Raw genomic sequence first — 72089 nt, forward strand, 5'->3', positions numbered from 1 at the left:
GTAAAAATAAATTTAAAAATCTTTTTGGCTTTTTATCCCACTTTAATCAATCAAATATTATCAAAAATATGCGCCCCTCTTTTCGGTAAAGTAATTTCGGTTCCAAGACCTAATTTAACTCATGACGAATTTTTGAAATATTTTGGGTTGATTGATTAAAGATATTTATACCTTAAGAATAAACGTTAAATTTCGCAGTGATGTAATAAATTTTTGAATGATATCAATAATTTCGGTCGCCAAACCTAATTTTATTCAATACCAATTTAATACTTTTTAGCGAACAAATTAGCGTTTATTATCAAAAGGTTAAAAATAAAAATAAAAACTGTACAGACATACCTGTGGAATAGATTTCTTAGTTATATGATCTATCCCATTCATAAGATAGTCAGTTTAATTGATTTTCCATGGCTACATAGGAGTAACCTCGAGCATTCAGTGTCTTTTCTTCTAAACATATGAACGGTCCGTCTCTGCATAAAGTAACAAATTCGGTATTTGAATAGGTTTGATTATTTGAACACTTACCTCCATGTGACCATTTTCCGCATTTGTGACATCTTTCTAGGTGTCGTGCTCTTCTTTTCGCTGCGGATTTTGATTTTCCTTTACCAAATTGTAACTTATTATCTTCGCATCTGGATTCTTTTCTAACTACGTCCATTCTTTCTCTGATTACTGATACTAATTCGCTCGGTAGTATGTCATTATTACGTTTAGTGATCAAAGCGTGTAGCATTAGACCATGGTTTAGTTCACAGGCAGTCTTCATTTTGTAAAAACCTAAAAAAAATAAAAATTCAGAATGGGGGGAGAAGACTAGTTCTTTAGGGTCTGCTAGGGAAAGACCATTCGGGTTCCATTTTCGAGAACTACACGAAAACAGACAATCTAACTCTAACAGAAATACATATTACCCTTTAAAGACTTGATTCTCCCCACACTTAGTTAGCTGTGGTGTCGAAATTGTGATTAACTTCATTGTCGAATTCCATCGGACTATCTATGTAGTGTTTAACTCTGTGACCATTAACTTTAAATTCAATCACATTTGAATTTATCAATTCTATCGTTCCGTATGGGAAAACTCTTTTGACTATGAATGGTCCAGACCATCTTGATTTCAATTTTCCAGGAAATAGCTTGAATCGTGAATTGAAAAGAAGAACTCTGTCTCCTTCTTTAAATTCTTTTGAACTTCTGATTCTTTTATCATGCCATTTCTTCGTTCTTTCCTTATAGATTAACGAATTTTCGTATGCTTCATGTCTTAATTCTTCTAATTCGTTTAGTTGACTTAATCGTAGACGTCCGGCTTCATGTAAATCAAGATTACATGTCTTCAAAGCCCAAAATGCTTTGTGTTCAATTTCTACTGGAAGATGACATGCTTTTCCATAAACAAGTCTAAAAGGTGTGGTTCCAATTGGAGTTTTGTAGGCTGTTCTAAAAGCCCAGAGTGCATCCTCCAATTTAATGGACCATTCCTTCGGATTTGATCCTACGGTTTTCTCTAGAATACGTTTTAAAGCTCGGTTGGTATTTTCAACTTGTCCACTTGTTTGTGGATGATATGCGGTGGAGATTTTATGAGTTACTCCATATATTTTAAGAACTTTCTCCAGTTGATTATTACAGAAATGAGTATCCCGATCACTTATTAAAGCTTTCGGTGTTCCAAACCTTGCGAAAAGACGTTTTAAAAAGTTGACTACAACTCGTGCATTGTTAGTTGGGAGAGCTTGTGCTTCCGCCCATTTAGATACATAATCAATGGCTACGAGTATATATAGATTATTATGAGATTTTGGAAATGGACCCATAAAGTCAATACCCCAAATGTCAAATACTTCACATACTTGGATGACATTTTGTGGCATTTCATCACGTTGACTTATTTTCCGGCCCTTTGACATGCATCACAGGATTTGCAAAGAAGGTGGGCGTCTTTGTAAATTGTAGGCCAATAGAATCCAGCTTCATAAACTTTTCTTGCTGTTAGTTGAGGCCCATAATGCCCTCCTGTTGGTCCTGTGTGACAATGGTTTAAAATTTTACTAGCTTCATCTCCAAATACACATCGGCGTATTATTCCATCGGGACAACTTTTAAACAGATGTGGATCTTCCCAAAAATAGTGTTTTATATCACTGAAGAATATCTTTCGTCTTTGGTACGATAATCCTTTTTCAAGGAATCCACAAACTAAGTAGTTTGCATAGTCTGCGAACCATGGAATTTCTTTATAATCTATCTTCAATAGATATTCATCAGGAAAGTTGTCTTGTATGGCTGATTCATTTAGAACTTCTAATTCGGGATTTTCAAGACGAGAAAGATGATCAGCGGCGAGATTTTCTGCTCCTCTTTTATCTCGGATTTCAATATCAAACTCTTGTAAGAGTAAGATCCAACGGATTAATCTTGGTTTAGCATCTTGTTTTGAAAATAAGTATCTAAGAGCAGAATGGTCGGTATAGACCACCGTTTTTGCTAGAACGAGATATGATCGAAATTTGTCAAAAGCAAAGACAATAGCAAGGAGTTCTTTTTCAGTAGTTGTATAGTTCGTTTGTGCTCCTTGTAACGTCTTACTAGCATAATATATAGGTTGAAATCGTTTTTCAATCCTTTGTCCTAAAACGGCTCCCATTGCAAAATCACTTGCATCGCACATTAGTTCAAATGGTAGATTCCAATTTGGTGTTATCATGATTGGTGAATTAGTGAGTTTCTCTTTAAGAATATTAAAAGATTTGATACACTCATCTGAAAAGATGAATGGCGCATCCTTTTCTAGGAGTTTATTCATAGGAGTGGCAATTTTAGAAAAATCTTTTATGAAACGTCGGTAAAAACCGGCATGCCCTAGAAAACTCCTAACTCCTCTAACATTTGTGGGATGTGGAAGTTTAGCAATTACATCTACTTTAGCTCTATCCACTTCAATTCCTTCTTTTGAAATTTTATGTCCAAGAACGATGCCTTCTTTAACCATGAAATGGCATTTCTCCCAATTAAGTACTAGATTTGATTTTTCGCATCTAATTAGCATTCGTTCCAGATTAACTAGACATGATTTAAATGTATCACCGAAGACTGAAAAGTCATCCATGAATACTTCCATGCATTCTTCTATCATGTCGTGAAAAATCGCCATCATACACCTTTGAAAGGTTGCAGGGGCGTTACAAAGTCCAAATGGCATGCGTTTGTAAGCAAAAGTACCATAAGGGCACGTGAATGTGGTTTTCTCTTGATCTTCGGGTGCTATTGGAATTTGAAAATATCCGGAAAATCCATCTAGAAAACAATAGTAACTATTTCCGGCTAATCTTTCCAACATTTGATCTATGAAAGGTAAGGGAAAGTGATCTTTTCTGGTGGCGTCATTTAATTTTCTATAATCAATACATACACGCCATCCTGTTACAGTCCTAGTAGGAATAAGCTCATTTTTCTCATTTATAATGACAGTCATGCCACCCTTCTTAGGTACGCATTGAACTGGGCTTACCCATGCACTATCAGAAATTGGATATATCAAACCTGCATCTAGCAGTTTAATAATCTCTTTCTTAACTACATCTTGCATATTAGGATTTAGTCTTCGTTGGCGTTGCACATACGTTTTATGACCTTCTTCCATAAGGATTTTATGTGTGCAATACGAAGGACTTATTCCTTTAATATCATGAATCTTCCATGCAATGGCTGGTTTATGAGCTTTTAACACAGAAATGAGTTGTGATTTTTCATTTTCAGTAAGAGAAGACGATATTATTACAGGTAATTCAGATTCACCATGTAAATAAGCGTATTCCAAATGGTTTGGAAGTGGCTTTAACTCTAATTTCGGAGGTTCTTCTATCGATGATTTGTATCGATATCTGTCTTCTTCTTTTAGCATTTGAATTTCTTCTGTTGTTGGTTCATATCCATTAGCTATAAGTGTAGCTAACATTTCAGCTTCATCAATTGGTTCATTACCTTCTCCTAAAGAACATTCTCCTGTTCCTTGTAATTCTGGAAATTCTTCTAATAATTCTGCATGTGCATCTATAGTTTGAATATAATAACATGTATCATCTGCAGATTGTGGTTGTTGCATTGCTCTATCAACTGAAAAGGTAACACTCTCATCCTCTATACTTAGGGTCAGTTTCTTACCGAACACGTCTATCATTGCTTTAGCCGTGTTTAAGAATGGTCTTCCTAATATGAGAGGAACTTGAGAATCTTCTTCCATGTCCAGAACAACAAAATCTACTGGAAATACTAAAGTACCAACTTTAACTAGCATGTTCTCCATTATCCCTCTAGGATATTTTATTGATCTATCGGCTAGTTGTATGCTTATTCTGGTTGGTTTTAATTCTCCAAGGTCTAGTTTAGTGTATAGTGAATACGGCATTAGATTTATACTAGCACCTAAGTCTGCCAATGCTTCTATTGAACTAAGACTACCCAGAAAACATGGAATTGTGAAACTTCCTGGATCAGATAGTTTTTCTGGTATCTTATTCAACAGTACTGCTGAACAATTAGCATTCATAGTAACAGCCGAGAGTTCTTCCATTTTATTTCTATTTGAGATTAGATCTTTCAAGAATTTAGCATATCTTGGCATTCCTGAAATCACATCAATGAAAGGAAGATTTACATTTATCTGTTTAAACATATCCAAGAATTTGGATTGCTCGGCTTCAAGTTTCTCTTTCTTCATTTTACTCGGGTAAGGAAGTGGTGGTTGGTATGGTTTAACATAAGGTTTATCCTTAACTGTGTTATTTTCATTAACCTTTTCAACTACCGGTTCTTTTTCCTTATCTTGATCAGGTTGTGGTTCTTGTGGAGTAGGAATAGTTTCATCAGAAGTTACAGGTATTTCAGGTGGTTTAAGTGTTGTACCACTTCTTGTGGTAATGGCTTTAGCTGTTTCATTTCGGGGGTTAGCATTTGTATCACTAGGTAGACTTCCCGGTTTTCTTTCACCTATTAACCTTGCTAGGTTACTCACTTCTTGTTCCAGATTTTGAATAGAAGCTTGTTGATTTCTAAATGCTTGAGCATTTTGTTCATTGGTTTGTTTCTGAGATGTGAAAAACTGCGTTTGAGTTTCAACTAACTTCGTCATCATATCTTCTAAATTTGGCTTTTTATCATCGGTTTGTTGTGGTGGTTTGTTTTGAAAATTAGGTCTTTGCTGGTTGTAAGTATTATTGGATACTTGTTGATTGCTAGGACCTTGTTGGTTGTTGTATGGAATATTTCGGTTATAATTCTGGTTTTGATTGTAAATCGGTCTTGGCGGTTGATAATTATTCTGATAATTATTTCCAGGCCTTTGGTTTATGTATGAAATATTCTCTCGTTGTTCCATTGTTAATTCAATACTGAGACAATCTTTTGTCAAATGTGGTCCTCCACACTGCTCACAACTAATTCGTATTGAGTGAATATCCTTAGTCATCTTTTCCATTCGTCTCTCCACAGCATCTATCTTTGCGGAAATGGAATCTAAGTCATGGCTAGAATCGGCTCTAGCTGCTTTAGATGATCTAATGATATCTTTTTCTTGGTGCCACTCATGTGAGTGGGAAGCAGTGTTATCAATAATTTTGTAAGCATCAGTTTCGGTTTTCTTCATAATAGAACCACCAGCTGCTATATCTATGTCTTTTCTTGTAGTGATGTCGCATCCTTGGTAGAATATTTGTACTATTTGACAGGTGTCTAAACCATGTTGCGGACATCCTCTTAATAACTTTCCATATCTTGTCCACGCCTCATATAGAGTTTCATTTGGTTTCTGTGTGAACGTAACAATTTCTGCTTGAAGTCTTACGGCTTTAGATGCAGGAAAGAATTGTTTAAGAAATTTGTCAACTAAAACGTCCCATGTATCAATCGCCCCTTCAGGTAACGATTCCAACCAATCTTTGGCTTCTCCCTTTAAAGTCCAGGGAAATAACATGAGATATATCTGTTCATCCTCCACTTCTCGGATTTTAAATAGTGTGCAGATCCTATTAAAGGTACGTAGATGTTCATTAGGATCTTCCTTCGGCGCACCACTAAATTGGAATTGATTAGTCACCATGTGTAGAATTTGTCCTTTGATTTCATAATCTGGCGCATTAATGTCTGGATGAGTAATTGCGTGACCTTGGCCAGTGCGTTTAGCTCTCATTCGGTCTTCCATACTTAAAGGTTCCAGATCCTCCATAATTGAATTTGTTGAATCGAAATCACTAGAGGATTCTAATTTAATGGTTCGTTCCTCAACAATCTCTGTTTGAAAGATTGGTGGCTCCGGAGGAAAGTTTAATGGTTCAGGATCTATGAACCGTTCCTGAATATTCTCCGGATTCTCAATTGTGAGGTCGGGTTCAAAAAATGGATTATCGGAAATTTGAACTGAAGTACTTGGTCGACTGGATGACGATTCTAAAGAAAAATCAACGGCGGTTATATTTGCTAAATGTCTTGATCTAGTTATAGGTGGTGAACGTACAAAAGGTGATGAACGTCTTGCTCGGTGCATTCACTGAATATCCTATTAGTTTTTAAAAGGAAAGAAAAATTATAATAAGTTATCCAACCAATAGACTTTTCTGATTTTGCCCACGTTTTGAATAGCCAAAAGATGCAGCAGAGGGGCAGGATTCGTTTGGTCTCAATATAATTGAGGACTGTTTGGCTCCAATAACCCGGTCCACGTACAAATCAAACTATTACTACGAACCAGAAAATTTTGATGTCTATCAATTTAACCACTCAAAATAAATTTTCGTAATTTTAAGAAATTTAGATAAGAAGTAGAATAAAAATCTATGTCCTAAAAACTAGAATAGCGAGAAATAAGAGAGAAAAAGAGTTCGTCGAAAAAGGTCGAAAAAGAAAAAATGGTTGAAAAATAAAAGGTGACGGAAAAATAAAAGAAACTTATAAAAACATAAAAATACTTGACTAACCTAACCTTATTACTACAACTAACTTAAAATTATAATCGCAAATTGAAATTACTAATTGGAATGATAATTGGTACATAGTAAAAGTCGTCTAAAAATATTAAAGCTTACAGGAAAAACTAAATCCCCAAATGGAAATAACTTAAAAAGAAACTAAAACTTAAAAAGGCGTCGCAAAATTTTAAAGTACCTAAATCTTAGTCTAAAGAAAAAGCACTTAAGGAATTCTACGGCAAAGCCTAAAAATCTAGGAGTAAAAATAACTATAGAAAAAACTAAGTTTAAAATTAAATATGAGAGAAAAATACAAATATTATGCTACAACGATTAAAAAGGGACAAAATATAAAAATATATTAAAAGTTGTAAAAAGTACAATTTTTATAAAAATATTATTTTTATATTATTTTTTTTTTTATAAAACTACTAATTTTACAATTTAATAAAACTAATTTAAACAAAATACATAAATTAAATAAAAAGTAAAAGTAAAAATAAAACTAATAATAATAATAATAATAATAATTAGGGTAAAATAATAATAATAATTAATTAATACCCGTAATTAATGCTGAATTAGGGTTTTTTGTCGCCTGTCAGAAAGGCTCCGCGAGTCGCGGTAATTAATGCAGAAAACCCCGCGAGTCGCGGGGTTCAAAAATTCAATTCTGGCACAGTTTGAATCGACGCGTTTTTTCTTTATTTTTTTTTTCTGTTTTCTGTTTTTTTTCTATATATAAAAGATATTTAATAAAAATTATATTTTTATAAATTAAAATAAAAATAAAGAAACTTATAAAACTTAAATATTTAACAAAATCTTAAAAATACTTATATTTTTGTTTTTCTTTTTATATTTTCGAATATGTAAAACGTATTTTTACAAAAGCGAATTTTTAATAGAAGTAAGCTAAAAATCTTTTTTTTTTATTAGTATTAGCGTTGCGCTTCCGGCGTTTAGAAATCTCCCCGGCAGCGGCGCCAAAAATACTTGATGTTATGCGAGGTGTATATAAAATAGTTATTAATTTTAGCAGAAAACACTATTAAATACGATACAATTTTACACAAGATATTTATTTATTTATAGAATGGATATACTTAAACCTTGCTACAACACTTATAGGCAGTGTACCTAATCGTACAGTAGTGTAGTTTTTAGTAAGTCCGGTTCGTTCCACAGGGAAATCTTTAAACAAAGCTCAACGCTATATTAGTTTACTTTTATAAAAATACAAATATATATATAAGTAATATTATTATTATAAAGGGGAGTTTTTACCGTTTAATGACCGGTTTGTCGATTTTAAAACTTTAGTCGCAGTTAAAACCTTATGTAAAATATAAAATAAATACAAGACTTAAATTAAAGCGTAAAGTAAATAACGATAATGAAATTGCGAATAATAAAAGTGCGATAAAATAAAATTGCGATAATTAAAAAGTACGATAATTAAAAGTGCAATTAAATAACAATAAATAAAAGTGCGATAATTAGAAGTGCAATTAAATATAAAATAAAGGAAATTAAATATGAAATAAAAGAATTATGCTTATTTAAACTTCCGTAATCATGATGTTTGACGTGTTGATTTTAGTTTTATGCCCATGGGTTAATTGTCCTTTGTCCTGGATTATTTAATATGTCCGTCTGGTTTTTGTCCATAACAGTCCATCAGTCATAAATATAAAGTGCGAGTGTCCTCATCAAATTATTATTATACCCGAAGTTAAATATTCCAACTAATTGAGGATTCGAATTGTAACAAGGTTTTAATACTTTGTTTAATGAATACACCAGGTTATCGACTGCGTATAAACCAAGGTTTTACTACTTTTTAACAATTACACCAATTACCCTTGAATGTAATTTCACCCCTGTTTTAATTATTCTAGTGGCTATTAATCCATTCCCGTGTCCGGTTAAATGAACGATTATTCGTACATATAAATACCCCGCCCATCGTGTCCGATTGAGTGTATATGGTAATTTATAGGGACGCCCAATTGTAAATCTTTATATTAACATTAACAAACTATCATTTAGTTAAACAAATATAAAGCCCATTAATAGCCCATAGTCTAATTTCCACAAGTGTCGTTCTTTTGTCCAAACCCCAATTATGGTACAAAGCCCAATTACCCAATTTTAGTAATTAGCCCAACATCATGATTACTTCATTTTAAATAAGCATAATAATAACTTAGCTACGAGACATTAATGTAAAAAGGTTGAACATAACTTACAATGATTAAAAATAGCGTAGCGTTACACGGACAGAATTTCGACTTACACCCTTACAACATTCGCTAACATACCCTTATTATTAGAATTATAATTAAAATTAAAATTAAAATTAAAATATAAATATAAATATATACGATATAGATAGAGAGATGGATATATTTTTTGTTGTTTTTTCGATCAGAATTCGTTTGCTTTTATAGGAAGTTTCTGAAATTGGGGCTCCGCGACTCGCGGCCTTTTTGGCCTTCAAACTCCGCGAGTCGCGGAGATTGAAATTACAGCTCACATCTTTTGGAGTCTTTCTTGCCGACGGATTTTATATATAAATATAAAATATAAATAATTAATATAATTATTTATATATTATATTATATTCTTGTGCATAGTAGACTTGTAATTTTTAGTCCGTTGCGTCGAGCGTTGAGAGTTGACTCTGGTCCCGGTTCCGGATTTTCGAACGTCCTTGCGTACAATTTTATATTTTGTATTTTGCGTTTTGAATCTTGTACTCTTGTAATTTCGAGACGTTTCTTATCAATAATTGGAACCTCTTTGATTGTCTTTTGTTCTTTTGTGCTTTTTGGTCGTTTGCGTCTTCAATTTGTCGAATCTGTCTTTTGTCTTCACCTTTTATTATTTAAACGAATATCACTTCTAAATAGAACAATTGCAACTAAAAGCTTGTCTTTCTTGAGGAATAATGCTATGAAATATATGTTCGTTTTTAGCATTATCAAATATTCCCACACTTGAGCGTTGCTTGTCCTCAAGCAATATTGTCTTGAAATACTAGAATCACTTCTTTATTCTTCACACTTTGTACATCAGTGATTTCCTATACGGCGGTATAAACAATGGTAGTAACGATATGGTTTACAGTCCCACATGACTATAAAAATTTAGATCCATTAAGGAAATTGGATCTTTATGAAAACATTTGACCTTTTGAAAATTAAATCTAGTTTTTACCCTAGATAAGTTTTCCGGGATAACCCTTTACCGGTGATTGCAAAATATTTTTGTGGGTTTGGTGGGTTTCAGAATTGAAAATTTTAGCTCAAAACTTGCTGTTTTGTGTCACCCACTTGCTAACCTTGTATTTGGAAAGCAACACGTCCAGTTTACTTGTCCCGTATATTACCTTTCGATAAACTACCGTCCGGTTGTAAAGGAAAGCGTTGAACAAGCAACTGTTAAGGCAATGTCCCCTGACATGCTTTTAATTATGGTCTATAACGTGTCGGACGCAATTACTATCCTTGGTAGGAGCAATAGTAAAGCTCACCCTTATAATTTTTTGGTATGGCACAAGGTCCTGTCTTTGACCACTATGCAACCACCGTTCTTACGGTTGACACCCGATTTAGTTCAGGTGACCTAATGAATTCCAGGTGAATTCCTAGGATTTTACGTTCAATGGTAATGAACGCATTGAAAATAGGGTTTTCAGAAAACAAATCAGTTTGTAATTTTGATCAAAATATTTTCTCGTTCAAGCTCGAGTTTAGATATCATTGAATTCCATGAGTTTGAATTCTCAATCTTTAGGGTCAATCTCTAGGATTGAGTAATATCAGTCTTAAAAGCTGATTTTTAATCTTTAAGGAGATTATCCTTTCTGGGGATCTGATTCATTAGTCTTATCAAGCTAATTTGCACGGTGCCCCCCCCCCATTGTACGAGATAAATCCTTCTCATGGTTAGGATAAATCTGACCACATGGCGACCCTGTTTAATGCTGAGGTCCGTGGATTTCCAACCGATTTTAGTGATGACTTTTCTAGATTTTTCGTCAACCTACAGCTGGTCTGGACGACAACTTCATGACCTAAATCAAGAAGCGCGTGTCTTTTTCAGAAGACTTTACTTCCTTTTAATGATGGAATTGATTCATCGTGTAGATCCATCTCTTCTTTTCTTTCATCGGGTAAAACAGTTTAGTTTAGTCCAAAGCAAAAGTATTTTCAGTTATTTGTTACAGATATATGTGACATATGTTTAAAATAACTTGGTAAATTTTCCCACACTTGGCTTTTATTTTCCTTTTTATCGTCCTCTATTCCATTTTAAATGAATTTTAACATTTTAGTTTGTTTCTCAATTTATGTCCTTTCCGAGGTAATAATAATTTCGGTGTTAAAACCTAGTTTTATCGTTCATAAATATGTATAAACATGATTTTTAGTTCATTTAATTGAAAATTTTGAAAAATTTTACTAGAATTGGGTAGTCAGTATATAAGACTAGGGCTGTTCTTTTTTATCAGAGAGCACTAGATTCTAATACAACTACTGCTTTACTAGTATTTTTAATGGTAACCAAGTGTTTAAGATAAAAATTTTTAAAATCCGAAAGAATTTAACCCCTTCCCACACTTAAGATCTTGCAATGCCCTCATTTGCAAGAAATCAGTAACAATTTAAATTATTGAGGGTGATTTGTGTGAAAATGATTAAATTTTTACCAAAGTTTCCAAATATATTGGCGTTTGTTTGCTGAATGATAAATGGTGCACATCATTTGTTCATTCCGTCTTGTTGTTATTTCACATATATTTTGCATCTTGTCGTCAAAATTAGTTGCTTTTGCTGAACTTAATGCCAGTCTTTGAAAATGCGTTGTTTTACCCTGTTGTGTACATAAGATAAACTGCAAACATATATACATATTTTTGAAGTTTGGTATATTACCCCACATTCAAAAATTATTAAAATCTAAGAATAAAAGTTAGATAATTATAAAAATGATTACAATATTAACAAAAGTATTAAACATATCAATAATTACAAATTACAAAATAAAAAAAAATAAAAAATAATAAGTAAACTAAGGATGATATTGGTACCAATAGGGGTTCCAGGCATAACCATAAGTGCTATAGAATGCTTCGGCAGGGTCATACGTAGGATATGGTGGCTGCATCTCTATAGACCAAGGAGGGAAGATGGGTTTCGGTGTAGGAATATAGTTTCTACCTATATGTTGGCAATGAGCTATGATTTGGTTCTGATGAACTTGCCAATCTTCAAATGCTCTCTGTCTAGCATTTTCGTATTCCTGAGAAGCTATAAACCTATGCATTTCTTGCATCTCATTCCCCCCTCCTACATTACCTTGCTGCTGGTTTCTCTCCACCTGTGGATGTCTACCATGGTATCGTACTGCGGCGTTATTTCGCCTCTTCAAAACTTTCGCACCATGGTATACATTTAAACCTATAGTATCGCGGGGTTCCGGCTCTTCTAGTAATAATCCCCCCCGACTTATATCCACATCGAGATATTCACCAATCAAAGTAATAAAAATACCACCTCCTATTATGCTATGCGGTCGCATCCCCCGAACCATAGCTGATAAATAATAACCCACACAATATGGTATACTTACAGCGCTTTGTGGGTCTCGAATACACATATGGTAAAACAAATCCTGTTCATTTACTTTTTCCTTGTTCTTACCCCTTTGTGTAATCGAATTAGCTAAAAACCTATGTATCACTCTTAATTCGGCTCTATCTATATCCAAATAAGAGTAATTTCCCCCTTTGAAATGGTGATGGCTTGTCATTTGACTCCACACACCGTGTGTATCAAAATTTTCATCTATCTTTCTACCATTTAGTATCAATCCTCTACAATCGGCAGACGCTAACTCCTCAGGCGTATATATACGTAAAGCCTGAGCCATGTCCAGTAAAGACATGTGGCGCATCGAACCGCCTAACAAAAATCTAATAAAAGAACGATCGGTTAAACTAGCTACCCGATCATTCAACTCTATACTACATAACAATTCTTCACACCATACTTTATATACAGGTCTACGAATGGTGAATAAACATATCCAGTCATTAAAAGAAGAATTACCATACCTCTATACAAGTAATTCCCTAATTGGCCCGGCCAATTCTACAGCTTCTAAGGGTCCCCATTCTATGACCCTCGGTACCTCAACAACCTTAGAATGAAGAGTATGCAAACCCCATTGATATTTTGGATAATCTATCCAAAGTCTGTCAAATCTCAGGTTCGGGTGCAACTCTTCCAAGTGCATATCAGAAAAGGTCATGACTGGATGAGGTATATCCTGCTTGTAGTAGTTATCCACCTCCTGTTGTTCCAAATTCTCAGCAGGAGCATTGCGGGCTTGGGATGAAGATTCACCCCTTTCATTCTGCAAAACACATCAAACACAATTTTTTGTGCATCCAAATATGCATTAGTGTCAGCAAAATCATCAATCAAAATAATTACAATGACATTATCAATTTATATCAAACTTAAGCTCATTTTCACATTTTTATCAAATCTACACTTTTTCAAATAAGCATATACGAAAATGTTCGCCAAGTTCATAAACATTCAACTCAAATAATATGTCAAAATAATCATTACTAGCAATTAAACAAGTCTCAAATGGCATTATCTTTCAAAAATCAAGTTCATGAATTTTAGACTTGAAAAAGTCCACTTTAATTCTCAAAATCATGTTTAGGCTCAAAGTTTGGATCATTTAACTACCTAAACATGTTACACTACTTAATTTAGCAACAATTCATGACAAAAATCGGCCATAACCTGTTTATATCAAAAAGCCCCAAATTGCTCAAGAACACAAACCCTAGATTATTCAAAATTTGAAGTTTAAGGCTTCTAATCATGTTAAACAGCATCAATCTAGGTTATACAAGCATAATACATAAACAATTTAAGCATAATTACACTAAAAAGCATCAAAATCAAATTGGAAAAAAATGACTCAAGAACACCAAATTTCGGATTAAATGGTGTTTAGGTGTAGAAATTTACCGTTTTTCTTGAGTAATTCTTAGATAGCATCCTTCTCAACATGATTTTAGCAAAAGATTTGGTGATTAACGGTTAAAAATTGGGATTTTTTGGGTGTTTTTGGGTGTATTTTCGGGGTTTTTTTTCGTGCAGAATTCGCAGTATGTTTTTGGTTTGGGTTGGGGACTGATCTGTTCTGCGGGTATATTTTTTTTTTGATTTTCAGACCCTCCGCGAGTCGCGGTGATATACTCTTCAAACTCCGCGAGTCGCGGAGTTTGGTATTTTTTTTTTTTTTTTATCATTAACTTATTAAAACAATTAAGTAATTAATTTTAAAATTTTGTTTCCCTTGTTATTTAGGACGAGGTCGTTTCGGATCGATGTCCTAGTCCGTCCCTCGACAAAATTTTAAAATTTGTCTTTTTGTAGCGATTGTTTTAAAAGCTAAGATTTTTGGGTTTTTTTAATGTTTTTGGCATACTTTAATTCAATAAGATTAAAAATAATGATAATAAAAGTTCTCGTCCCTCCCTCGGGTAAAGCAATTTCGGTTCAAAGACCTAGTCTTCAACTTACGACTAATTTTAAAAATCATATTCTTAACTTAATGAGATAAAGTAAATTTTTGTTTTTAAATTCACATAACTTAAATATAAAATTCAAAAAAATTCACACCAAACTTAAAATTTGAAATGCATAAAATTAAAAATTTATATTTTAAAAATTAAAAATTCACACCAAACTTAATTTAAAAATTTATAAATTCATATCAAACTTATATTAATTTTTCAAATATTTACAATTTTAAATATATTGTTTTTACAAAGTTTACAATATTAATTTAAGATTTAAATATTAATTTTAAAAATATGGTAAAAATAAAATTAAAAATCTTTTTGTCTTTTTATCCCACTTTAATCAATCAAATATTATCAAAAATATGCGCCCCTCTTTTCGGTAAAGTAATTTCGGTTCCAAGACCTAATTTAACTCATGACGAATTTTTGAAATATTTTGGTTTGATTGATTAAAGATATTTATACCTTAAGAATAAACGTTAAATTTCGCAGTGATGTAATAAATTTTTGAATGATATCAATAATTTCGGTCGCCAAACCTAATTTTATTCAATACCAATTTAATACTTTTTAGCGAACAAATTAGCGTTTATTATCAAAAGGTTAAAAACAAAAATAAAAATAAAAACTGTACAGACATACCTGTGAAATAGATTTCTTAGTTATATGATCTATCCCATTCATAAGATAGTCGGTTTAATTGGTTTTCCATGGTTACATAGGCGTAACCTCGAGCATTCAGTGTCTTTTCTTCTAAACATATGAACGGTCCGTCTCTGCATAAAGTAACAAATTCGGTATTTGAATAGGTTTGATTATTTGAACATTTACCTCCATGTGACCATTTTCCGCATTTGTGACATCGTTCTAGGTGTCGTGCTCTTCTTTTCGCTGCGGATTTTGATTTTCCTTTACCAAATTGTAAATTATTATCTTCGCATCTGGATTCTTTTCTAACTCCGTCCATTCTTTCTCTGATTACTGATACTATTTCACTCGGTAGTATGTCATTATTACGTTTAGTGATCAAAGCGTGTAGCATTAGACCATGGTTTAGTTCACAGGCAGTCTTCATTTCGTAAAAACCAAAAAAAAATAAAAATTCAGAATGGGGGGAGAAGACTAGTTCTTTAGGGTCTGCTAGGGAAAGACCATTCGGGTTCCATTTTCGAGAACTACACGAAAACAGACAATCTAACTCTAACAGAAATACATATTATCCTTTAAAGACTTGGTTCTCCCCACACTTAGTTAGCTGTGGTGTCGAAATTGTGATTAACTTCGTTGTCGACTTCCATCGGACCATGTATGTAATGTTTAACTCTGTGACCATTAACTTTAAATTCAATCCCATTTGAATTTATTAATTCTATCGTTCCGTATGGGAAAACTCTTTTGACTATGAATGGTCCAGACCATCTTGATTTCAATTTTCCAGGAAATAGCTTGAATCGTGAATTGAAAAGAAGAACTCTGTCTCCTTCTTTAAATTCTTTTGAATTTCTGATTCTTTTATCATGCCATTTCTTCGTTCTTTCTTTATAGATTAACGAATTTTCGTATGCTTCATGTCTTAATTCTTCTAATTCGTTTAGTTGACTTAATCGTAGACGTCCGGCTTCATGTAAATCAAGATTACATGTCTTCAAAGCCCAAAATGCTTTGTGTTCAATTTCTACTGGAAGATGACATGCTTTTCCATAAACAAGTCTAAAAGGTGTGGTTCCAATTGGAGTTTTGTAGGCTGTTCTAAAAGCCCAGAGTGCATCCTCCAATTTAATGGACCATTCCTTCGGATTTGATCCTACGGTTTTCTCTAGAATAAGTTTTAAAGCTCGGTTGGTATTTTCAACTTGTCCACTTGTTTGTGGATGATATGCGGTGGAGATTTTATGAGTTACTCCATATCTTTTAAGAACTTTCTCAAGTTGATTATTACAGAAATGAGTACCCCGATCACTTATTAAAGCTTTCGGTGTTCCAAACCTTGCAAAAAGACGTTTTAAAAAGTTGACTACAACTCGTGCATCGTTAGTTGGGAGAGCTTGTGCTTCCGCCCATTTAGATACATAATCAATGGCTACGAGTATATATAGATTATTATGAGATTTTGGAAATGGACTCATAAAGTCAATACCCCAAATGTCAAATACTTCACATACTTGGATGACATTTTGTGGCATTTCATCACGTTGACTTATTTTTCCGGCCCTTTGACATGCATCACAGGATTTGCAAAGAAGGTGTGCGTCTTTGTAAATTGTAGGCCAATAGAATCCAGCTTCATAAACTTTTCTTGCTGTTAGTTGAGGCCCATAATGCCCTCCTGTTGGTCCTGTGTGACAATGGTTTAAAATTTTACTAGCTTCATCTCCAAATACACATCGGCGTATTATTCCATCGGGACAACTTTTAAACAGGTGTGGATCTTCCCAGAAATAGTGTTTTATATCACTGAAGAATTTCTTTCGTCTTTGGTACGATAATCCTTTTTCAAGGAATCCACAAACTAAGTAGTTTGCATAGTCTGCAAACCATGGGATTTCATTATAATCTATCTTCAATAGATATTCATCAGGAAAGTTGTCTTGTATGGCCGATTCATTTAGAACTTCTAATTCGGGATTTTCAAGACGAGAAAGATGATCAGCGGCGAGATTTTCTGCTCCTCTTTTATCTCGAATTTCAATATCAAATTCTTGTAAGAGTAAGATCCAACGGATTAATCTTGGTTTAGCATCTTGTTTTGAAAATAGGTATCTAAGAGCAGAATGGTCGGTATAGACCACCGTTTTTGCTAGAACGAGATATGATCGAAATTTGTCAAAAGCAAAGACAATAGCAAGGAGTTCTTTTTCAGTAGTTGTATAGTTCGTTTGTGCTCCTTGTAACGTCTTACTAGCATAATATATAGGTTGAAATCGTTTTTCAATCCTTTGTCCTAAAACGGCTCCCATTGCAAAATCACTTGCATCGCACATTAGTTCAAATGGTAGATTCCAATTTGGTGTTATCATGATCGGTGCATTAGTGAGTTTCTCTTTAAGAATATTAAAAGATTTGATACACTCATCTGAAAAGATGAATGGAGCATCCTTTTCTAGGAGTTTATTCATAGGAGTGGCAATTTTTGAAAAATCTTTTATGAAACGTCGGTAAAAACCGGCATGCCCTAGAAAACTCCTAACTCCTCTAACATTGGTGGAATGTGGAAGTTTAGCAATTACATCTACTTTAGCTCTATCCACTTCAATTCCTTCTTTTGAAATTTTATGTCCAAGAACGATGCCTTCTTTAACCATGAAATGGCATTTCTCCCAATTAAGTACTAGATTTGATTTTTCGCATCTAATTAGCATTCGTTCCAGATTAACTAGACATGATTTAAATGTATCACCGAAGACTGAAAAGTCATCCATGAATACTTCCATGCATTCTTCTATCATGTCGTGAAAAATCGCCATCATACACCTTTGAAAGGTTGCAGGGGCGTTACAAAGTCCAAATGGCATGCGTTTGTAAGCAAAAGTACCATAAGGGCACGTGAATGTGGTTTTCTCTTGATCTTCGGGTGCTATTGGAATTTGAAAATATCCGGAAAATCCATCTAGAAAACAATAGTAACTATTTCCGGCTAATCTTTCCAACATTTGATCTATGAAAGGTAAGGGAAAGTGATCTTTTCTGGTGGCGTCATTTAATTTTCTATAATCAATACATACACGCCATCCTGTTACAGTCCTAGTAGGAATAAGCTCATTTTTCTCATTTTAATGACAGTCATGCCACCCTTCTTAGGTACGCATTGAACTGGGCTTACCCATGGACTATCAGAAATTAGATATATCAAACCTGCATCTAGCAGTTTAATAATCTCTTTCTTAACTACATCTTGCATATTAGGATTTAGTCTTCGTTGGCGTTGCACATACGTTTTATGACCTTCTTCCATAAGGATTTTATGTGTGCAATACGAAGGACTTATTCCTTTAATATCATGAATCTTCCATGCAATGGCTGGTTTATGAGCTTTTAACACAGAAATGAGTTGTGATTTTTCATTTTCAGTAAGAGAAGACGATATTATTACAGGTAATTCAGATTCACCATGTAAATAAGCGTATTCCAAATGGTTTGGAAGTGGCTTTAACTCTAATTTCGGAGGTTCTTCTATCGATGATTTATATCGATATCTGTCTTCTTCTTTTAGCATTTGAATTTCTTCTGTTGTTGGTTCATATCCATTAGCTATAAGTGTAGCTAACATTTCAGCTTCATCAATTGGTTCATTACCTTCTCCTAAAGAACATTCTCCTGTTCCTTGTAATTCTGGAAATTCTTCTAATAATTCTGTATGTGCATCTATAGTTTGAATATAATAACATGTATCATCTGCAGATTGTGGTTGTTGCATTGCTCTATCAACTGAAAAGGTAACACTCTCATCCTCTATACTTAGGGTCAGTTTCTTACCGAACACGTCTATCATTGCTTTAGCCGTGTTTAAGAATGGTCTTCCTAATATGAGAGGAACTTGAGAATCTTCTTCCATGTCCAGAACAACAAAATCTACTGGAAATACTAAAGTACCAACTTTAACTAGCATGTTCTCCATTATCCCTCTAGGATATTTTATTGATCTATCGGCTAGTTGTATGCTTATTCTGGTTGGTTTTAATTCTCCAAGGTCTAGTTTAGTGTATAGTGAATACGGCATTAGATTTATACTAGCACCTAAGTCTGCCAATGCTTCTATTGAACTAAGACTACCCAGAAAACATGGAATTGTGAAACTTCCTGGATCAGATAGTTTTTCTGGTATCTTATTCAACAGTACTGCTGAACAATTAGCATTCATAGTAACAGCCGAGAGTTCTTCCATTTTCTTTCTATTTGAGATTAGATCTTTCAAGAATTTAGCATATCTTGGCATTCCTGAAATCACATCAATGAAAGAAAGATTTACATTTATCTGTTTAAACATATCCAAGAATTTGGATTGCTCGGCTTCAAGTTTCTCTTTCTTCATTTTACTCGGGTAAGGAAGTGGTGGTTGGTATGGTTTAACATAAGGTTTATCCTTAACTGTGTTATTTTCATTAACCTTCTCAACTACCGGTTCTTTTTCCTTATCTTGATCAGGTTGTGGTTCTTGTGGAGTAGGAATAGTTTCATCAGAAGTTACAGGTATTTCAGGTGGTTTAAGTGTTGTACCACTTCTTGTGGTAATGGCTTTAGCTGTTTCATTTCGGGGGTTAGCATTTGTATCACTAGGTAGACTTCCCGGTTTTCTTTCACCTATTAACCTTGCTAGGTTACTCACTTCTTGTTCCAGATTTTGAATAGAAGCTTGTTGATTTCTAAATGCTTGAGCATTTTGTTCATTGGTTTGTTTCTGAGATGTGAAAAACTGCGTTTGAGTTTCAACTAACTTCGTCATCATATCTTCTAAATTTGGCTTTTTATCATCGGTTTGTTGTGGTGGTTTGTTTTGAAAATTAGGTCTTTGCTGGTTGTAAGTATTATTGGATACTTGTTGATTGCTAGGACCTTGTTGGTTGTTGTATGGAATATTTCGGTTATAATTCTGGTTTTGATTGTAAATCGGTCTTGGCGGTTGATAATTATTCTGATAATTATTTCCAGGCCTTTGGTTTATGTATGAAATATTCTCTCTTTGTTCCATTGTTAATTCAATACTGAGACAATCTTTTGTCAAATGTGGTCCTCCACACTGCTCACAACTAATTCGTATTGAGTGAATATCCTTAGTCATCTTTTCCATTCGTCTCTCCACAGCATCTATCTTTGCGGAAATGGAATCTAAGTCATGTCTAGAATCGGCTCTAGCTGCTTTAGATGATCTAATGATATCTTTTTCTTGGTGCCACTCATGTGAGTGGGAAGCAGTGTTATCAATAATTTTGTAAGCATCAGTTTCGGTTTTCTTCATAATAGAACCACCAGCTGCTATATCTATGTCTTTTCTTGTAGTGATGTCGCATCCTTGGTAGAATATTTGTACTATTTGACAGGTGTCTAAACCATGTTGTGGACATCCTCTTAATAACTTTCCATATCTTGTCCACGCCTCATATAGAGTTTCATTTGGTTTCTGTGTGAACGTAACAATTTCTGCTTGAAGTCTTACGGCTTTAGATGCAGGAAAGAATTGTTTAAGAAATTTGTCAACTAAAACGTCCCATGTATCAATCGCCCCTTCAGGTAACGATTCCAACCAATCTTTGGCTTCTCCCTTTAAAGTCCAGGGAAATAACATGAGATATATCTGTTCATCCTCCACTTCTCGGATTTTAAATAGTGTGCAGATCCTATTAAAGGTACGTAGATGTTCATTAGGATCTTCCTTCGGCGCACCACTAAATTGGCATTGATTAGTCACCATGTGTAGAATTTGTCCTTTGATTTCATAATCTGGCGCATTAATGTCTGGATGAGTAATTGCGTGACCTTGGCCAGTGCGTTTAGCTCTCATTCGGTCTTCCATACTTAAAGGTTCCAGATTCTCCATAATTGAATTTGTTGAATCGAAATCACTAGAGGATTCTGATTTAATGGTTCGTTCCTCAACAATCTCTGTTTGAATGATTGGTGGCTCCGGAGGAAAGTTTAATGGTTCAGGATCTATGAACCGTTCCTGAATATTTTCCGGATTCTCAATTGTGAGGTTGGGTTCAAAAAATGGATTATCGGAAATTTGAACTGAAGTACTTGGTCTACTGGATGACGATTCTAAAGAAAAATCAACGGCGGTTATATTTGCTAAATGTCTTGATCTAGTTACAGGTGGTGAACGTACAAAAGGTGATGAACGTCTTGCTTGGTGCATTCACTGAATATCCTATTAGTTTTTAAAAGGAAAGAAAAATTATAATAAGTTATCCAATTAATAGACTTTTCTGATTTTGCCCACGTTTCGAATAGCCAAAAGATGCAGCAGAGGGGCAGGATTCGTTTGGTCTCAATATAATTGAGGACTGTTTGGCTCCAATAACCCGGTCCACGTACAAATCCAACTATTACTACGAACCAGAAAATTTTGATGTCTATCAATTTAACCACTCAAAATAAATTTTCGTAATTTTAAGAAATTTAGATAAGAAGTAGAATAAAAATCTATGTCCTAAAAACTAGAATAGCGAGAAATAAGAGAGAAAAAGAGTTCGTCGAAAAAGGTCGAAAAAGAAAAAATGGTTGAAAAATAAAAGGTGACGGAAAAATAAAAGAAACTTATAAAAACTTAAAAATACTTGACTAACCTAACCATATTACTACAACTAACTTAAAATTATAATCGCAAATTGAAATTATTAATTGGAATGATAATTGGTACATAGTAAAAGGTCTAAAAATATTAAAGCTTACAGGAAAAACTAAATCCCAAATGGAAATAACTTAAAAAGAAACTAAAACTTAAAAAGGCGTCGCAAAATTTTAAAGTACCTAAATCTTAGTCTAAAGAAAAAGCACTTAAGGAATTCTACGGCAAAGCCTAAAAATCTAGGAGTAAAAATAACTATAGCAAAAACTAAGTTTAAAATTAAATATGAGCTAAAAATACAAAAGTTACGCTAAAACGATTAAAAAGGGACAAATTATAAAAATATACAAAAAGTTGTAAAAAGTACAATTTTTATAAAAATATTATTTTTATATTTTTTTTTTTTAATAAAACTACTAATTTTACAATTTAATAAAACTAATTAATACTAAATACATAAATTAAATAAAAAGTAAAAGTAAAAATAAAACTAATAATAATTATAATTAGGGTAAAATAATAATAATAATTAATTAATACCCGTAATTAATGCTGAATTAGGGTTTTTTGTAGCCTGTCAGAAAGGCTCCGCGAGTCGCGGTAATTAATGCAGAAAACCCCGCGAGTCGCGGGGTTCAAAAATTCAATTCTGGCACAGTTTGAATCGACGCGTTTTTTCTTTATTTATTTTTTTTTTTCTGTTTTCTGTTTTTTTTCTATATATAAAAGATATTTAATAAAACTTATATTTTTATAAATTAAAATAAAAATAAAGAAACTTATAAAACTTAAATATTTAACAAAATCTTAAAAATACTTATATTTTTGTTTTTCTTTTTATATTTTCGAATATGTAAAACGTATTTTTACAAAAGCGAATTTATAATAGAAGTAAGCTAAAAATCTTTTTTTTTATTTATTATTATTAGCGTTGCGCTTCCGGCGTTTAGAAATCTCCCCGGCAGCGGCGCCAAAAATACTTGATGTTATGCAAGGTGTATATAAAATAGTTATTAATTTTAGCAGAAAACACTATTAAATACGATACAATTTTACACAAGATATTTATTTATTTATAGAATGGATATACTTAAACCTTGCTACAACACTTATAGGCAGTGTACCTAATCGTACAGTAGTGTAGTTTTTAGTAAGTCCGGTTCGTTCCACAGGGAAATCTTTAAACAAAGCTCAACGCTATATTAGTTTACTTTTATAAAAATACAAATATATATATATATAAGTAATATTATTATTATAAAGGGGGGTTTTTACCGTTTAATGACCGGTTTGTCGATTTTAAAACTTTAGTCGCAGTTAAAACCAAATGTAAAGTATTAAAAATAAATACAAGACTTAAATTAAAGCATAAAGTAAATAACGATAATGAAATTGCGATAAATAAAAGTACGATAAAATAAAATTGCGATAATTAAAAAGTACGATAATTGAAAGTGCAATTAAATACAATAACAATAAAAATGCGATAATTAGAAGTGCAATTAAATATAAAATAAAGGAAATTAAATATGAAATAAAAGAATTATGCTTATTTAAACTTCCGTAATCATGATGTTTGACGTGTTGATTTTAGTTTTATGCCCATGGGTTAATTGTCCTTTGTTCTGGATTATTTAATATGTCCGTCTGGTTTTGTCCATAACAGTCCATCAGTCATAAATATAAAGTGCGAGTGTCCTCGTCAAATTTTAATTATACCCGAAGTTAAATATTCCAACTAATTGGGGACTTAAACTGTAATAAGATTTTAATACTTTGTTTAATAATTACACCAGGATGTCGACTGAGTGTAACCCAAGGTTTTAATATTTTGTTATCAATTATACCAAGTGTCCTTGTACATAATTTCACCCCTGTTTTAATTATTCTAGTGGCTATTAATCCATTCCCGTGTCCGGTTAAATGAACGATTATTCGTACATATAAATACCCCGCCCATCGTGTCCGATCGAGTGTATATGGTAAATTATAGGGATGCCCAATTGTAAATCTTTATATTAACATTAACAAACTTTCATTTAGTTAAACAAATATAAAGCCTATTAATAGCCCATAGTCTAATTTCCACAAGTGTCGTTCTTTTGTCCAAACCCCAATTATGGTACAAAGCCCAATTACCCAATTTTAGTAATTAGCCCAACATCATGATTACTTCGTTTTAAATAAGCATAATAATAACTTAGCTACGAGACATTAATGTAAAAAGGTTGAACATAACTTACAATGATTAAAAATAGCGTAGCGTTACACGGACAGAATTTCGACTTACACCCTTACAACATTCGCTAACATACCCTTATTATTAGAATTATAATTAAAATTAAAATTAAAATTAAAATATAAATATAAATATATACGATATAGATAGAGAGATGGATATATTTTTTGTTGTTTTTTCGATCAGAATTCGTTTGCTTTTATAGGAAGTTTCTGAAATTGGGGCTCCGCGACTCGCGGCCTTTTTGGCCTTCAAACTCCGCGAGTCGCGGATGTAACGACCGCACTTTTTCGATCATTCTATACTTAAAAGATTAATATTTACATAAATTAAACCTTGCCAACATGATAAGCAATCCAAATTGTCGAGATTTATATTTCCGAAAAGGATTTTACACAACGTTTGACCGTCTAGTTTGACCAATGATATCACGAACTATACAATATATGATAATTATACGTTTGTGTATATATATGTATATATACATATTTAACATGATTAATGAATGTTTTAATATCTCATTTTGTATTAATAACAACAAGTTATATGTGTATTTTGAAACTACTAACTTAAGTTTTCAAAACGATAACAATACGTAACGTTATTTGACTTAAATACTTAAGACTATAATGTTTATACATATATTGTATAAGTAATGTATTTAATCACTTTTAAGAACTTAAATACATAAAATCATATAAGTGTATTCACAAAAGATAGCTATATTTGAATCCTCATTCCATTTTTCACAAAATTTCTATACGTATATTTAGAGTATTTGTACTCGTATCATACCTAGCTCCTATACGTATTTACTAATAGTAAATACACATCAAAATCACCACCTAACCAGCCATTATTCATGCCCTTAGAGCTAGGTAATTACTTTTGAATCATTGCAAGACTAATTACAAAAATACAAACTAGAATTTTGTCATGTTATCCTTAAAGATCACATTTTTAGGAGTATATATGTATCATCATTTTTGATTCATTTTTACTTCAATCTCTTAACTAAAAACACACACTCTTTCTTACTCTCTAAACTCCATAACAATCCAGCAAAGTTCCATAAAGATCTAGCTTCAAAAACCATACTAAAACACCATAAGAAAACCATACAAAAACACTTCAAGAAAACCCTCCAAGAACACCAACTTACTACCAATCTTTCATCCACTTCTATCACCCTTTTGATTCTAGCTTCTTACTTCTCTTTTACAGCAAACTTATCCAAGGAACTTGAGGTAGAATCTATGTTCATAACCTTATTCGATTCATATATATATAGCTATCTTATTTTGTGGTATAAAATTTTAACAACAAGAACATAGTTTGAAAGTTTTCAAACTTGTTTGCAAACTAAATAGATCCTTCTAACTTAACTTTTAAAATACTTCAAGACATGTAACATAACTTATTTATATGTTAATTTAACAAGGTAAAACTTGGTTTTTCAAAGTATAAGTATTTTTAGAAAAATGGTCATTAAATGATTTTGTTGTAACAAAAATGTTTAACTTCATATGTTTCACTAATGTTTCACTTATGCCGTATGATTTTGAATACAAACCAAGGTATTTACAGTTCATAGTCTTAAAGAAGAACTCGATCCAAGAAGATGGCAATTTGAATCAACGAAAACGGATTTGTAACGAAGAAACTATGACCGAAACAAAATTGGTTATCCTAGATCATTTCAACTACGGGATCAATTGGAAAAAAATGATATAAATCACATATTTCTAAGATAACATGATATTTTATATATATGTACTTATAATTCAATTTTATATGGTTCAGGATCACCCGTAAACAATACGAGAAGATTAATCATAAGATCCCGTGTTTGTACGCAACACGTCATTTGACAACACCGGTACTTTATGTACGCAACACGTCATTTGACAACACCGGTACCATGGGTCAAGATTAATCTCGACCAATACATATACGATGGGGTTTTATTTATTTCGTTGGGGGTTTTGTTTATTGCGGGTATATTAAACATCTAAAAATGAACCATTAAAAATTGAATTACTAACATCGGAATGCTAACTACGGACTAAGGAAATATTCAAAATATTAAAAGTATAACAAGTATATATATATATAACGTTTGTTTTAAAATGAAAACATATTGATATATTATATATGGATAGGTTCGTGATATCAACCGGAAGACCGAGTCAAAATATATATATCATCAAGACAAGAGTGAGTATATAGTCCCACTTTTAAACTCTAAATATTTCGGGATGAGAATACATGTATTTTATGTTTTACGATATGGACACAAGTAACTGAAAAATATATTTTACGTTGAGTTGTACCACTGGCATACTTCCCTGTAGCTTGGTAACTAATATTTACAGCGGTATTGTAAACGCGAATCCTGTTGATAGATCTATCGGGCCTGACAACCCCAACCGGACTGGACGACCAGTATTCAACGGTTGCACAGTACTTCGTTTTGTGACTACACTTGGTACGGTGTAGTAAGATTTCATATTAAAGGGAATATGCGACGTGAAAATGTTAAGTATGGTTACCAAGTGCTCAACCACTTAGAATATTTTTATTGAAATGTTTATATACGAAATCTTGTGGTCTATATATATATATTGCTGCGCACTAAACCTATATCTCACCAACTTTATGTTGACGTTTTTAAACATGTTTATTCTCAGGTGATAATTAAAGCTTCCGCTGCATTATGTTGAATCTAAGCAGGATCATGCGTACTCATATTTGTGTCAAAAATAAAACTGCATATCCGAGGACGTGTGTTGTAAAATATGCTAGAAATCGTGTTGTTATTATCATTTGTAAAGTTTGTAAGTCGAAGATTATCGTTAAACGATAATCATCTTTTTATTGTCTAAAGCTTGTAACAAAAATAATGGTTTGGTTTGTAATGTATAATATATGCAGTTTTCCTTTTTAAAAATGTCGCATATAGAGGTCAATACCTCGCAATGAAATCATACGTTATCTAACACGTTCTTATGGTTAAGGACGGGTTATGACATGTGGTATCAGAGCGTTGGTCTTAGCGAACCAGGTCTGCATTAGTGTGTCTAACCGAGAAGCCGTTAGGATACATTAGTAAGTCTGGACTTTGACCGGGTCTGATTTAAAAAAAAAAAAAACCATTGCTTATCACTGTTGGTTAAAATTTATATGTAAATATTATATAAGTACTAATGGGTTAGTTGTTGTGTGATAGATGTCGAGCTCAAAAATTGTTATCACAATCAACGACTCCGAATCAGAATCTTCAGATGGCGTTCCAGTCATTAACCTGTCCGATGACGAAAATGATATCCTTGGGGAAGACTCACAAATTCCGGATGAACCAACTATAAAGAACCCGGAAAGTGAACCCGAGGAGGAAAGTGAACCCGAGGAGGAAAGTGAACCCGAGGAGGAAAGTGAACCCGAGGAAGAAATACAGGAAATTACAAAAGACGAGTTCGAACTAGGAAAGAAACGAAAGGCTAATGAATTAGAAAATCCAAATCCCGAGTTTAATGAGAATGATGTGGCACCAATTCCACTCAACACTACCACCCCTATCCCCGCTATTCCTATTCGTTCTGTCCCGGCATCCAGTTCTTCAGTCCCACAGCCAAAATATAGGCAGACAGTTAGGATAAGCGTTAAGCAAATCTTTCTGTCTAAACGTCCTAGAAAATAGATCAAACGATGCGCTGCTGTGTCAAACCATGGAACCGAATAATGTTTTGTATAATATTAATAGTGTGGTTTGCTTAATGTTCGATGTAAGATAAGCATATGTAAAATATTGAAGTATGAAATGCAATAATTTTCCATGGTTAAGTATTATTTAGATTGTAGTAATTGATTCTGTACTAAGCTATTAAGTATGAACATTAACGGGTAGGTACTACCCAAGATATAATTATAAAACGCTAATAAGAAGAAAAGGCTTTTATAATAATACCTGGTTCATATTATTAACAAGCTATAAATGTACTATAAATACACACTACATCTATAATATTCCATGTGAATAATTATTTTCTTTCATTAGGAAATGGCGCGATTGAATCGAATGACGGAACAAGAACTCGAGGAACTCATCAACCAGCGAGTGAACGACAGAATGTTATGGGTTGAGGCTGCAAGAGCTGCTGCAGTTAATCCAAATCCTCGTGTAGGATGCTCCTACAAGACGTTTCAAGCTTGCAAGCCTTCATCATTCAGTGGAACGGAAGGGCCGATCGGTTTAACCCGATGGATAGAAAAGATGGAGACGGTGTTTAAAATCAGTGGTTGTGATGAAAAAGACATGACCAAGTTTGCATCGTGCACTTTACAAGATAGTGCACTCACATGGTGGAAGAATTATGTGAAGGCGGTAGGAGGAGATGTAGCTTATGATACTCCATGGGAAGAATTCAAAGCAATGATAATCACCGAGTATTGTCCAAGGAATGAGGTTATTAAGTTAGAAGATGAGTTACGAAGTTTGAAGGTGGTTGGTACTGAAATCACCAACTACAACCAGCGATTCATGGAATTAGTTTTGCTATGTCCTGAATTGGTTCCAACCGAAGAACGGAAGATTGAAATGTACAAAGCTGGTTTGCCCAAAAAGGTCAAGGCAAATGTTACAGCATCGAAACCTAAGACAATTCATGAAGCTATAACCATGGCGAACGAGCTAATGGATCAGGTCATTTTGGACAAGAAAGCATTCAATACTGAGGTGAAGGTATTGGGAAACAAGAAAAAGTGGAATGGAAGTTATGATCGAGGTAACCAACAACAACCTTATAAGAAACAAGAAACCACAAAAGGTGCGAGTAGTGGTTCAGGTTTTGGTTATAAAGGACAAAGTCCTTTATGCAACCGTTGCCACAAACATCACTTTGGTTACTGTAGTGTGTTATGCACCAAGTGTAATCGACAAGGTCATCTTGCGGAAGATTGTAAGGCTCTCGTTACAAATGGCAACAAGACTCCTGCCACCAACGCAAATAGAACTGCTTTGGCTACCATTACTTGTTTTGGTTGTGGAAAACAAGGTCACTATAAGAGTCAGTGCCCGAATCAGAATGGCAGACCTGCACGTGGAAGAGCGTTTGTTATTAATGCTAGAGAGGCGCGAGAAGACCCGGAGCTTGTTACGGGTACGTTTACCATTAATAACTTATCAGCATCTATTTTATTTGATACAGGCGCCGATAGAAGTTACGTGTGTATAAATTTTTACACTAAATTGAATTGTTCATCATTACCTCTAGATGCTAAGTACTTGATTGAGTTAGCTAATGGTAAACTAATTAAAGCCGATAAAATTTGTCGTGGTTGTGAAATAAATCTAGCTGGAGAAACGTTTAAAATCGACTTAATACCTGTAGAATTAGGAGGTTTTGATGTAATAGTCGGCATGGACTGGATGTCCAAAATAGGAGCGGAAGTTGTTTGTGCCAAGAAGGCAATTCGTATTCCTGGTAAGGATAAAATGCCAGTGATGATTTATGGAGAGAAGGGTAATTCAAAGCTAAAACTCATTAGCTGTTTGAAAGCCAAGAAGTGTTTAGAAAAGGGATGTTATGCTATTCTAGCACATGTTAATAAAGTCGAAAAGAAAGAAAAGTGCATCAACGACGTGCCTGTGGCAAGAGATTTTCCTGAAGTTTTTCCGGAAGAATTGCCGGGATTACCTCCATTTAGATCGGTAGAATTTCAAATAGATTTAGTACCAGGAGCTGCACCAGTGGCTCGTGCTCCATATAGACTTGCACCGTCCGAGTTAAAAGAACTTCAAAGTCAGTTAAAAGAATTACTGGACCGTGGATTCATACGACCGAGTACTTCACCGTGGGGAGCTCCAATTTTGTTTGTTAAGAAGAAAGATGGATCTTTTAGGATGTGTATAGACTATCGTGAATTAAATAAGTTAACTATCAAGAATCGGTATCCACTACCGAGAATTGATGACTTATTTGATCAATTGCAAGGATCATGTGTTTATTCAAAAATCGACTTAAGATCGGGCTATCATCAACTACGCGTCAAAGAAGAGGACATTCCGAAAACTGCTTTTCGGACACGTTATGGTCATTACGAATTTTTGGTTATGCCGTTTGGATTGACGAATGCGCCAGCTGTATTCATGGACCTCATGAATCGAGTTTGTAGTCCGTATTTAGATAAGTTTGTTATCGTTTTCATTGATGATATTCTTATCTATTCCAAGAGTGAGCAAGAGCATGAGCAGCATTTAAGGTTGATATTAGAGTTGTTGAGAAAAGAACAGCTATATGCTAAATTTTCTAAGTGTGCTTTCTGGTTGAAAGAAGTACAATTTCTTGGCCACGTTGTTAGTAGCAAAGGAATTCAGGTTGATCCAGCAAAAATTGAAGCCATTGAAAAATGGGAGACTCCTAAGACACCAATGCAGATACGCCAATTTTTGGGTTTAGCCGGTTATTATAGAAGGTTTATTCAAGATTTTTCTCGAATAGCTAAGCCGTTGACAGCATTAACGCAAAAAGGGAAGAAATACGAATGGACCTCGGAGCAGGAGAACGCATTTCAATTACTGAAGAAGAAGTTAACTACGGCGCCTATTTTATCGTTACCAGAAGGGAACGATGATTTTGAAATATATTGTGACGCTTCGCGACAAGGTTTTGGTTGTGTTCTTATGCAACGGAAGAAAGTTATTGCATTTGCATCCCGACAATTGAAGATTCACGAGCGGAATTATACGACGCATGATCTAGAACTGGGAGCAGTCGTGTTTGCATTGAAGATGTGGAGACATTACTTGTATGGGGTTAAATTCACTGTGTTTACTGATCATAAAAGCCTTCAACATATTTTCGATCAAAAACAGCTGAACATGAGGCAACGTAGGTGGGTTGAGTTAATAAATGACTATGATTGTGAAATTCGTTATCATCCCGGGAAAGCGAACGTGGTGGCCGACGCTCTAAGCAGAAAGGAACGAGAACCAATTCGAGTACGAGCGATGAACATAAAAATTCGCATGAATCTCAACTCACAAATCAAAGAAGTTCAACGAGAAGCACTTACTAAAGAAAATATAGGAAATGAAATAATGAAGAAGTATGAGAAGCAACTCGTTATGCGGGAAGATGGAATTCGATATTTTACAAATCGTATTTGGGTACCGAAGTTGGGTGGATTAAGGAAGTTGATATTGAACGAGGCACATAAGACAAGATATTCGATACATCCTGGAGTTGGAAAGATGTACCAAGATCTTAAGACGCATTATTGGTGGCCTAATTTAAAAACAGACGTTGCAACATATGTTGGGGAGTGTTTAACTTGTTCCAAGGTTAAAGCAGAACACCAGAAGCCGTCAGGGTTACTTCAACAACCAGAAATTCCAGAATGGAAATGGGACGGTATTACTATGGATTTCATCACGAAGTTACCAAAGACTGCCTGGGGATACGACACCATTTGGGTGATTGTTGATCGTCTCACCAAGTCTGCACATTTCTTGCCTATAAAGGAAACAGATAGAATGGAGAAACTATTACGATTGTATATAAAGGAAGTTGTTTCAAGGCATGGAATACCTATTTCCATTATATCCGATCGTGATAGTAGATTTACCTCAAAATTCTGGCAATCACTACAGGAGGCATTAGGAACTCGGTTGGATATGAGTACCGCATATCATCCACAAACCGATGGACAGAGTGAGAGAACGATTCAGACTCTCGAAGACATGCTCAGGGCATGTGTGATCGATTTTGGAAACGGATGGGATAAATATCTACCGTTAGCAGAATTCTCGTATAATAATAGTTATCATGCGAGCATTGGAGCTGCGCCATTCGAAGCATTGTACGGAAGGAAGTGTAGATCTCCTATCTGTTGGAATGAAGTAGGAGATCGACATTTAACTGGTCCCGAAATCATACACGAAACGACCGAGAAGATAGTACAAATCAAGGAGAGATTGAAAACATCCCGTAGTCGCCAAAAGAGCTACGCCGATGTTCGAAGGAAACCATTAGAGTTTCAGGTTGGGGACATGGTTATGCTAAAGGTGTCACCTTGGAAAGGTGTAATACGTTTCGGCAAAAGGGGTAAACTGAACCCAAGGTACGTAGGCCCGTTCAAGATCATCGAACGCATTGGACCGGTAGCTTATCGACTCGAGTTACCGCAACAACTTGCTGGAGTACATAATACCTTTCACGTCTCAAACCTGAAGAAGTGTCTTGCAAAGGAAGACCTCACCATTCCTCTTGAAGAAATTCATGTCGACGAGAAACTACAATTCGTCGAAGAACCAATTGAAATCATGGACCGTGAAGTTAAACAGCTCAAACAGAGTAATATACCGATTGTTAAGGTTCGTTGGAATGCTAGAAGAGGTCCCGAGTTTACTTGGGAACGAGAGGATCAGATGAAACGAAAGTATCCACACTTGTTTATCGATGACGCAAAATAGGTACAATTCTAAAATTTCGGGACGAAATTTATTTAACGGGGAGGTAATGTAACGACCGCACTTTTTCGATCATTCTATACTTAAAAGATTAATATTTACATAAATTAAACCTTGCCAACATGATAAGCAATCCAAATTGTCGAGATTTATATTTCCGAAAAGGATTTTACACAACGTTTGACCGTCTAGTTTGACCAATGATATCACGAACTATACAATATATGATAATTATACGTTTGTGTATATATATGTATATATACATATTTAACATGATTAATGAATGTTTTAATATCTCATTTTGTATTAATAACAACAAGTTATATGTGTATTTTGAAACTACTAACTTAAGTTTTCAAAACGATAACAATACGTAACGTTATTTGACTTAAATACTTAAGACTATAATGTTTATACATATATTGTATAAGTAATGTATTTAATCACTTTTAAGAACTTAAATACATAAAATCATATAAGTGTATTCACAAAAGATAGCTATATTTGAATCCTCATTCCATTTTTCACAAAATTTCTATACGTATATTTAGAGTATTTGTACTCGTATCATACCTAGCTCCTATACGTATTTACTAATAGTAAATACACATCAAAATCACCACCTAACCAGCCATTATTCATGCCCTTAGAGCTAGGTAATTACTTTTGAATCATTGCAAGACTAATTACAAAAATACAAACTAGAATTTTGTCATGTTATCCTTAAAGATCACATTTTTAGGAGTATATATGTATCATCATTTTTGATTCATTTTTACTTCAATCTCTTAACTAAAAACACACACTCTTTCTTACTCTCTAAACTCCATAACAATCCAGCAAAGTTCCATAAAGATCTAGCTTCAAAAACCATACTAAAACACCATAAGAAAACCATACAAAAACACTTCAAGAAAACCCTCCAAGAACACCAACTTACTACCAATCTTTCATCCACTTCTATCACCCTTTTGATTCTAGCTTCTTACTTCTCTTTTACAGCAAACTTATCCAAGGAACTTGAGGTAGAATCTATGTTCATAACCTTATTCGATTCATATATATATAGCTATCTTATTTTGTGGTATAAAATTTTAACAACAAGAACATAGTTTGAAAGTTTTCAAACTTGTTTGCAAACTAAATAGATCCTTCTAACTTAACTTTTAAAATACTTCAAGACATGTAACATAACTTATTTATATGTTAATTTAACAAGGTAAAACTTGGTTTTTCAAAGTATAAGTATTTTTAGAAAAATGGTCATTAAATGATTTTGTTGTAACAAAAATGTTTAACTTCATATGTTTCACTAATGTTTCACTTATGCCGTATGATTTTGAATACAAACCAAGGTATTTACAGTTCATAGTCTTAAAGAAGAACTCGATCCAAGAAGATGGCAATTTGAATCAACGAAAACGGATTTGTAACGAAGAAACTATGACCGAAACAAAATTGGTTATCCTAGATCATTTCAACTACGGGATCAATTGGAAAAAAATGATATAAATCACATATTTCTAAGATAACATGATATTTTATATATATGTACTTATAATTCAATTTTATATGGTTCAGGATCACCCGTAAACAATACGAGAAGATTAATCATAAGATCCCGTGTTTGTACGCAACACGTCATTTGACAACACCGGTACTTTATGTACGCAACACGTCATTTGACAACACCGGTACCATGGGTCAAGATTAATCTCGACCAATACATATACGATGGGGTTTTATTTATTTCGTTGGGGGTTTTGTTTATTGCGGGTATATTAAACATCTAAAAATGAACCATTAAAAATTGAATTACTAACATCGGAATGCTAACTACGGACTAAGGAAATATTCAAAATATTAAAAGTATAACAAGTATATATATATATAACGTTTGTTTTAAAATGAAAACATATTGATATATTATATATGGATAGGTTCGTGATATCAACCGGAAGACCGAGTCAAAATATATATATCATCAAGACAAGAGTGAGTATATAGTCCCACTTTTAAACTCTAAATATTTCGGGATGAGAATACATGTATTTTATGTTTTACGATATGGACACAAGTAACTGAAAAATATATTTTACGTTGAGTTGTACCACTGGCATACTTCCCTGTAGCTTGGTAACTAATATTTACAGCGGTATTGTAAACGCGAATCCTGTTGATAGATCTATCGGGCCTGACAACCCCAACCGGACTGGACGACCAGTATTCAACGGTTGCACAGTACTTCGTTTTGTGACTACACTTGGTACGGTGTAGTAAGATTTCATATTAAAGGGAATATGCGACGTGAAAATGTTAAGTATGGTTACCAAGTGCTCAACCACTTAGAATATTTTTATTGAAATGTTTATATACGAAATCTTGTGGTCTATATATATATATTGCTGCGCACTAAACCTATATCTCACCAACTTTATGTTGACGTTTTTAAACATGTTTATTCTCAGGTGATAATTAAAGCTTCCGCTGCATTATGTTGAATCTAAGCAGGATCATGCGTACTCATATTTGTGTCAAAAATAAAACTGCATATCCGAGGACGTGTGTTGTAAAATATGCTAGAAATCGTGTTGTTATTATCATTTGTAAAGTTTGTAAGTCGAAGATTATCGTTAAACGATAATCATCTTTTTATTGTCTAAAGCTTGTAACAAAAATAATGGTTTGGTTTGTAATGTATAATATATGCAGTTTTCCTTTTTAAAAATGTCGCATATAGAGGTCAATACCTCGCAATGAAATCATACGTTATCTAACACGTTCTTATGGTTAAGGACGGGTTATGACAGCGGAGATTGAAATTACAGCTCACATCTTTTGGAGTCTTTCTTGCCGACGGATTTTATATATAAATATAAAATATAAATAATTAATATAATTATTTATATATTATATTATATTCTTGTGCATAGTAGACTTGTAATTTTTAGTCCGTTGCGTCGAGCGTTGAGAGTTGACTCTGGTCCCGGTTCCGGATTTTCGAACGTCCTTGCGTACAATTTTATATTTTGTATTTTGCGTTTTGAATCTTGTACTCTTGTAATTTCGAGACGTTTCTTATCAATAATTGGAACCTCTTTGATTGTCTTTTGTTCTTTTGAGCTTTTTGGTCGTTTGCGTCTTCAATTTGTCGAATCTGTCTTTTGTCTTCACCTTTTATTATTTAAACGAATATCACTTCTAAATAGAACAATTGCAACTAAAAGCTTGTCTTTCTTGAGGAATAATGCTATGAAATATATGTTCGTTTTTAGCATTATCAAATATTCCCACACTTGAGCGTTGCTTGTCCTCAAGCAATATTGTCTTGAAATACTAGAATCACTTCTTTATTCTTCACACTTTGTACATCAGTGATTTCCTATACGGCAGTATAAACAATGGTAGTAACGATATGGTTTACAGTCCCACATGACTATAAAAATTTAGATCCATTAAGGAAATTGGATCTTTATGAAAACATTTGATCTTTTGAAAATTAAATCTAGTTTTTACCCTAGATAAGTTTTCCGGGATAACCCTTTACCGGTGTTTGCAAAATATTTTTGTGGGTTTGGTGGGTTTCAGAATTGAAAATTTTAGCTCAAAACTTGCTGTTTTGTGTCACCCACTTGCTAACCTTGTATTTGGAAAGCAACACGTTCAGTTTACTTGTCCCGTATATTACCTTTCGATAAACTACCGTCCGGTTGTAAAGGAAAGCGTTGAACAAGCAACTGTTAAGGCAATGTCCCCTGACATGCTTTTAATTATGGTCTATAACGTGTCGGACGCAATTACTATCCTTGGTAGGAGCAATAGTAAAGCTCACCCTTATAATTTTTCGGTATGGCACAAGGTCCTGTCTTTGACCACTATGCAACCACCGTTCTTACGGTTGACACCCGATTTAGTTCAGGTGACCTAATGAATTCCAGGTGAATTCCTAGGATTTTACGTTCAATGGTAATGAACGCATTGAAAATAGGGTTTTCAGAAAACAAATCAGTTTGTAATTTTGATCAAAATATTTTCTCGTTCAAGCTCGAGTTTAGATATCATTGAATTCCATGAGTTTGAATTCTCAATCTTTAGGGTCAATCTCTAGGATTGAGTAATATCAGTCTTAAAAGCTGATTTTTAATCTTTAAGGAGATTATCCTTTCTGGGGATCTGATTCATTAGTCTTATCAAGATAATTTGCATGGTGCCCCCCCATTGTACGAGATAAATCTATCTCATGGTTAGGATAAATCTGACCACATGGCGACCCTGTTTAATGCTGAGGTCCGTGGATTTCCAACCGATTTTAGTGATGCCTTTTCTAGATTTTTCGTCAACCTACAGCTGGTCTGGACGACAACTTCATGACCTAAATCAAGAAGCGCGTGTCTTTTTCGGAAGACTTTACTTCCTTTTAATGATGGAATTGATTCATCGTGTAGATCCATCTCTTCTTTTCTTTCATCGGGTAAAACAGTTTAGTTTAGTCCAAAGCAAAAGTATTTTCAGTTATTTGTTACAGATATATGTGACATATGTTAAAATAACTTGGTAAAATTTCCCACACTTGGCTTTTATTTTCCTTTTTATCGTCCTCTATTCCATTTTAAATGAATTTTAATATTTTAGTTTATTTCTCAATTTATGTCCTTTCCGAGGTAACAATAATTTCGGTGTTAAAACCTAGTTTTATCGTTCATAAATATGTATAAACATGATTTTTAGTTCATTTAATTGAAAATTTTGAAAATTTTTACTAGAATTGGGTAGTCAGTATATAAGACTAGGGCTGTTCTTTTTTATCAGAGAGCACTAGATTCTAATACAACTACTGCTTTACTAGTATTTTTAATGGTAACCAAGTGTTTAAGATAAAAATTTTTAATGGGGGGAGAAGACTAGTTCTTTAGGGTCTGCTAGGGAAAGACCATTTCGGTTTCGGATTTTCGAACGTCCTTGCGTACAATTTTATATTTTGTATTTTGCGTTTTGAATCTTGTACTCTTGTAATTTCGAGACGTTTCTTATCAATAATTGGAACCTCTTTGATTGTCTTTTGTTCTTTTGAGCTTTTTGGTCGTTTGCGTCTTCAATTTGTCGAATCTGTCTTTTGTCTTCACCTTTTATTATTTAAACGAATATCACTTCTAAATAGAACAATTGCAACTAAAAGCTTGTCTTTCTTGAGGAATAATGCTATGAAATATATGTTCGTTTTTAGCATTATCAAATATTCCCACACTTGAGCGTTGCTTGTCCTCAAGCAATATTGTCTTGAAATACTAGAATCACTTCTTTATTCTTCACACTTTGTACATCAGTGATTTCCTATACGGCGGTATAAACAATGGTAGTAACGATATGGTTTACAGTCCCACATGACTATAAAAATTTAGATCCATTAAGGAAATTGGATCTTTATGAAAACATTTGATCTTTTGAAAATTAAATCTAGTTTTTACCCTAGATAAGTTTTCCGGGATAACCCTTTACCGGTGTTTGCAAAATATTTTTGTGGGTTTGGTGGGTTTCAGAATTGAAAATTTTAGCTCAAAACTTGCTGTTTTGTGTCACCCACTTGCTAACCTTGTATTTGGAAAGCAACACGTCCAGTTTACTTGTCCCGTATATTACCTTTCGATAAACTACCGTCCGGTTGTAAAGGAAAGCGTTGAACAAGCAACTGTTAAGGCAATGTCCCCTGACATGCTTTTAATTATGGTCTATAACGTGTCGGACGCAATTACTATCCTTGGTAGGAGCAATAGTAAAGCTCACCCTTATAATTTTTCGGTATGGCACAAGGTCCTGTCTTTGACCACTATGCAACCACCGTTCTTACGGTTGACACCCGATTTAGTTCAGGTGACCTAATGAATTCCAGGTGAATTCCTAGGATTTTACGTTCAATGGTAATGAACGCATTGAAAATAGGGTTTTCAGAAAACAAATCAGTTTGTAATTTTGATCAAAATATTTTCTCGTTCAAGCTCGAGTTTAGATATCATTGAATTCCATGAGTTTGAATTCTCAATCTTTAGGGTCAATCTCTAGGACTGAGTAATATCAGTCTTAAAAGCTGATTTTTAATCTTTAAGGAGATTATCCTTTCTGGGGATCTGATTCATTAGTCTTATCAAGCTAATTTGCACGGTGCCCCCCCATTGTGCGAGATAAATCCTTCTCATGGTTAGGATAAATCTGACCACATGGCGACCCTGTTTAATGCTGAGGTCCGTGGATTTCCAACCGATTTTAGTGATGACTTTTCTAGATTTTTCGTCAACCTACAGCTGGTCTGGACGACAACTTCATGACCTAAATCAAGAAGCGCGTGTCTTTTTCGGAAGACTTTACTTCCTTTTAATGATGGAATTGATTCATCGTGTAGATCCATCTCTTCTTTTCTTTCATCGGGTAAAACAGTTTAGTTTAGTCCAAAGCAAAAGTATTTTCAGTTATTTGTTACAGATATATGTGACATATGTTTAAAATAACTTGGTAAATTTTCCCACACTTGGCTTTTATTTTCCTTTTTATCGTCCTCTATTCCATTTTAAATGAATTTTAACATTTTAGTTTGTTTCTCAATTTATGTCCTTTCCGAGGTAACAATAATTTCGGTGTTAAAACCTAGTTTTATCGTTCATAAATATGTATAAACATGATTTTTAGTTCATTTAATTGAAAATTTTGAAAAATTTTACTAGAATTGGGTAGTCAGTATATAAGATTAGGGCTGTTCTTTTTTATCAGAGAGCACTAGATTCTAATACAACTACTGCTTTACTAGTATTTTTAATGGTAACCAAGTGTTTAAGATAAAAATTTTTAATGGGGGAGAAGACTAGTTCTTTAGGGTCTGCTAGGGAAAGACCATTTCGGTTTCGGATTTTCGAACGTCCTTGCGTACAATTTTATATTTTGTATTTTGCGTTTTGAATCTTGTACTCTTGTAATTTCGAGACGTTTCTTATCAATAATTGGAACCTCTTTGATTGTCTTTTGTTCTTTTGAGCTTTTTGGTCGTTTGCGTCTTCAATTTGTCGAATCTGTCTTTTGTCTTCACCTTTTATTATTTAAACGAATATCACTTCTAAATAGAACAATTGCAACTAAAAGCTTGTCTTTCTTGAGGAATAATGCTATGAAATATATGTTCGTTTTTAGCATTATCAAATATTCCCACACTTGAGCGTTGCTTGTCCTCAAGCAATATTGTCTTGAAATACTAGAATCACTTCTTTATTCTTCACACTTTGTACATCAGTGATTTCCTATACGGCGGTATAAACAATGGTAGTAACGATATGGTTTACAGTCCCACATGACTATAAAAATTTAGATCCATTAAGGAAATTGGATCTTTATGAAAACATTTGATCTTTTGAAAATTAAATCTAGTTTTTACCCTAGATAAGTTTTCCGGGATAACCCTTTACCGGTGTTTGCAAAATATTTTTGTGGGTTTGGTGGGTTTCAGAATTGAAAATTTTAGCTCAAAACTTGTTGTTTTGTGTCACCCACTTGCTAACCTTGTATTTGGAAAGCAACACGTCCAGTTTACTTGTCCCGTATATTACCTTTCGATAAACTACCGTCCGGTTGTAAAGGAAAGCGTTGAACAAGCAACTGTTAAGGCAATGTCCCCTGACATGCTTTTAATTATGGTCTATAACGTGTCGGACGCAATTACTATCCTTGGTAGGAGCAATAGTAAAGCTCACCCTTATAATTTTTCGGTATGGCACAAGGTCCTGTCTTTGACCACTATGCAACCACCGTTCTTACGGTTGACACCCGATTTAGTTCAGGTGACCTAATGAATTCCAGGTGAATTCCTAGGATTTTACGTTCAATGGTAATGAACGCATTGAAAATAGGGTTTTCAGAAAACAAATCAGTTTGTAATTTTGATCAAAATATTTTCTCGTTCAAGCTCGAGTTTAGATATCATTGAATTCCATGAGTTTGAATTCTCAATCTTTAGGGTCAATCTCTAGGATTGAGTAATATCAGTCTTAAAAGCTGATTTTTAATCTTTAAGGAGATTATCCTTTCTGGGGATCTGATTCATTAGTCTTATCAAGCTAATTTGCACGGTGCCCCCCCATTGTACGAGATAAATCCTTCTCATGGTTAGGATAAATCTGACCACATGGCGACCCTGTTTAATGCTGAGGTCCGTGGATTTCCAACCGATTTTAGTGATGACTTTTCTAGATTTTTCGTCAACCTACAGCTGGTCTGGACGACAACTTCATGACCTAAATCAAGAAGCGCGTGTCTTTTTCGGAAGACTTTACTTCCTTTTAATGATGGAATTGATTCATCGTGTAGATCCATCTCTTCTTTTCTTTCATCGGGTAAAACAGTTTAGTTTAGTCCAAAGCAAAAGTATTTTCAGTTATTTGTTACAGATATATGTGACATTTGTTTAAAATAACTTGGTAAATTTTCCCACACTTGGCTTTTATTTTCCTTTTTATCGTCCTCTATTCCATTTTAAATGAATTTTAACATTTTAGTTTGTTTCTCAATTTATGTCCTTTCCGAGGTAACAATAATTTCGGTGTTAAAACCTAGTTTTATCGTTCATAAATATGTATAAACATGATTTTTAGTTCATTTAATTGAAAATTTTGAAAAATTTTACTAGAATTGGGTAGTCAGTATATAAGACTAGGGCTGTTCTTTTTTATCAGAGAGCACTAGATTCTAATACAACTACTGCTTTACTAGTATTTTTAATGGTAACCAAGTGTTTAAGATAAAAATTTTTAAAATCCGAAAGAATTTAACCCCTTCCCACACTTAAGATCTTGCAATGCCCTCATTTGCAAGAAATCAGTAACAATTTAAATTATTGAGGGTGATTTGTGTGAAAATGATTAAATTTTTACCAAAGTTTCCAAATATATTGGCGTTTGTTTGCTGAATGATAAATGGTGCACATCATTTGTTCATTCCGTCTTGTTGTTATTTCACATATATTTTGCATCTTGTCGTCAAAATTAGTTGCTTTTGCTGAACTTAATGCCAGTCTTTGAAAATGCGTTGTTTTACCCTGTTGTGTACATAAGATAAACTGCAAACATATATACATATTTTTGAAGTTTGGTATATTACCCCACATTCAAAAATTATTAAAATCTAAGAATAAAAGTTAGATAATTATAAAAATGATTACAATATTAACAAAAGTATTAAACATATCAATAATTACAAATTACAAAATAAAAAAAAATAAAAAATAATAAGTAAACTAAGGATGATATTGGTACCAATAGGGGTTCCAGGCATAACCATAAGTGCTATAGAATGCTTCGGCAGGGTCATACGTAGGATATGGTGGCTGCATCTCTATAGACCAAGGAGGGAAGATGGGTTTCGGTGTAGGAATATAGTTTCTACCTATATGTTGGCAATGAGCTATGATTTGGTTCTGATGAACTTGCCAATCTTCAAATGCTCTCTGTCTAGCATTTTCGTATTCCTGAGAAGCTATAAACCTATGCATTTCTTGCATCTCATTCCCCCCTCCTACATTACCTTGCTGCTGGTTTCTCTCCACCTGTGGATGTCTACCATGGTATCGTACTGCGGCGTTATTTCGCCTCTTCAAAACTTTCGCACCATGGTATACATTTAAACCTATAGTATCGCGGGGTTCCGGCTCTTCTAGTAATAATCCCCCCCGACTTATATCCACACCGAGATATTCACCAATCAAAGTAATAAAAATACCACCTCCTATTATGCTATGCGGTCGCATCCCCCGAACCATAGCTGATAAATAATAACCCACACAATATGGTATACTTACAGCGCTTTGTGGGTCTCGAATACACATATGGTAAAACAAATCCTGTTCATTTACTTTTTCCTTGTTCTTACCCCCTTGTGTAATCGAATTAGCTAAAAACCTATGTATCACTCTTAATTCGGCTCTATCTATATCCAAATAGAGTAATTTCCCCCTTTGAAACGGTGATGGCTTGTCATTTGACTCCACACACCGTGTGTATCAAAATTTTCATCTATCTTTCTACCGTTTAGTATCAATCCTCTACAATCGGCAGACGCTAACTCCTCAGGCGTATATATACGTAAAGCCTGAGCCATGTCCAGTAAAGACATGTGGCGCATCGAACCGCCTAACAAAAATCTAATAAAAGAACGATCGGTTAAACTAGCTACCCGATCATTCAACTCTATACTACATAACAATTCTTCACACCATACTTTATATACAGGTCTACGAATGGTGAATAAACATATCCAGTCATTAAAAGAAGAATTACCATACCTCTGTACAAGTAATTCCCTAATTGGCCCGGCCAATTCTACAGCTTCTAAGGGTCCCCATTCTATGACCCTCGGTACCTCAACAACTTTAGAATGAAGAGTATGCAAACCCCTTTGATATTTTGGATAATCTATCCAAAGTCTGTCAAATCTCAGGTTCGGGTGCAACTCTTCCAAGTGCATATCAGAAAAGGTCATGACTGGATGAGGTATATCCTGCTTGTAGTAGTTATCCACCTCCTGTTGTTCCAAATTCTCAGCAGGAGCATTGCGGGCTTGAAAAAGTCCACTTTAATTCTCAAAATCATGTTTAGGCTCAAAGTTTGGATCATTTAACTACCTAAACATGTTACACTACTTAATTTAGCAACAATTCATGACAAAAATCGGCCATAACCTGTTTATATCAAAAAGCCCCAAATTGCTCAAGAACACAAACCCTAGATTATTCAAAATTTGAAGTTTAAGGCTTCTAATCATGTTAAACAGCATCAATCTAGGTTATACAAGCATAATACATAAACAATTTAAGCATAATTACACTAAAAAGCATCAAAATCAAATTGGAAAAAAAATGACTCAAGAACACCAAATTTCGGATTAAATGGTGTTTAGGTGTAGAAATTTACCGTTTTTCTTGAGTAATTCTTAGATAGCATCCTTCTCAACATGATTTTAGCAAAAGATTTGGTGATTAACGGTTAAAAATTGGGATTTTTGGGGTGTTTTTGGGTGTATTTTCGGGGTTTTTTTCGTGCAGAATTCGCAGTATGTTTTTGGTTTGGGTTGGGGACTGATCTGTTCTGCGGGTATATTTTTTTTCTGATTTTCAGACCCTCCGCGAGTCGCGGTGATATACTCTTCAAACTCCGCGAGTCGCGGAGTTTGGTATTTTTTTTTTTTTTTATCATTAACTTATTAAAACAATTAAGTAATTAATTTTAAAATTTTGTTTCCCTTGTTATTTAGGACGAGGTCGTTTCGGATCGATGTCCTAGTCCGTCCCTCGACAAAATTTTAAAATTTGTCTTTTTGTAGCGATTGTTTTAAAAGCTAAGATTTTTGGGTTTTTTTAATATTTTTGGCATACTTTAATTCAATAAGATTAAAAATAATGATAATAAAAGTTCTCGTCCCTCCCTCGGGTAAAGCAATTTCGGTTCAAAGACCTAGTCTTCAACTTACGACGAATTTTAAAAATCATATTCTTAACTTAATGAGATAAAGTAAATTTTTGTTTTTAAATTCACACAACTTAAATATAAAATTCAAAAAAATTCACACCAAACTTAAAATTTGAAATGCATAAAATTAAAAATTTATATTTTAAAAATTAAAAATTCACACCAAACTTAATTTAAAAATTTATAAATTCATATCAAACTTATATTAATTTTTCAAATATTTACAATTTTAAATATATTGTTTTTACAAAGTTTACAATATTAATTTAAGATTTAAATATTAATTTTAAAAATATGGTAAAAATAAAATTAAAAATCTTTTTGTCTTTTTATCCCACTTTAATCAATCAAATATTATCAAAAATATGCGCCCCTCTTTTCAGTAAAGTAATTTCGGTTCCAAGACCTAATTTAACTCATGACGAATTTTTGAAATATTTTGGTTTGATTGATTAAAGATATTTATACCTTAAGAATAAACGTTAAATTTCGCAGTGATGTAATAAATTTTTGAATGATATCAATAATTTCGGTCGCCAAACCTAATTTTATTCAATACCAATTTAATACTTTTTAGCGAACAAATTAGCGTTTATTATCAAAAGGTTAAAAATAAAAATAAAAATAAAAACTGTACAGACATACCTGTGAAATAGATTTCTTAGTTATATGATCTATCCCATTCATAAGATAGTCGGTTTAATTGGTTTTCCATGGCTACATAGGCGTAACCTCGAGCATTCAGTGTCTTTTCTTCTAAACATATGAACGGTCCGTCTCTGCATAAAGTAACAAATTCGGTATTTGAATAGGTTTGATTATTTGAACATTTACCTCCATGTGACCATTTTCCGCATTTGTGACATCGTTCTAGGTGTCGTACTCTTCTTTTCGCTGTGGATTTTGATTTTCCTTTACCAAATTGTAACTTATTATCTTCGCATCTGGACTCTTTTCTAACTCCGTCCATTCTTTCTCTGATTACTGATACTATTTCACTCGGTAGTATGTCATTATTACGTTTAGTGATCAAAGCGTGTAGCATTAGACCATGGTTTAGTTCACAGGCAGTCTTCATTTCGTAAAAACCAAAAAAAAATAAAAAATTCAGAATGGGGGGAGAAGACTAGTTCTTTAGGGTCTGCTAGGGAAAGACCATTCGGGTTCCATTTTCGAGAACTACACGAAAACAGACAATCTAACTCTAACAGAAATACATATTATCCTTTAAAGACTTGGTTCTCCCCACACTTAGTTAGCTGTGGTGTCGAAATTGTGATTAACTTCGTTGTCGACTTCCATCGGACCATGTATGTAATGTTTAACTCTGTGACCATTAACTTTAAATTCAATCCCATTTGAATTTATTAATTCTATCGTTCCGTATGGGAAAACTCTTTTGACTATGAATGGTCCAGACCATCTTGATTTCAATTTTCCAGGAAATAGCTTGAATCGTGAATTGAAAAGAAGAACTCTGTCTCCTTCTTTAAATTCTTTTGAACTTCTGATTCTTTTATCATGCCATTTCTTCGTTCTTTCTTTATAGATTAACGAATTTTCGTATGCTTCATGTCTTAATTCTTCTAATTCGTTTAGTTGACTTAATCGTAGACGTCCGGCTTCATGTAAATCAAGATTACATGTCTTCAAAGCCCAAAATGCTTTGTGTTCAATTTCTACTGGAAGATGACATGCTTTTCCATAAACAAGTCTAAAAGGTGTGGTTCCAATTGGAGTTTTGTAGGCTGTTCTAAAAGCCCAGAGTGCATCCTCCAATTTAATGGACCATTCCTTCGGATTTGATCCTACGGTTTTCTCTAGAATACGTTTTAAAGCTCGGTTGGTATTTTCAACTTGTCCACTTGTTTGTGGATGATATGCGGTGGAGATTTTATGAGTTACTCCATATCTTTTAAGAACTTTCTCAAGTTGATTATTACAGAAATGAGTACCCCGATCACTTATTAAAGCTTTCGGTGTTCCAAACCTTGCAAAAAGACGTTTTAAAAAGTTGACTACAACTCGTGCATCGTTAGTTGGGAGAGCTTGTGCTTCCGCCCATTTAGATACATAATCAATGGCTACGAGTATATATAGATTATTATGAGATTTTGGAAATGGACCCATAAAGTCAATACCCCAAATGTCAAATACTTCACATACTTGGATGACATTTTGTGGCATTTCATCACGTTGACTTATTTTTCCGGCCCTTTGACATGCATCACAGGATTTGCAAAGAAGGTGTGCGTCTTTGTAAATTGTAGGCCAATAGAATCCAGCTTCATAAACTTTTCTTGCTGTTAGTTGAGGCCCATAATGCCCTCCTGTTGGTCCTGTGTGACAATGGTTTAATATTTTACTAGCTTCATCTCCAAATACACATCGGCGTATTATTCCATCGGGACAACTTTTAAACAGGTGTGGATCTTCCCAGAAATAGTGTTTTATATCACTGAAGAATTTCTTTCGTCTTTGGTACGATAATCCTTTTTCAAGGAATCCACAAACTAAGTAGTTTGCATAGTCTGCAAACCATGGGATTTCATTATAATCTATCTTCAATAGATATTCATCAGGAAAGTTGTCTTGTATGGCCGATTCATTTAGAACTTCTAATTCGGGATTTTCAAGACGAGAAAGATGATCAGCGGCGAGATTTTCTGCTCCTCTTTTATCCCGGATTTCAATATCAAATTCTTGTAAGAGTAAGATCCAACGGATTAATCTTGGTTTAGCATCTTGTTTTGAAAATAGGTATCTAAGAGCAGAATGGTCGGTATAGACCACCGTTTTTGCTAGAACGAGATATGATCGAAATTTGTCAAAAGCAAAGACAATAGCAATGAGTTCTTTTTCAGTAGTTGTATAGTTTGTTTGTGCTCCTTGTAACGTCTTACTAGCATAATATATAGGTTGAAATCGTTTTTCAATCCTTTGTCCTAAAACGGCTCCCATTGCAAAATCACTTGCATCGCACATTAGTTCAAATGGTAGATTCCAATTTGGTGTTATCATGATCGGTGCATTAGTGAGTTTCTCTTTAAGAATATTAAAAGATTTGATACACTCATCTGAAAAGATGAATGGAGCATCCTTTTCTAGGAGTTTATTCATAGGAGTGGCAATTTTTGAAAAATCTTTTATGAAACGTCGGTAAAAACCGGCATGCTCTAGAAAACTCCTAACTCCTCTAACATTGGTGGGATGTGGAAGTTTAGCAATTACATCTACTTTAGCTCTATCCACTTCAATTCATTCTTTTGAAATTTTATGTCCAAGAACGATGCCTTCTTTAACCATGAAATGGCATTTCTCCCAATTAAGTACTAGATTTGATTTTTCGCATCTAATTAGCATTCGTTCCAGATTAACTAGACATGATTTAAATGTATCACCGAAGACTGAAAAGTCATCCATGAATACTTCCATGCATTCTTCTATCATGTCGTGAAAAATCGCCATCATACACCTTTGAAAGGTTGCAGGGGCGTTACAAAGTCCAAATGGCATGCGTTTGTAAGCAAAAGTACCATAAGGGCACGTGAATGTGGTTTTCTCTTGATCTTCGGGTGCTATTGGAATTTGAAAATATCCGGAAAATCCATCTAGAAAACAATAGTAACTATTTCCGGCTAATCTTTCCAACATTTGATCTATGAAAGGTAAGGGAAAGTGATCTTTTCTGGTGGCGTCATTTAATTTTCTATAATCAATACATACACGCCATTCTGTTACAGTCCTAGTAGGAATAAGCTCATTTTTCTCATTTGTAATGACAGTCATGCCACCCTTCTTAGGTACGCATTGAACTGGGCTTACCCATGGACTATCAGAAATTGGATATATCAAACCTGCATCTAGCAGTTTAATAATCTCTTTCTTAACTACATCTTGCATATTAGGATTTAGTCTTCATTGGCGTTGCACATACGTTTTATGACCTTCTTCTAAAGAACATTCTCCTGTTCCTTGTAATTCTGGAAATTCTTCTAATAATTCTGCATGTGCATCTATAGTTTGAATATAATAACATGTATCATCTACAGATTGTGGTTGTTGCATTGCTCTATCAACTGAAAAGGTAACACTCTCATCCTCTATACTTAGGGTCAGTTTCTTACCGAACACGTCTATCATTGCTTTAGCCGTGTTTAAGAATGGTCTTCCTAATATGAGAGGAACTTGAGAATCTTCTTCCATGTCCAGAACAACAAAATCTACTGGAAATACTAAAGTACCAACTTTAACTAGCATGTTCTCCATTATCCCTCTAGGATATTTTATTGATCTATCGGCTAGTTGTATGCTTATTCTGGTTGGTTTTAATTCTCCAAGGTCTAGTTTAGTGTATAGTGAATACGGCATTAGATTTATACTAGCACCTAAGTCTGCCAATGCTTCTATTGAACTAAGACTACCCAGAAAACATGGAATTGTGAAACTTCCTGGATCAGATAATTTTTCTGGTATCTTATTCAACAGCACTGCTGAACAATTAGCATTCATAGTAACAGCCGAGAGTTCTTCCATTTTCTTTCTATTTGAGATTAGATCTTTCAAGAATTTAGCATATCTTGGCATTCCTGAAATCACATCAATGAAAGGAAGATTTACATTTATCTGTTTAAACATATCCAAGAATTTGGATTGCACGGCTTCAAGTTTCTCATTCTTCATTTTACTCGGGTAAGGAAGTGGTGGTTGGTATGGTTTAACATAAGGTTTATCCTTAACTGTGTTATTTTCATTAACCTTTTCAACTACCGGTTCTTTTTCCTTATCTTGATCAGGTTGTGGTTCTTGTGGAGTAGGAATAGTTTCATCAGAAGTTACAGGTATTTCAGGTGGTTTAAGTGTTGTACCACTTCTTGTGGTAATGGCTTTAGCTGTTTCATTTCGGGGGTTAGCATTTGTATCACTAGGTAGACTTCCCGGTTTTCTTTCACCTATTAACCTTGCTAGGTTACTCACTTCTTGTTCCAGATTTTGAATAGAAGCTTGTTGATTTCTAAATGCTTGAGCATTTTGTTCATTGGTTTGTTTCTGAGATGTGAAAAACTGCGTTTGAGTTTCAACTAACTTCGTCATCATATCTTCTAAATTTGGCTTTTTATCATCGGTTTGTTGTGGTGGTTTGTTTTGAAAATTAGGTCTTTGCTGGTTGTAAGTATTATTGGATACTTGTTGATTGCTAGGACCTTGTTGGTTGTTGTATGGAATATTTCGGTTATAATTCTGGTTTTGATTGTAAATCGGTCTTGGCGGTTGATAATTATTCTGATAATTATTTCCAGGCCTTTGGTTTATGTATGAAAGATTCTCTCTTTGTTCCATTGTTAATTCAATACTGAGACAATCTTTTGTCAAATGTGGTCCTCCACACTGCTCACAACTAATTCGTATTGAGTGAATATCCTTAGTCATCTTTTCCATTCGTCTCTCCACAGCATCTATCTTTGCGGAAATGGAATCTAAGTCATGGCTAGAATCGGCTCTAGCTGCTTTAGATGATCTAATGATATCTTTTTCTTGGTGCCACTCATGTGAGTGGGAAGCAGTGTTATCAATAATTTTGTAAGCATCAGTTTCGGTTTTCTTCATAATAGAACCACCAGCTGCTATATCTATGTCTTTTCTTGTAGTGATGTCGCATCCTTGGTAGAATATTTGTACTATTTGACAGGTGTCTAAACCATGTTGCGGACATCCTCTTAATAACTTTCCATATCTTGTCCACGCCTCATATAGAGTTTCATTTGGTTTCTGTGTGAACGTAACAATTTCTGCTTGAAGTCTTACGGCTTTAGATGCAGGAAAGAATTGTTTAAGAAATTTGTCAACTAAAACGTCCCATGTATCAATCGCCCCTTCAGGTAACGATTCCAACCAATCTTTGGCTTCTCCCTTTAAAGTCCAGGGAAATAACATGAGATATATCTGTTCATCCTCCACTTCTCGAATTTTAAATAGTGTGCAGATCCTATTAAAGGTACGTAGATGTTCATTAGGATCTTCCTTCGGCGCACCACTAAATTGGCATTGATTAGTCACCATGTGTAGAATTTGTCCTTTGATTTCATAATCTGGCGCATTAATGTCTGGATGAGTAATTGCGTGACCTTGGCCAGTGCGTTTAGCTCTCATTCGGTCTTCCATACTTAAAGGTTCCAGATTCTCCATAATTGAATTTGTTGAATCGAAATCACTAGAGGATTCTGATTTAATGGTTCGTTCCTCAACAATCTCTGTTTGAATGATTGGTGGCTCCGGAGGAAAGTTTAATGGTTCAGGATCTATGAACCGTTCCTGAATATTTTCCGGATTCTCAATTGTGAGGTTGGGTTCAAAAAATGGATTATCGGGAATTTGAACTAAAGTACTTGGTCGACTGGATGACGATTCTAAAGAAAAATCAACGGCGGTTATATTTGCTAAATGTCTTGATCTAGTTACAGGTGGTGAACGTACAAAAGGTGATGAACGTCTTGCTTGGTGCATTCACTGAATATCCTATTAGTTTTTAAAAGGAAAGAAAAATTATAATAAGTTATCCAATTAATAGACTTTTCTGATTTTGCCCACGTTTCGAATAGCCAAAAGATGCAGCAGAGGGGCAGGATTCGTTTGGTCTCAATATAATTGAGGACTGTTTGGCTCCAATAACCCGGTCCACGTACAAATCCAACTATTACTACGAACCAGAAAATTTTGATGTCTATCAATTTAACCACTCAAAATAAATTTTCGTAATTTTAAGAAATTTAGATAAGAAGTAGAATAAAAATCTATGTCCTAAAAACTAGAATAGCGAGAAATAAGAGAGAAAAAGAGTTCGTCGAAAAAGGTCGAAAAAGAAAAAATGGTTGAAAAATAAAAGGTGACGGAAAAATAAAAGAAACTTATAAAAACTTAAAAATACTTGACTAACCTAACCTTATTACTACAACTAACTTAAAATTATAATCGCAAATTGAAATTACTAATTGGAATGATAATTGGTACATAGTAAAAGGTCTAAAAATATTAAAGCTTACAGGAAAAACTAAATCCCAAATGGAAATAACTTAAAAAGAAACTAAAACTTAAAAAGGCGTCGCAAAATTTTAAAGTACCTAAATCTTAGTCTAAAGAAAAAGCACTTAAGGAATTCTACGGCAAAGCCTAAAAATCTAGGAGTAAAAATAACTATAGCAAAAACTAAGTTTAAAATTAAATATGAGCTAAAAATACAAAAGTTACGCTAAAACGATTAAAAAGGGACAAATTATAAAAATATACAAAAAGTTGTAAAAAGTACAATTTTTATAAAAATATTATTTTTATATTTTTATTTTATTTAATAAAACTACTAATTTTACAATTTAATAAAACTAATTAATACTAAATACATAAATTAAATAAAAATTAAAAGTAAAAATAAAACTAATAATAATACTAATAATTAGGGTAAAATAATAATAATAATTAATTAATACCCGTAATTAATGCTGAATTAGGGTTTTTTGTCGCCTGTCAGAAAGGCTCCGCGAGTCGCGGTAATTAATGCAGAAAACCCCGCGAGTCGCGGGGTTCAAAAATTCAGATGACAGCTTTAAATTCGACGCGTTTTTTCTTTATTTTTTTTTTTTTTATTTTCTGTTTTTAATTTTTTTCTATAAATAAAAGATAGTTAATAAAACTTATATTTTTATAAACTAAAATAAAAATAAAGAAACTTATAAAACTTAAATATTTAACAAAATCTTAAAAATACTTATATTTTTGTTTTTCTTTTTATATTTTTGAATATGTAAAACGTATTTTTACAAAAGCGAATTTTTAATAGAAGTAAGCTAAAAATCTTTTTTTTATTTTATTATATTAGCGTTGCGCTTCCGGCGTTTAAGAGTGTCCCCGGCAGCGGCGCCAAAAATACTTGATGTTATGCGAGGTGTATACGAAATAGTTATTAATTTTAGCAGAAAACACTATTAAATACGATACAATTTTACACAAGATATTTAATTATTTATAGAATGGATATACTTAAACCTTGCTACAACACTTATAAGCAGTGTACCTAATCGTACAGTAGTGTAGTTTTTAGTAAGTCCGGTTCGTTCCACAGGGAAATCTTTAAACAAAGCTCAACGCTATATTAGTTTACTTTTATAAAAATACAAATATATATATATATAAGTAATATTATTATTATAAAGGGGGGTTTTTACCGTTTAATGACCGGTTTGTCGATTTTAAAACTTTAGTCGCAGTTAAAACCTAATGTAAAATATAAAATAAATACAAGACTTAAATTAAAGCGTAAAGTAAATAACGATAATGAAATTGCGAATAATAAAAGTGCGATAAAATAAAATTGCGATAATTAAAAAGTACGATAATTAAAAGTGCAATTAAATAACAATAAATAAAAGTGCGATAATTAGAAGTGCAATTAAATATAAAATAAAGGAAATTAAATATGAAATAAAAGAATTATGCTTATTTAAACTTCCGTAATCATGATGTTTGACGTGTTGATTTTAGTTTTATGCCCATGGGTTAATTGTCCTTTGTCCTGGATTATTTAATATGTCCGTCTGGTTTTTGTCCATAACAGTCCATCAGTCATAAATATAAAGTGCGAGTGTCCTCATCAAATTATTATTATACCCGAAGTTAAATATTCCAACTAATTGGGGATTCGAATTGTAACAAGGTTTTAATACTTTGTTTAATGAATACACCAGGTTATCGACTGCGTATAAACCAAGGTTTTACTACTTTGTTAACAATTACACCAATTACCCTTGAATGTAATTTCACCCCTGTTTTAATTATTCTAGTGGCTATTAATCCATTCCCGTGTCCGGTTAAATGAACGATTATTCGTACATATAAATACCCCGCCCATCGTGTCCGATTGAGTGTATATGGTAATTTATAGGGACGCCCAATTGTAAATCTTTATATTAACATTAACAAACTATCATTTAGTTAAACAAATATAAAGCCCATTAATAGCCCATAGTCTAATTTTCACAAGTGTCGTTCTTTTGTCCAAACTCCAATTATGGTACAAAGCCCAATTACCCAATTTTAGTAATTAGCCCAACATCATGATTACTTCGTTTTAAATAAGCATAATAATAACTTAGCTACGAGACATTAATATAAAAAGGTTGAACATAACTTACAATGATTAAAAATAGCGTAGCGTTACACGGACAGAATTTCGACTTACACCCTTACAACATTCGCTAACATACCCTTATTATTAGAATTATAATTAAAATTAAAATTAAAATTAAAATATAAATATAAATATATACGATATAGATAGAGAGATGGATATATTTTTTTCATTTTTTCGATCAGAATTCGTTTGCTTTTATAGAAAGTTTCTGAAATTGGGGCTCCGCGACTCGCGGCCTTTTTGGCCTTCAAACTCCGCGAGTCGCGGAGATTGAAATTACAGCTCACAACTTTTGGAGTCTTTCTTGCCGACGGATTTTATATATAAATATAAAATATAAATAATTAATATAATTATTTATATATTATATTATATTCTTGTGCATAGTAGACTTGTAATTTTTTAGTCCGTTGCGTCGAGCGTTGAGAGTTGACTCTGGTCCCGGTTCCGGATTTTCGAACGTCCTTGCGTACAATTTTATATTTTGTATTTTGCGTTTTGAATCTTGTACTCTTGTAATTTCGAGATGTTTCTTATCAATAATTGGAACCTCTTTGATTGTCTTTTGTTCTTTTGAGCTTTTTGGTCGTTTGCGTCTTCAATTTTTCGAATTTGTCTTTTGTCTTCACCTTTTATTATTTAAACGAATATCACTTCTAAATAGAACAATTGCAACTAAAAGCTTGTCTTTCTTGAGGAATAATGCTATGAAATATATGTTCGTTTTTAAATGTAATTTCCTTATTTTTAGTTGTAATAGTTAAATAAAAAAGTGCGAAGACGAAAGACGCAAATCGCTCGAAAATGAAGATTTAAAGACAAAAACGAAGATTTGAAAGACCAAAACGTCCAAAAAGCTCAAATGTACAAGATACAATTCAAAAGGTTCAATTTATTGATGAGAAACGTCTAAAAATGACAAGAGTACAAGTTACAAAACGCAAAGTACAAGATATTAAATTATACGAAAGGACGTTCGAAAATCCGAAACCGGTACCCGAGCCAACTATCAACGCTCGACGCAACGGAGCTGAAAGTATAAGTCAAATATGCACAAAAATATAATATAATATTTAAATAATTCATAATAAGAATAATAATAAATAATAAAAAGTTGTTAATTGAGCATAGTTAAGGGGTCATAAGTGAAAATTTCAAATCAACATTTGCCTATAAAATGGAATTCACGTAGTAATGAAAAAGAACACCTTTTTCCAATCTTCTTTCTTTCTTATGTAATTTATATTTATATTTATAATATTAAGTTTAATTTAAGATTAATAATAATTGGGTTATTGTAAGAAATGTTTTACGGGTTTTAAAGTAGGAACTCTGTCCGTGTAACGCTACGCGATTAATAATCACTGTAAGTTATGTTCTTCCTTTTTAAATTAATGTCTCGTAACTAAGTTATTATTATGCTTATTTAAGCCAAAGTAATCGTGATGTTTGACTAAATATTAAGACGGGGTTATTGGATTTTGTACCATAATTAAGGTTTGGGCAAAAGACCGACACTTGTGGAAATTGGACTATTGACTATTAATAGATGGGGGGTATTGTCTAATTGAGTGACAACTCATTGGAGTCTGTCGAACCTATCTTCAAATTAATTATCCTAATAATTAATAATGATTATGGTTGTCCTATTTAGTGACGTTCATATGGAATCTATTATAATCATTTAATTAATTATTCGGGTTGGGTAATTGATTATTCAAACTGATCAAGTGGGTAAATTAATATTCATATCTAATCAAAACAGGGGTAGATTACATACAGTGATAACTGGTGTAATTGTTGACAGAAGTGATAACTGCGTCACAGTTTAAATCCTTAATTAGTTGGAATATTTGACTTCGGGTATAAGGGTAATTTGACGAGGACACTCGCACTTTATATTTATGACCGATGGACTATTATGGATAAAAACCAGATAGGTATCAAATAAACCATGACAAAGGACAATTAACCCGAGTAACAATTAATTAAAATCAAAACGTCAAACATCATGATTACGGAAGTTTAAATAAGCATAATCCTTTTATTTCATATTCTATCGCAATTTTATTTATTGTTATTTTATTTATCGTCATTTATTTATTTTACGCACTTTAATTATTGTCATTTATCTTTACGCTTAAAAATATAAAATCGACAAACCGGTCATTAAACGGTAAAACCCCCCTTTTATAATAATATTACTACTTATATAATTATATATATTTTGTATAAATATAGTTAAAAATATAGTAAGTATCACCAGCTCCCTGTGGAACGAACCGGACTTACTAAAAACTACACTACTCTACGATTAGGTACACTGCCTATAGTGTTGTAGCAAGGTTTAGGTATATCCCATCCGTAAATTAATAAAACTTGTGTCATATTTTATAGTATTTCCTAGTAAAAATAATACTATTTCGTACCCTCACGCTACATCATCAAGTTTTTGGCGCCGCTGCCGGGGAGCGCTAAAACGCTATATTTTTAATTATAATAATATTGAAATAAAATATAATAATATAATAATATTGAAATAGAATATAATAATATAATAATATTGAAATAGAATATAATAATATAATAATATTTTAGAATCAAAATTTGATACGTAAAGTTTTAAAAAGTCGTATTTATTAAATACTTCAGGGGTATATTATGTAACTTGTAATTAATAATTTCTATCATATCGCTTTCATGTAAATAGTAAATTAATTAATTTCTTTTAATTTACTATTCATGAATAGTAAATGAATTAAAAAAAAAGTTTTGAAAAAAAAATTATAATTATAAAAAAATTATTAATTTGTAAAAAAAATCATTTTTAAAAAAAAAAAAAAAAAAACAAAAACGTAAAAAAAAAAAACAAACAAAAACGTAAAAAAAAAAAAACGTAAAAAAAAAAAAAACAAAAACGTAAAAAAAAAAAAAATTATTAAAAAAAATTATATATTTTTTTAAGATTTTGTCTATAAAAAAAATGTTTTTTTTAGTTTTATTACCTTTAGATTTTTAGACTATAGTCGCAACTTTTAGTATTAAGTTTAGTTTTGCCATAGTTATTTTTACTTCTAGAATTTTTAGGCTTTGCCGTAAAATCCCTTAAGTGCTTATTCCTTAGACTAAGTTTTAGGTGCTTTAGAATTTTACGACGCCGTATTTCGCACTACTTTCTTATTTTTATTTTTCGACGCCTATTTTTCGACCTTTTATTTTTCGACCTTTTTCGACGAACTCTTTTTCTTTCTTATTTCTCGCTATTCTAGTTTTTGGACATAGATTTTTATTCTACTTCTTATCTAAATTTCTTAAAATTACGAAAATTTATTTTAAGTGGTTAAATTAATAGACATCAAAATTTTCTGGTTCGTAGTAATAGTTGGATTTGTACGTGGACCGGGTTATTGGAGCCAAACAGTACTCAATTATATTGAGACCAAACGAATCCTGCCCCTCTGCTGCATCTTTTGGCTATTCGAAACGTGGGCAAAATAAGAAAAGTCTATTAATTGGATAACTAATATAATTTTTCTTTCCTTTTAAAAAATAATAGGATATTCAGTGAATGCACCGAGTAAAACGTTCACCACCTTTCATACGTTCACCACCTATAACTCGATCAAGACATCTAGCCAATATTGTCGCCGTTGATTTTTCTTTAGAATCATCATCTAGTCGACCAAGAACTCCAACTCAAATTTCCGATAATCCATCTTTTGAACCCGACCTCACAATTGAGAATCCGGAGAATATTCAGGGATAATTCCAAGATCCAGAACCACTAATCATTCCTCCTGAACCACAAACCATTAAATCAGAATCTTCTAGTGATTCGTATTCAACAAATTCAATTATGGAAAATCTGGAACCTCTAAGTATGGAAGATCGAATGAGAGCCACACGCACGGGCCAAGGTCACGCCATTATTAAGCCAGAAGTTAATCCGCCAGATTATGAAATCAAAGGACAAATTCTACACATGGTAATTAACCAATGCCAATTCAGTGGTGCACTGAATGAAGATCCTAACGAACACCTTCGTACGTTTAAAAGAATTTGTACACTATTCAAAATCCGAGAAGTGGAAGATGAGCAGATCTATCTCATGTTGTTTCCCCGGACTTTAAAGGGAGAAGCCAAAGATTGGTTAGAATCGTTACCTGAAGGGGCGATTGACACATGAGATGTTTTAGTTGAAAAATTTCTTAAACAATTCTTTCCGGCATCTAAAGCCGTGAGACTTCAAGGAGAAATTGTTACGTTCACACAAAAGTCAAATGAAACTCTATATGAGGCGTGGACAAGATTTGGAAAGTTGTTGAGAGGATGTCCTCAACACGGTTTAGACACTTATCAAATAGTACAAATATTCTACCAAGGTGTCAACGTTGCTACACGAAAAGACATCGACATAACAGCTGGTGGTTCCATTATGAAGAAAACCGCAACTGAAGCTTACAAAATTATTGATAACATAGCCTCCCACTCTCATGAGTGGCACCAAGAGAAAGATATATATCGTTCATCTAAAGCGGCTAGAGCCGATTCTAGCCATAACTTTGATTCCGTTTCCGCAAAAATAGATGCTTTCGAGAGACGAATGGAAAAGATGAATAAAGATATTCACGCAATACGAATCAGTTGTGAGCAATGCGGTGGACCACACTTAATGAAAGACTGTCACATTGAACAAACGATGGAACAACGTGAGAATGTTGTCTACATGAACCAAAGGCTGGAAAATAGTTATCAGAATAATTATCAACCGCCAAGGCCAAACTTCAATCGAAATCAAAACATTCTTTACAATCCAAAAGGACCCGATAATAACTCGTATAACCAACAAGGTCCGAATAACCAACCAACTCAAAACAACACTTTCAATCAACAAAGACCTGGCTTGTATAAACCACCACAACAAACCGACGAGAAGAAGTCAAATCTGGAAGAAGTGGTATTTAAGCTAGTTGAATCTCAAACACAATTTATTGAAACTCAAACCCAAACGAATGAGAGGTTTGATCAGTCATTTAGAACTCAACAAGCTTCCATTTTGAATCTAGAAAAACAAGTAGGTACTCTTGTTAGATTGATGAGTGAAAGGGAACAAGGAAAGCTACCGAGTAATAATGAAGTAAATCCTCGGAATGAAAATGTTAACATGATATCAACAAATTCTGAAAAACCAATACCAGAAGATGGGAAAGTTTTAGATGTAAGTAACAATGAAGAAGTTACACCACCACCACCACCCGAGTATGTAAAGCCAGTGGTGGCACCATACAGACCACCCATCCCGTTTCCAAGAAAAGGAGTTGAGTATGAGCAAGTAATAGGTAATAAAGTTTGTGATACCTCTGGAAAGAAGAAGAAGAAGAATAAAAAAATGCAAGAAACAAAAACAGTAGAAGTAAACCCGGTGAAGACAGTTCCACCAAATTCTCCACCTAGGGTAGGTGATCCGGGTGAATTTATTGTTCCTTGTCTACTTAGTGACTGTGTCATGTATGATGCACTAGCAGATTTAGGTTCAAGTGTGAGTGTTATGCCTCTTTCATTATATAAGAGATTAGGTGTAGGTGAGTTAACTCCAACGGATATGAGTGTTCGACTCCTTGATCAAATCATTAAGCACCCAGTTGGAATTGCTGACAACCTACCCATTCAAGTAGGTAATTTAACCTTTCTAGTCGAATTCATTGTCATTGACATAGAAGAGGACTCAAACGTTCCTCTAATTTTAGGTCGACCATTCTTAGCGTCCACCGGGGCGTTATTTGATGTAAGAAAGGGTAGAATGACACTTAGTAATGATGAGAAATCGATCACCTTTATGATTCGACAGTCTAAATATCCACAAACCAAAACCGTTGAACCGACAAAAACGATTGGTAAGAACCATGTTGTTTTACCAACTCCAACGGTAATGCTTAACAATAATAGAACGCCTAAGTGTGGGGAAAATGAAGTAACACCTAATGATGACTTGATAATAAAGAACCCCATAGTTGATACGAAATTAAATAACCCCGTTATTAACAGTTCAATGAAGAAACTTTTTAAACGGGTTATTGATGCTAAAAGTAAGGGAAACTTTAAGTTATATAACCGGTTAGTATCCAATCTGTCGCCTAAAGAAAAGGCGAAGCTAGTTGAATTTGTGGATATTACGGAAAAAGCTGGTCACTGGCTTAAAGCAAAAGTCACAGATATGCAAGTTGATTATGGTCCAAGAGAAATTGACGATGAAGTTAATCACAATTTCGACACCACATCTACCTAAGTGTGAGGAGATTCAAATATTCTAAAAAGAAAATGCTGTTTGGAGTTAGTTGTTCTGTTCTCATGTAGTTCCGAGAATGGAATTCGATTGGTCTTTTCCGCTAGCAGACACTAAAGAACTAGTTTTCTCCCCCCATTCTGATTTTTTTTTATTTTGTAGGTTTTATATGAAATTAATATGCTTTTTAAATTTAAGTTTTGTGTGAATTTAAAAACAAAATTTACTTTATTTCATTAAGTAAAAAAATGATTTCTAAAATTCGTCGTGAGTTGAAGATTAGGTAGTTGAACCGAAATTACTTTAACCGAGGGCGGGACGAGAAATTTTGTTATCATTATATTTAATTTTATTGATCTAAAGTATGCAAAAAAAAAATATATTATATTAATTTTTGAACGTAGGGGTTATATACCAAACTTCAAAAATATGTATATATGTTTGTATTTTATATTATGTACACAACAGGGTAAAATAGCGCACTTTCAAAGACTGTCATTAAGTTCAACAAAAAGCTACTAATTTTGATGACAAGGCGCAAAATATCAAATGTGATGTAAAATAATATGCTTACAAACTGGGTATTTTTAATCACTTTTCTACACTAATCACCCTCATGAATTTATAATTATAGTCTGATTTCATGCAAATGAGGGCATTGCATGATCTCAAGTGTGGGGAAGGGTTATAAATTCTCTCGGGTTTACACTTAGTTTATTTGCCAAATTTTGTGAAAATTTGAAAAATTTTCAATTAAATGAAATCAAAATCATGTTTATATATATTTATGAACGATGAAAACTAGGTGTTAATACCGAAATTATTGTTACCTCAAAAAGGACATAAATTGAGAAACAACCCAAAACGCTTGAATTCATTTAAAATGGAATAAAGGAGAATAAAAAGGCAAAGAAAGAAACTAAGTGTGGGGAGAATATACCAAGTTATTCAATTAAAAACTATCTATCACATGTTTGTGTAAAGTTTATTGCAGGTGCTTTTGTTTTGGACTAAATTAACTGTTTTACCCGATTTATTGTAATACTTTTGAAAGAAGAGATGGATCTACACGATGAATCAATTCCATCATTAAAAGGAAGTAAAGTCTTCCGAAAAAGACACGCGCTTCTTGATTTAGGTCAAGAAGTTGTCGTCCAGACCAGCTGTAGGTTGACGAAAAATCTAGAAAAGTCATCTCTAAAATCAGCAGGAAATCCACGGACCTCAGCATCAAACAGGGTCGCCATGTGGTCAGATTTATCCTAACCATGAGAAGGATTTATCTCGCATAATGGGGGGGCACCGTGCAAATTAGCTTGATAAGACTAATGAATCAAATCCCCAGAAAGGATAATCTCCTTAAAGATCAAAAATCAGCTTTTAAGACTGATATTACTCAATCCTAGAGATTGACCTTAAAGATTGAGAATTACAAACTCATGGAATTCAATGATATCTAAACTCGAGCTTGAACGAGAAAATATTTTGATCAAAAATAAAACCGATTTGTTTTCTGAAAACCTATTTTCAATGCGTTCATTACCATTGAACGTAAAATCCTGAGAATTCATTGGAATTCATTAGGTCACCTGAACCAAATCGGGTGTCAACTGTAAGAACGGTGGTTGCATAGCATGGTCGTAGACAGGACCTTGTGTCAAACCGACAAATTATAAGGGTGAGCTTTACTATTGCTCCTACAAAGGATAGTAAAAGCATCCGACACGTTTTTGGACCATAATTAAAAGCATGTCACGGGACATTGCCTTAACAGTTTCTTGTTCATCGCTTTCCTTTACAACCGGACGGTAGTTTGCCGAAAGGTAATATACGGGACAAGTAAACTGGACGTGTTTCTTTCCTAATACAAGGTTAGCAAGTGGGTAACACAAAACCACAAGTGTTGAGCTAAATTTTTCAAATCTGAAACCCACACAACCCACAAAAATATTTTGCAAACACCGGTGAAGGGTTATTCCAGAAAACTTATCTAGGGTAAAAGCTAGATTAAATTTTCAAAAAGATCAAATGTTTTCATAAAGATCCAATTTCCTTAAGGATCTACATTTTCATAGTCATGTGGGACTGTAAACCACCTTTCAAATGTGCACTTTGCTTTGGAAACCGAAAGTAAATCGGCTATTTGATTGCAAGTGTCGTTGACCTAAACCCGAGGCAACTGTGGATGACACACCCACCTTTAACCATCATTACTGTCATTGTTTATACCGCTATATCAAAATTACTGATGTACAAAATGTGATGAATAAAAAAGTGATTCATGTATGTTTTTATTTCAAGTTCTGTATTGCTTGAGGACAAGCAACGCTCAAGTGTGGGGATATTTGATAGTGCTCCAAATGAACATATATTTAGTAGCAATATCGTTCCAATATGTAAAGTTTTTAAATGTAATTTCCTTATTTTTAGTTGTAATAGTTAAATAAATAAGTGCGAAGACGAAAGACGCAAATCGCTCGAAAATGAAGATTTAAAGACAAAAACGAAGATTTGAAAGACCAAAACGTCCAAAAAGCTCAAATGTACAAGATACAATTCAAAAGGTTCAATTTATTGATGAGAAACGTCTAAAAATGACAAGAGTACAAGTTACAAAACCCAAAGTACAAGATATTAAATTATACGAAAGGATGTTCGAAAATCCGAAACCGGTACCCGAGCCAACTATCAACGCTCGACGCAACGGAGCTGAAAGTACAAGTCAAATATGCACAAGAATATAATATAATATTTAAATAATTCATAATAAGAATAATAATAAATAATAAAAAGTTGTTAATTGAGCATAGTTAAGGGGTCATAAGTGAAAATTTCAAATCAACATTTGCCTATAAAATGGAATTCACGTAGTAATGAAAAAGAACACCTTTTTCCAATCTTCTTTCTTTCTTATGTAATTTATATTTATATTTATAATATTAAGTTTAATTTAAGATTAATAATAATTGGGTTATTGTAAGAAATGTTTTACGGGTTTTAAAGTAGGAACTCTGTCCGTGTAACGCTACGCGATTAATAATCACTGTAAGTTATGTTCTTCCTTTTTAAATTAATGTCTCGTAACTAAGTTATTATTATGCTTATTTAAGCCAAAGTAATCGTGATGTTTGACTAAATATTAAGACGGAGTTATTGGATTTTGTACCATAATTAAGGTTTGGGCAAAAGACCGACACTTGTGGAAATTGGACTATTGACTATTAATAGATGGGGGGTATTGTCTAATTGAGTGACAACTCATTGGAGTCTGTCGAACCTATCTTCAAATTAATTATCCTAATAATTAATAATGATTATGGTTGTCCTATTTAGTGACGTTCATATGGAATCTATTATAATCATTTAATTAATTATTCGGGTTGGGTAATTGATTATTCAAACTGATCAAGTGGGTAAATTAATATTCATATCTAATCAAAACAGGGGTAGATTACATACAGTGATAACTGGTGTAATTGTTGACAGAAGTGATAACTGCGTCACAGTTTAAATCCTTAATTAGTTGGAATATTTGACTTCGGGTATAAGGGTAATTTGACGAGGACACTCGCACTTTATATTTATGACCGATGGACTATTATGGATAAAAACCAGATAGGTATCAAATAAACCATGACCAAGGACAATTAACCCGAGTAACAATTAATTAAAATCAAAACGTCAAACATCATGATTACGGAAGTTTAAATAAGCATAATCCTTTTATTTCATATTCTATCGCAATTTTATTTATTGTTATTTTATTTATCGTCATTTATTTATTTTACGCACTTTAATAATTGTCATTTATCTTTACGTTTAAAAATATAAAATCGACAAACCGGTCATTAAACGGTAAAACCCCCCTTTTATAATAATATTACTACTTATATAATTATATATATTTTGTATAAATATAGTTAAAAATATAGTAAGTATCACCAGCTCCCTGTGGAACGAACCGGACTTACTAAAAACTACACTACTCTACGATTAGGTACACTGCCTATAGTGTTGTAGCAAGGTTTAGGTATATCCCATCCGTAAATTAATAAAACTTGTGTCATATTTTATAGTATTTCCTAGTAAAAATAATACTATTTCGTACCCTCACGCTACATCATCACAAAAATACTTGATGTTATGCGAGGTGTATACGAAATAGTTATTAATTTTAGCAGAAAACACTATTAAATACGATACAATTTTACATAAGATATTTAATTATTTATAGAATGGATATACTTAAACCTTGCTACAACACTTATAGGCAGTGTACATAATCGTACAGTAGTGTAGTTTTTAGTAAGTCCGGTTCGTTCCACAGGGAAATCTTTAAACAAAGCTCAACGCTATATTAGTTTACTTTTATAAAAATACAAATATATATATAAGTAATATTATTATTATAAAGGGGGATTTTTACCGTTTAATGACCGGTTTGTCGATTTTAAAACTTTAGTCGCAGTTAAAACCAAATGTAAAGTATTAAAAATAAATACAAGACTTAAATTAAAGCATAAAGTAAATAACGATAATGAAATTGCGATAAATAAAAGTACGATAAAATAAAATTGCGATAATTAAAAAGTACGATAATTGAAAGTGCAATTAAATACAATAACAATAAAAATGCGATAATTAGAAGTGCAATTAAATATAAAATAAAGGAAAATAAATATGAAATAAAAGAATTATGCTTATTTAAACTTCCGTAATCATGATGTTTGACGTGTTGATTTTAGTTTTATGCCCATGGGTTAATTGTCCTTTGTTCTGGATTATTTAATATGTCCGTCTGGTTTTTGTCCATAACAGTCCATCAGTCATAAATATAAAGTGCGAGTGTCCTCGTCAAATTTTAATTATACCCGAAGTTAAATATTCCAACTAATTGGGGACTTAAACTGTAACAAGATTTTAATACTTTGTTTAATAATTACACCAGGATGTCGACTGAGTGTAACCCAAGGTTTTAATATTTTGTTATCAATTATACCAAGTGTCCTTGTACATAATTTCACCCCTGTTTTAATTATTCTAGTGGCTATTAATCCATTCCCGTGTCCGGTTAAATGAACGATTATTCGTACATATAAATACCCCGCCCATCGTGTCCGATCGAGTGTATATGGTAAATTATAGGGACGCCCAATTGTAAATCTTTATATTAACATTAACAAACTTTCATTTAGTTAAACAAATATAAAGCCTATTAATAGCCCATAGTCTAATTTCCACAAGTGTCGTTCTTTTGTCCAAACCCCAATTATGGTACAAAGCCCAATTACCCAATTTTAGTAATTAGCTCAACATCATGATTACTTCGTTTTAAATAAGCATAATAATAACTTAGCTACGAGACATTAATGTAAAAAGGTTGAACATAACAGCTCACATCTTTTGGAGTCTTTCTTGCCGACGGATTTTATATATAAATATAAAATATAAATAATTAATATAATTATTTATATATTATATTATATTCTTGTGCATAGTAGACTTGTAATTTTTAGTCCGTTGCGTCGAGCGTTGAGAGTTGACTCTGGTCCCGGTTCCGGATTTTCGAACGTCCTTGCGTACAATTTTATATTTTGTATTTTGCGTTTTGAATCTTGTACTCTTGTAATTTCGAGACGTTTCTTATCAATAATTGGAACCTCTTTGATTGTCTTTTGTTCTTTTGAGCTTTTTGGTCGTTTGCGTCTTCAATTTGTCGAATCTGTCTTTTGTCTTCACCTTTTATTATTTAAACGAATATCACTTCTAAATAGAACAATTGCAACTAAAAGCTTGTCTTTCTTGAGGAATAATGCTATGAAATATATGTTCGTTTTTAGCATTATCAAATATTCCCACACTTGAGCGTTGCTTGTCCTCAAGCAATATTGTCTTGAAATACTAGAATCACTTCTTTATTCTTCACACTTTGTACATCAGTGATTTCCTATACGGCGGTATAAACAATGGTAGTAACGATATGGTTTACAGTCCCACATGACTATAAAAATTTAGATCCATTAAGGAAATTGGATCTTTATGAAAACATTTGATCTTTTGAAAATTAAATCTAGTTTTTACCCTAGATAAGTTTTCCGAGATAACCCTTTACCGGTGTTTGCAAAATATTTTTGTGGGTTTGGTGGGTTTCAGAATTGAAAATTTTAGCTCAAAACTTGCTGTTTTGTGTCACCCACTTGCTAACCTTGTATTTGGAAAGCAACACGTCCAGTTTACTTGTCCCGTATATTACCTTTCGATAAACTACCGTCCGGTTGTAAAGGAAAGCGTTGAACAAGCAACTGTTAAGGCAATGTCCCCTGACATGCTTTTAATTATGGTCTATAACGTGTCGGACGCACTTACTATCCTTGGTAGGAGCAATAGTAAAGCTCACCCTTATAATTTTTCGGTATGGCACAAGGTCCTGTCTTTGACCACTATGCAACCAGCGTTCTTACGGTTGACACCCGATTTAGTTCAGGTGACCTAGTGAATTCCAGGTGAATTCCTAGGATTTTACGTTCAATGGTAATGAACGCATTGAAAATAGGGTTTTCAGAAAACAAATCAGTTTGTAATTTTGATCAAAATATTTTCTCGTTCAAGCTCGAGTTTAGATATCATTGAATTCCATGAGTTTGAATTCTCAATCTTTAGGGTCAATCTCTAGGATTGAGTAATATCAGTCTTAAAAGCTGATTTTTAATCTTTAAGGAGATTATCCTTTCTGGGGATCTGATTCATTAGTCTTATCAAGCTAATTTGCACGGTGCCCCCCCATTGTACGAGATAAATCCTTCTCATGGTTAGGATAAATCTGACCACATGGCGACCCTATTTAATGCTGAGGTCCGTGGATTTCCAACCGATTTTAGTGATGACTTTTCTAGATTTTTCGTCAACCTACAGCTGGTCTGGACGACAACTTCATGACCTAAATCAAGAAGCGCGTGTCTTTTTCGGAAGACTTTACTTCCTTTTAATGATGGAATTGATTCATCGTGCAGATCCATCTCTTCTTTTCTTTCATCGGGTAAAACAGTTTAGTTTAGTCCAAAGCAAAAGTATTTTCAGTTATTTGTTACAGATATATGTGACATATGTTTAAAATAACTTGGTAAATTTTCCCACACTTGGCTTTTATTTTCCTTTTTATCGTCCTCTATTCCATTTTAAATGAATTTTAACATTTTAGTTTGTTTCTCAATTTATGTCCTTTCCGAGGTAACAATAATTTCGGTGTTAAAACCTAGTTTTATCGTTCATAAATATGTATAAACATGATTTTTAGTTCATTTAATTGAAAATTTTGAAAAATTTTACTAGAATTGGGTAGTCAGTATATAAGACTAGGGCTGTTCTTTTTTATCAGAGAGCACTAGATTCTAATACAACTACTGCTTTACTAGTATTTTTAATGGTAACCAAGTGTTTAAGATAAAAATTTTTAAAATCCGAAAGAATTTAACCCCTTCCCACACTTAAGATCTTGCAATGCCCACATTTGCAAGAAATCAGTAACAATTTAAATTATTGAGGGTGATTTGTGTGAAAATGATTAAATTTTTACCAAAGTTTCCAAATATATTGGCGTTTGTTTGCTGAATGATAAATGGTGCACATCATTTGTTCATTCCGTCTTGTTGTTATTTCACATATATTTTGCATCTTGTCGTCAAAATTAGTTGCTTTTGCTGAACTTAATGCCAGTCTTTGAAAATGCGTTGTTTTACCCTGTTGTGTACATAAGATAAACTGCAAACATATATACATATTTTTGAAGTTTGGTATATTACCCCACATTCAAAAATTATTAAAATCTAAGAATAAAAGTTAGATAATTATAAAAATGATTACAATATTAACAAAAGTATTAAACATATCAATAATTACAAATTACAAAATAAAAAAAAAATAAAAAATAATAAGTAAACTAAGGATGATATTGGTACCAATAGGGGTTCCAGGCATAACCATAAGTGCTATAGAATGCTTCGGCAGGGTCATACGTAGGATATGGTGGCTGCATCTCTATAGACCAAGGAGGGAAGATGGGTTTCGGTGTAGGAATATAGTTTCTACCTATATGTTGGCAATGAGCTATGATTTGGTTCTGATGAACTTGCCAATCTTCAAATGCTCTCTGTCTAGCATTTTCGTATTCCTGAGAAGCTATAAACCTATGCATTTCTTGCATCTCATTCCCCCCTCCTACATTACCTTGCTGCTGGTTTCTCTCCACCTGTGGATGTCTACCATGGTATCGTACTGCGGCGTTATTTCGCCTCTTCAAAACTTTCGCACCATGGTATACATTTAAACCTATAGTATCGCGGGGTTCCGGCTCTTCTAGTAATAATCCCCCCGACTTATATCCACACCGAGATATTCACCAATCAAAGTAATAAAAATACCACCTCCTATTATGCTATGCGGTCGCATCCCCCGAACCATAGCTGATAAATAATAACCCACACAATATGGTATACTTACAGCGCTTTGTGGGTCTCGAATACACATATGGTAAAACAAATCCTGTTCATTTACTTTTTTCTTGTTCTTACCCCTTTGTGTAATCGAATTAGCTAAAAACCTATGTATCACTCTTAATTCGGCTCTATCTATATCCAAATAAGAGTAATTTCCCCCTTTGAAACGGTGATGGCTTGTCATTTGACTCCACACACCGTGTGTATCAAAATTTTCATCTATCTTTCTACCGTTTAGTATCAATCCTCTACAATCGGCAGACGCTAACTCCTCAGGCGTATATATACGTAAAGCCTGAGCCATGTCCAGTAAAGACATGTGGCGCATCGAACCGCCTAACAAAAATCTAATAAAAGAATGATCGGTTAAATTAGCTACCCGATCATTCAACTCTATACTACATAACAATTCTTCACACCATACTTTATATACAGGTCTATGTATGGTGAATAAACATACCCAGTCATTAAAAGAAGAATTACCATACCTCTGTATAAGTAATTCCCTAATTGGCCCGGCCAATTCTACAGCTTCTAAGGGTCCCCATTCTATGACCCTCGGTACCTCAACAACCTTAGAATGAAGAGTATGCAAACCCCTTTGATATTTTGGATAATCTATCCAAAGTCTGTCAAATCTCAGGTTCGGGTGCAACTCTTCCAAGTGCATATCAGAAAAGGTCATGACTGGATGAGGTATATCCTGCTTGTAGTAGTTATCCACCTCCTGTTGTTCCAAATTCTCAGCAGGAGCATTGCGGGCTTGGGATGAAGATTCACCCCTTTCATTCTGCAAAACACATCAAACACAATTTTTTGTGCATCCAAATATGCATTAGTGTCAGCAAAATCATCAATCAAAATAATTACAATGACATTATCAATTTATATCAAACTTAAGCTCATTTTCACATTTTTATCAAATCTACACTTTTTCAAATAAGCATATACGGAAATGTTCGCCAAGTTCATAAACATTCAACTCAAATAATATGTCAAAATAATCATTACTAGCAATTAAACAAGTCTCAAATGGCATTATCTTTCAAAAATCAAGTTCATGAATTTTAGACTTGAAAAAGTCCACTTTAATTCTCAAAATCATGTTTAGGCTCAAAGTTTGGATCATTTAACTACCTAAACATGTTACACTACTTAATTTAGCAACAATTCATGACAAAAATCGGCCATAACCTGTTTATATCAAAAAGCCCCAAATTGCTCAAGAACACAAACCCTAGATTATTCAAAATTTGAAGTTTAAGGCTTCTAATCATGTTAAACAGCATCAATCTAGGTTATACAAGCATAATACATAAACAATTTAAGCATAATTACACTAAAAAGCATCAAAATCAAATTGGAAAAAAAATGACTCAAGAACACCAAATTTCGGATTAAATGGTGTTTAGGTGTAGAAATTTACCGTTTTTCTTGAGTAATTCTTAGATAGCATCCTTCTCAACATGATTTTAGCAAAAGATTTGGTGATTAACGGTTAAAAATTGGGATTTTTGGGGTGTTTTTGGGTGTATTTTCGGGGTTTTTTTCGTGCAGAATTCGCAGTATGTTTTTGGTTTGGGTTGGGGACTGATCTATTCTGCGGGTATATTTTTTTTCTGATTTTCAGACCCTCCGCGAGTCGCGGTGATATACTCTTCAAACTCCGCGAGTCGCGGAGTTTGGTATTTTTTTTTTTTTTTTTATCATTAACTTGTTAAAACAATTAAGTAATTAATTTTAAAATTTTGTTTCCCTTGTTATTTAGGACGAGGTCGTTTCGGATCGATGTCCTAGTCCGTCCCTCGACAAAATTTTAAAATTTGGCTTTTTGTAGCGATTGTTTTAAAAGCTAAGATTTTTGGGTTTTTTTTAATGTTTTTGGCATACTTTAATTCAATAAGATTAAAAATAATGATAATAAAAGTTCTCGTCCCTCCCTCGGGTAAAGCAATTTCGGTTCAAAGACCTAGTCTTCAACTTACGACGAATTTTAAAAATCATATTCTTAACTTAATGAGATAAAGTAAATTTTTGTTTTTAAATTCACACAACTTAAATATAAAATTCAAAAAAATTCACACCAAACTTAAAATTTGAAATGCATAAAATTAAAAATTTATATTTTAAAAATTAAAAATTCACACCAAACTTAATTTAAAAATTTATAAATTCATATCAAACTTATATTAATTTTTCAAATATTTACAATTTTAAATATATTGTTTTTACAAAGTTTACAATATTAATTTAAGATTTAAATATTAATTTGAAAAATATGGTAAAAATAAAATTAAAAATCTTTTTGTCTTTTTATCCCACTTTAATCAATCAAATATTATCAAAAATATGCGCCCCTCTTTTCGGTAAAGTAATTTCGGTTCCAAGACCTAATTTAACTCATGACGAATTTTTGAAATATTTTGGTTTGATTGATTAAAGATATTTATACCTTAAGAATAAACGTTAAATTTCGCAGTGATGTAATAAATTTTTGAATGATATCAATAATTTCGGTCGCCAAACCTAATTTTATTCAATACCAATTTAATACTTTTTAGCGAACAAATTAGCGTTTATTATCAAAAGGTTAAAAATAAAAATAAAAATAAAAACTGTACAGACATACCTGTGGAATAGATTTCTTAGTTATATGATCTATCCCATTCATAAGATAGTCGGTTTAATTGGTTTCTCATGGCTACATAGGCGTAACCTCGAGCATTCAGTGTCTTTTCTTCTAAACATATGAACGGTCCGTCTCTGCATAAAGTAACAAATTCGGTATTTGAATAGGTTTGATTATTTGAACATTTACCTCCATGTGACCATTTTCCGCATTTGTGACATCGTTCAAGGTGTCGTGCTCTTCTTTTCGCTGCGGATTTTGATTTTCCTTTACCAAATTGTAACTTATTATCTTCGCATCTGGATTCTTTTCTAACTCCGTCCATTCTTTCTCTGATTACTGATACTATTTCACTCGGTAGTATGTCATTATTACGTTTAGTGATCAAAGCGTGTAGCATTAGACCATGGTTTAGTTCACAGGCAGTCTTCATTTTGTAAAAACCTAAAAAAAATAAAAATTCAGAATGGGGGGAGAAGACTAGTTCTTTAGGGTCTGCTAGGGAAAGACCATTCGGGTTCCATTTTCGAGAACTACACGAAAACAGACAATCTAACTCTAACAGAAATACATATTATCCTTTAAAGACTTGATTCTCCCCACACTTAGTTAGCTGTGGTGTCGAAATTGTGATTAACTTCATTGTCGAATTCCATCGGACTATCTATGTAGTGTTTAACTCTGTGACCATTAACTTTAAATTCAATCCCATTTGAATTTATCAATTCTATCGTTCCGTATGGGAAAACTCTTTTGACTATGAATGGTCCAGACCATCTTGATTTCAATTTTCCAGGAAATAGCTTGAATCGTGAATTGAAAAGAAGAACTCTGTCTCCTTCTTTAAATTCTTTTGAACTTCTGATTCTTTTATCATGCCATTTCTTCGTTCTTTCCTTATAGATTAACGAATTTTCGTATGCTTCATGTCTTAATTCTTCTAATTCGTTTAGTTGACTTAATCGTAGACGTCCGGCTTCATGTAAATCAAGATTACATGTCTTCAAAGCCCAAAATGCTTTGTGTTCAATTTCTACTGGAAGATGACATGCTTTTCCATAAACAAGTCTAAAAGGTGTGGTTCCAATTGGAGTTTTGTAGGCTGTTCTAAAAGCCCAGAGTGCATCCTCCAATTTAATGGACCATTCCTTCGGATTTGATCCTACGGTTTTCTCTAGAATACGTTTTAAAGCTCGGTTGGTATTTTCAACTTGTCCACTTGTTTGTGGATGATATGCGGTGGAGATTTTATGAGTTACTCCATATCTTTTAAGAACTTTCTCAAGTTGATTATTACAGAAATGAGTACCCCGATCACTTATTAAAGCTTTCGGTGTTCCAAACCTTGCGAAAAGACGTTTTAAAAAGTTGACTACAACTCGTGCATCGTTAGTTGGGAGAGCTTGTGCTTTCGCCCATTTAGATA

The sequence above is a fragment of the Rutidosis leptorrhynchoides genome, chromosome 2 (genome assembly GCF_046630445.1).
Source record: "Rutidosis leptorrhynchoides isolate AG116_Rl617_1_P2 chromosome 2, CSIRO_AGI_Rlap_v1, whole genome shotgun sequence".
Lineage (NCBI taxonomy): Eukaryota > Viridiplantae > Streptophyta > Magnoliopsida > Asterales > Asteraceae > Rutidosis > Rutidosis leptorrhynchoides.